Below are 60,948 nucleotides of genomic sequence, written 5' to 3' on the forward strand. Positions count from 1 at the left end.
TACACCTGTTTTGACACTATGTGGATCATAAGGAGAAAATGTTTTCTGTTTTTCCCTCTGAGTTTCGGGTCTAGGACAGGTGTGTGTGTGTGTGTGTGTGTGTTAGTTATTGACCGAACTTCGGGAATAAATGACTGCAAGACAGACGCCAACTGACATCTCTTTTAATCATTCCCCCCACTAAATTATATTCAAAGGTGTCCTACCCAAATTCATAATCATGATGTATATATTACTTCAAGTGTTGCCCCATTTGTAACGATGATTCACTGGAATCTTATGCAACCGTCTTCTTACGAGCCAGATCATGTCATTTTTTGAGGGGATTTTAAAATGCTGCCATAATATGAATTTAAAAAACAAAAGTCAGGGATGATTCACATCTGCATCATATTAATTGGTCACCTGATTCCACTTACTGTCTTGTTTTGGGGGAACAAACAGTGCACTGTCCTCAAACAAGTCAAACAATGGTCCTTGTTTTATTTTAGAGATCAGACATACAGAAATGACTTGGACAGCAGATATAGGCAGGCTGTCTTAATCACGCCTCCGGCTACAACACAAGGGTGTTAGGCGGGTTTAGCATAATGGCCGCATGGGGTATTGCAACTTCCTTTAGCATCAATGGACGCAAAAATTTCCAAATCATTGGTGCTGGAAATCCCTTGTAGTGACCTGTTCAGTCCAGGAAGATTTAGAAAGTCTAGAAGAGCTGTATAATTGAATTATTCTATCAAATCTATGTGCGTGGAAGCAGAATTTTACCATGAGTCATGTGAATTTAACTGCTACACTGTTTATTCCTAATGTACTCTGTGGATGTCAGCTGTAGGCTAGAAAAAGACACACTGACCATGCCTGTAGGAGCGTTTGTGTTCAGTTCAGCCTCCCCAAGAACTTCAGTTCTGTCTCCAGTCTCTTTCCTCTTTTACTCTCATCTCTGTACAAGCTTTAGGATAGATGCAAATTTCTATCAAGTTGAAACATGTGTCTTTGAATCATTTGAGTGTTTTTTCCAAAATACTTTTCAAACTTTTTTTATGCTGTTTCTGTGTCTGACTTCCCTCTAGCTCGATCAGAATCACATACTCTCTGCAGAAAGCCACTTCTGGGATGCTTCATTGTGTAATGCAGATGTGTCAAACTCGAATTAGCATAGTATGCTCATCATAGTATGGACACATTAACTCCACAAACAAGGCACACAGGTCAGTAGCCTCCGGGCTGCTTTGAAAGTCCCTGTTCTCAAAGTCAACTTTTCATTTGGTCATTTTCTGGGGGGCTTTAATGTCGCGGTTCATGTGCTGATTAGTGTGTCAATAATGAACCAGCAGTGTGCACAGGTCTTGACCAATGACAGTATCTTGACTTGTGTGGTGGCTGTTGCAGTGCATTGTGGGATTTGTTAACTTAAAATGTATCTTTGGAAAAGAATGATGATAACTTCTATTAATTTTTATTGATTTAATTGATTTAATTGGAATACACTGTCTTAATTCTTTGTTACTTCAAACCCCTAAAACTAGAGGCTCACTCAACAACCTCAGCTCCATAAACGTTTCAATTGCCTTCCCAATTCCCTTCCCTTTTCATTGAAGAGAAGCCTTTATTTATTCCAGGAGGACCACTTATTCTAGTGTTACCTGTTACCTTCCTACTCCCATATGGGAACTGCAGACTTATCGGACTGGGCAATCTAACCCGACAACTCTCTTGTGCTCTTGTACACTCTCTTACACACACACACACACACACACACACACACACACACACACACACACATGCATAAAAACCCCTCTCTCTCTTTCCCTTTCCCTCTCTCCTATCTGGCAGAGTGATCTAATGCAGCAGCTCTCCTGCCGTCTGGCTGCCACGACAGGTAAACTATACCTGCGGCCTTGAATTACCCTCCTCTTTCCCTTCTCCTGTCTTCTCCTTCCTTTCCCTCCTTTTCTCCCATCCTCACCCCCTTCCCTCCCTTGCCCCTCTGTCCTCTCCCGTTTCTGTGTTCTTGCTACATGGTCTCACGCTTTAGGTTAGCGATGCGTGGTATTGCCCTTACAACAGATGGCCTGTGTGTGTGTGTGTGTTAGTGTGTGTGTGTGTGTGAATGTGTGTGTGTGTGTGTGTGTGAATGTCTATGCAAATGAGCGCGAGAGAGAGAAAGTAGGAGGGAGAAAAAGACAAAACACATCCTCATTGTTCTTAAGATGAAACACTCGACCCTTCTCTAAAGGTCTGCTGTTAGCCCCACCCTCCTGTAGTTTGCCTCCTGCAGCTGTCACTCATTTACATGAGCTGTCATTTGAACTGAGCCCTGACTAAACATCTGCAACGTCTCCAAATCAATATCTTTATTTAAAAGATTTTGGACATGAAAGCATTCTCATTGTTGCTGGGTCATGGCAAACAATGATATTTGTCCTCAGAGGAGCTTTTGGTCAGTCATCCTGTACTCCAGCTGCCAACTTTTAATAAAAGAATCACTCAGGTGCAATCAATTAAAGGATTTTAAACACACGACAGAATTAAATACTGTATGTTTGTAATTTGCAGGAATTCTTTTAGAAATAAAAAACTGTAGTGTTAGCACTCTTACCTCACAGAACCTTGGCTGGGGTCTTTCTGTCTCTCCGGGTACTCCTGCTTCCTCCTACTGTCCAACTGCACTTAACAGGTTAATTGGTGACTCTAAATTGCCTGATGTGTGAATGTGAGTGTGAATGCCTGTCTGCCTCTATGTGAAACCTGAATTTAAATCAATGCAATGTTCTATTTGTAGATAGAAAACCACTGTTTTTCTGTTATTAGTTGTCACCAATCTACGAGTGCATTCAAGCATCAAATCTGTGTTTGTGGATGGCTTTGCATTTTTCTTCAAATCGTTTTCACACCGTTTTACCACGTAGAGTGTGATGACGATGCATAAATGTATTGGGGGTATTGCTATTGCTATACGCCTCTTCAATAAGCCTTCCAAAACATGTGCTTCATCTACCTTAGATCTGGTATGGATGTAAGTGGCTTTCCTATTTACATTTTTTTTCCAATTGCTTAAACACAATTTTGCAAACTAGGCTGGTTTTATCAAAATACTAACACAATTCACCAAACCACACACCCAAACTGCAAAACACCTCATATATCACACAAAATGAAGCACTGCAACCAAAATCAAACTTTTGCACCAGATGGCACACACTTCATTCGTACTCGTAGATTTTTGTCTAACCAACTACACACTGTTGCATAATGAAAAGCACTGTCATCTTTAGTATGCTTTGCCATCATACTAACATAGTTCAAACTGTAGAGAATTCTTCAGATTGTTCACATGCACAGAAATATTTGCAGATACACACACGTGCTATTGAAATATTTATTTATTTATTTTTTACCAAACAAGTCAGTGCAACATATGCACAGCAGATATATTTACATTGGAGTGAACTAAAATATGCTCACAAAACAGTAAGCTGAAAAATAAAATTGCAGAAAAAATGTTAAAATTAAAAAATAAAGAGGAAAGCAAAATAATTTGACAACACTGCTCTCATTCAAACCCTCCCTCTTCCTCTTCCTCTCTCAGCAATGTCTTCCAAAGATGCTCACCTATGCTCTTTTATTGCTTACTTCCTGATTGAAGTGTTAACAATTACATAACACCATGTTTGGCCAGGTGGCACATGTAGTGGCCAATGAGCTCATGTAGTGTCATTTTAAATGGCGTGTTTTGAAATTGCAAACATGTGAATTTATGTCAGATTGTTGTGTCTTATGCAGAGAACCGCGTTCAAAAAGACATTTCCAATTGCAAAATGTGTGTAAAGCAGAACATGTGTTTAAAGTTTTGGTGATTTGAGATGAGGTTTTGCTCCCTGTGTGTCAGTTTAAATATTTGTGCTATCCATGTCATTTCAGTTTGTTAGCAACTGGAAAAAAATGTCATCTTTAGAATTTGCACTGATCAACACTCTTCTGCTTACCCTGGTAATGTTATCTTACTAGTCCATCCAACTTTTCGTGTATTCATGCCATCGAATCCTGAGATGCCATGAACATAAACAGAACATTGGATTCAAACATGGTACAATCAGGGGGAATACTTGGAGAGAGAAGAGACACTGTGCAGGAACATGCAGACCTGGAGGCAGAAAACCCCTGCAGGGGTGGAAGATCCCTCTGATCATATGAGTGGGTGGGTGTATTTTTATGTGTGGTTTTCTCCAAAGGCCATAAACGTAATTTATGTATATGGACGTCAGTGTGTGTCGCAACGCGGCGTTTTTGTTTTTGAGAATCTCCATGTGTTTTACATTGAGCAACAGGAGATTCTCAGCCTTTGATGAGACGTGGTGTGTAAGCAAGAGTGTGCTTTTCCTCGCAAATTAAATGTTGCTCGTGTGAGCGGGGGCATGTGTGTGTAAGCAAAAGATAGAGAGATAAAGACGGTGTGTGCGTGTGAGAGAGTGTGAGAGTGTGTGTGTTGGAAGAGTGTAAATATGAGACTGAGGCAACAACTGAGCCGTGGAACTGAGAGGCCCAGAGGGAAGAGTCACAAACTCTTCATTGGGAAAACTTAAACTGGAAAGCCCTGTGATCATATTATTTTATGTCATCTTTTTTAAGATTAGGATTGTTTTCACATTTTTTCCATTAAGAACATTTAAAAAAATATTCATAAACCTTTGCTTTAGAAATTCTTTTTTTCGTCATCTTGTTTTCTCTGCTAATTTGTGTTCTTCACTTAAATGAATCACCACAGTTTCCACTGAACAGTGTATGCTTCTTATATATGTATGCGTGTGAAAGTGGGGTAAAAAGCAAATCAAACTGGGTAGATATCTGATCCATGCAGGAGTAATAGCAGTTCTCCGTCTTCTTCTCTCCCCCCTCTCTCTGTCCTTGTCTCACCTGTTTTCCCTGTTTCCCTTCTTTTACCCCGTGCTACATCGTTTCTTTTTCCACCTTCATCCTGGTCCCCCCCCCCCCATCTTCTTCTCCTGTGCTCTTACTGTCTTATTCAGCTCCAGGCTACAGATCACTGTCACACACACCCACCCACACACATAGACAAGAATGCAGTAAGGGGAGAAGAGGGTTGGGGGTAAGTAACTTGTAAAAGAAGAAAAAAGAAAAAAAGAAATAGAGATGTTAAGTTGCCTGAGTTGTGTCAAGTCGTGTGGAGGAATGATGGCCATGTGGCTTGCTTTTATGTCCATCTTTTTGTGAAGACACATCACACAGAATATTTACTCCGTGGCAGTCTGTGATAATAAAAAATATATAATAAAATAAAAAGATCACCAGCTGCATGCTGGTTGGGGTTAGGTTGGGAGCAAGGTGCTGCCACAAGCGAAATGAATGCAGGTGATGGAAAAACAGAGCGCAAGATGGAGCAGCAGATTGGTGCAGCATCAGCAGCCTTGCAGACATTGTACTGGACCATTGTGGGAAAGAGGGAGCAGAGCCAGAAGCGTCCAAAATGAGTTTCCTTCAGCAGGTGTCTGGCTTCAGCCTTAGACATAGGGTAAGGAGCTCAGGCATCCGGAGGGAGGTTGGAGTAGAGTCTGATTAGGATGCTTCCTGGGCGCCTTCCTTTGGAAGTGTCCTGGAGATCCTGGGGCAAACCCAGAACTCGCTGGAGGGACTATGTAGCCCATCTAATCTGGGAACACTGGGAGGAACTGGAATGCATTGCTTGGGAGACGGATGCCTGGAACCCCCTGAGGAACCCCTTACCACCGCAGCACTCTTCCCCCTGGTTAAAATTTGAATTTTTGACTGGAATGCAGCAAAGGATGTTAAAGTCTGTTCCAACATAGTGATAAAGTTACACAATTGGTCGGTTCCTTCAAGGACCTAGTTGCATGACGCTCGCCTGTCTTGACACACATTTAGTCTGTCTGTTGACTGTATACCAGCATGTAAAAGGCCCCAAAATACAAAATCTTTTTCCTGTAGTTCTACTCTGCCAACCGCACTCAAATTCCACACCACTCCTACAGATGGATATCCGTTTGCAATTGTTTTCCTTTAATCGGCTGCAGATGCTGAATGACACGGAACATCTACCATATCTCGGTAAGAGCAAGACATTTTCCAAAACACCTACACAAAAATACTAAAATCAGGCTGGGCAGAGCACAAAACCCTGTTTATAACAAACATTCACTAAAACCTAACTCGATCCATCGAAGCCAAACATCCAGGCCATTAACAAAATCAAAAGCAATGTTTTGACAAGAGTTAATCTGGATGAGATTTCCAGCCACTTCATTACAAACTTATCTGCGTTTATTATTTTGTCATTGACTCTCACACTATCTTTGTTATTTCAGCTCTTGCTGAGTATTTATTGCAAAAATAAAGTTTCTTGGATGAGTTAACGTTCATGCAAGACCTCAAAAGACACCAAGGGCTGTGAGAAAGGGTTAGGATCTGGCTATACAGATAATGGCTGTCAAGTAATCTGGTGGGTCAGAATACTGCCAAAGAACACGTCAACATTAATAAAAAAAAAAGTTCTTGAACCTACTGTCCAGTGTGCAAGCGAGCTAACAGGACAGTGTATTATGAGGTCTCTGTAATATCAACGCCTCTATTTTGTCAACAGATTTATGTTTCCCCTGAAGAATATGAGGAATTAGTGGGTCAAGCTGTTGCGGTCACTTTCGACCTCCAAGTCACACCAACTTGAATCATGGCCTCATTAATTCCCTCATTGAAGTGTCCTGATCCCTGAGCCATAACGGATCTGTTACATGTGGATTTAAATCCTCTCAGACAGGTGATTCACAGAGTAAACACTTGCTTATTATACAAGAGACCTTGATTCAAATCCCTATGTTGTATGTTTGTTCATGCAATTAAGTAACCGGGTTATTGTTGGCTTTATGCAAAAACTTGGTGTTTTCAATGTCACGTAAATGAGAAACCTGGTTTCTGTAAGTGGGGTAAGGGATTTTTGTCAGGGGTCAGGTTTCTGCTGGGGAAACCTGATTTCTTGGCAATATGCACACCTAGCCAGATTTAGTACTTCAGTCGAGTGTCCTTGCTAAAATAATAAGGTACAAAGTCCCAATAAAACACAAGAACAGAAACATGCAAAATCACTCTGACTACTGTTTTTTTGTCTTTTACATATGATAGTGTTTCTAATCTACATTTTAGAGTTTATGATATGACTCACCATTCCAAGAGAATGAAAGCTCTTGTTTGTTAAAAATATAGGTGTTACCCAAGGTGCTACTCAAGTGAACTGATGTCAGTCCAAAAGCTGTGGTTTTGTGACAGTTGTCTCAGTTGCGCTTCTTTTTTTACCATTCTTCTCATTGACTGGTCTGATGAGCGGCAGGGAGGACACAAGTATCGACATGCAAACGGCTCAGACACCCTCCTTGATCATTACAACGATGGATTGATCATGGATAACAAACAAATTCTGTGTGCTATTCAGTCTGCAAGTCAACATTTGAGAGCGCACATGGTGTTAACAGGACACAACCACGTCTGGATGTCAGGGTTTCTTTCAAAGTCAAAGTCAAAGTCAGCTTTTGAAGATATTACCCCACTGTGTATCATTCAACCTGTGATTGTGTATGCATCTGACCTGTAGTCTGGTGATCCAAGTGATCAACCTTACCATCATCTACTTTATTCATACAAGTCAGATTTGCATCACACTTATTCTGAACAACATGCTGTCAATCTGAATGTGTGCAATGATTGACACTGCTTTAGAGACTGCTCCTTGTTGTGATTGGTTGTTGATGCTGTTTGGAGCACATAGATGAGCCAGAGGAACCTGGTTTCTTCATGGATTATGTGTCTCCTGCAATCAAGGATATACTGACAGTATCTGCAAATAAGCCATAAAGTTATTATTTATCATAAAGAAGCGGCAGCATTAATAGATTTTATTTCTGACGTTAGCAGAGGTGCTCCGCTCTGCAGAGGTGGACATAGTGGACATTGTATTCTATTGCCTTCCCACCAAACATAACTGCTGTTTTGCAAAACAGAGCTACTATTATTTCACTCTGCTGTTCTGCTGTGGGTGTTGACACGCTGGAAACACATAGCAATGCATGCACATGAATGCAAACACTAACGTACATACCTCCTGCTCACACACATTAATTTGTATGTCAACAGATTCCACCACAGCACAAAGCAAACGGGAGTCCCGTCTACTCTCTAAAGAAAGTTTTTTTTCTCCTCAGGCAGCTGCTTGTTGTCTTAATCTGACGTGTCCGACTCGACAAATAGAGAGGTGGAGCAGGAGGAAAAGTATTTTTCACCCTCTGTGGCATGCAGAGCTACAGATGTTGTAATAAATGAGCCATGACGCTGTTTATTTGTTTTCCGTGTGCTTCATTCAAACCAACGTAAGAAGCCAAGAAAATAAATGACAGCTCTGCTGGACCATAGTGACATTATATTTACATTTTTTTTTGCATGTGTAATCCTTTTTACAGCCTTTTGAGAATTGGAAAAAAAAGTTGTCCATCTGGCTTCCTTGAAAAAAATACTGAGAGTTCAGTGGTTCTGACCTTTGTCCTTGTTTGTACTGGTTTGTTGCTATGATGACATACTGCAGAGGTTTATCACATTCTCAAGAACTTTTTAAAAACTTTTAAGGTTTTGTTAGTTGGAAAAGGCATGTGCAAAGTTTGGTTTTAGAGGTGAGAAATGTATATTTTTAATTTAAGAATTCCTGATCAAGATCCTGATGATGAACTCCAGGTATAATTCTGGGTATGAATAATAATGAGATGTACGATATGGATGAATATATATGTGTATTCGAATAAAAAAAAAAGAAGAAAAAGAAAATTAAAGTATTATATCTGTTGGCACTGTTTTACCATCCCAACACTGCGGACCTTAGCTGACTTATTGTCCTAAATACAAACTCAGTTTAAATAAATGATATTTAAATTTTTCATTTATCCAGGTCCTGTATTCCTGTTACAGCCTCTCCCAGTATGATCTGGGTGAAAGTCAGGGAAACACCTTCGGCAGTACACAATATAAGTGTAGGTTTTTTGGTGTTTGACAGGAGCAGGCCTCGGTTCTGCTTGAAGATTAGAGCTTTGTTGTGGACAGTGGGACCGTTTGCAGGGTTAAGTATATCCGTAAAAACATATAGATTAAAATGGACTCAATCTATTTCCATTTGTTTTCTTTAGAACCTACTAAACATGTCCCGATCATTGGGCCAATATCCTGATCTGAGTATAAGATGAGATCTACCATTCAATCAGGACATCGGTGTACTCTGCAATGTATATTTTAATATCATTCATTGGGACAAACACATGGTACATGCGTGCATATGCACGCAGGTGTAAATATTGGCCTTCATAGTGGTTTTCTGTGAGCACAGTGGCATCATCTATTTACAAGCAACATCTTTCATTTGGTCATGTTGTCCCTCTTTGTGTGTGTGTTTGCATATCTACAATCAATAAATTGACCTTTATTTACTCAGGGAAGGTTTGCTTAGCACCAATGCTCCTTTATCCACGCCTTGTTCCACACTCGTGCAGGTCGCAGCCCAGTATGCCCACACTGAACTGGAGCTGCTGCTTTGCTGCTGAGTTGTAGTGCCTTACTTATGGGAATCCCAACCCTGCCAACATATTGAGGGAGAGGTGATTATAAGTCATTCCCACTTGTTTTGACATGTCCTATTGTTCATTCTCTCCTGTGCAGTGAGATAATGTAATGATAACTTCTCCTCACAAGAGAATTCTCAGAGAATTTCTGATGTCTAAAGGCCTTGTCATAGCAGAAGGTGACACAGTGAAGTTTGTCCACGAATCTTTGCCAAATATTCGGTTTTTAGATACAGTATTCACAGGGATAGTTGTTGAACTGGTAACAGGTTAACTGCTAACCACAAGGTAAGCCGCATTTAGCTCATTTAGGCTTATTAAATAAAAGTGTGTGGTGAAGCCTGGCTACAGCAACACCACTCAGCCTTACTTTCAATTTTAAGCCGTTTCCAGTATTGGCCATGAAGCATTTTTTCCCATAGAACACAACTGAGATGTCTATAAAACGTCATGGTCAAATATGTTTTTTTCTATTATGAATTTTTGATCCATTAGAGTTAGAAAACTTTCCTTGAGGAGAGAAAACTTTGTGGCGTCACCACAATGTAAGGTCTATGGCTCAAGCAGGAAATTGGCATATCTGCCACATGAGCAAGTCTCATTGGACTGAATAGGTGCAATATTGGGTCCTGTATCCAGTTCAAATAATACATGGATGGATGAATTACAGCTAATAAGCAATAGCTTCCTCAGTCAGGATGGCCTGCTATTGGACTAGTCAAGAAAAGTCCATTGTATTTATATAACCTTTTTACACTCACCAGTTGCCAGTTTCCACTGCCAGTTTATTAGGTACAGTGAGCTAATAATACAAAAGTTCTGCAATGAATCCTAATTAACTGCATTATTTTAAATTTAAACTTTTCAATTACATTATTCTGTAGATTTGTAGACTGAAAGCAAATGGAAAATATCTTCTAGGAACTTTTATGTGCTGCCAAAACAAGCGTGATCTGAGCCACACAGCTTCGTGAATGCAGTTTAGTGAAGCCACATTCACTGGCAGACTAAATAATGCTTGTGGGAAATCTCATGAGAAAATGGACTGCTCGACTCAGCAGCTCATTCATCCAAAAAAAGGTTAAGGGAATGGTTTCCAATGGATTGAAGACTCTTGAAAAATTCAAAAGACTTTATTAACCTTGGCTTATTCATAATGCACCACTGCATTTTTGCACACATGCTGAGTTGAGCATTTACTTGGAGTTTAGCCTGTAAGCTTACCCACCATGACTTAAAACATGAAAAAGTGTGTTTTTAGGCCTGTGAATGCATGGCTTTAAATTTTGTTTAAATCCTGAATGGAACACAACTTGGAAATCATCATCATTGCATCAGGTTTCACCTACGAGAACTCGATGTACTGTTAAACATCAGCACTGTCCAACCGTTACTCATGTCTCCTCTAGTCACTGTACATTCCTTCTCTGTGACGTTTTCTCCCTTTCTTATTACAGTCATCAAAGTTTGACGACAGCTTTAAGTGACTCACGCAGAACAAACAGGCCAACCTTTTATGCAAATGTTCTGAAGCGGCTGCAGATCCAATGTGCTCATTTGAGTGATTTCACAATATCCTGTGATTTAAAAGATGTTACCAGCTGAAGCCTAGAATGCAGGTAGGTTTTTTTGTTTTCTGACAGGAGCAGGCCAGAGGATTAGCTTTGTTATGGACGGTGACAGTGTCTGCAGGGTTAGGAAGATCCCTAAAATCCTTTACTTACATTTACCTAAAAGTAGATTCAATACATATGTGACACACTGATAATAACTGATAATAAATATATAGTTAGTTTAATATATAATTAGGAAGGTTTGTGTGAAAAGTTTGTTTGGATATAAAATTTCAACATTTCCTTTCTTGTTTCTGTCACTTTTGAGTTGCCCAAGGTTGAGATTGGATTTTTTTTGTTTTTGTTTGTGTGTCATCCTATTTTTTAGCATCCTGATCAGATAATTAACTATATATTAACTGTCTCTGCCTCTGGATACTAGAATATGTTCACATATGTACAAATCCTATGTAGCAGAACTCGATGATACTTTAGGTAAACTTTATTTAAATAGTTTTTAAGAAATAGTTTAAAATTGGAAATGAAAATTTAAGCCAGTTAAAGTGCAACTCTGGAAATTGTTAGATTACAGTTATTGATTATTTTAATAATACTACATACTATTACTGCATGAACCTGCATTTCCTTATTTACTGGGAGTCACAATGAAATCAATCATTCGTGCATTCGTGCTAAGTTTTTGCAAGTAAAAAAAAAAGTAAGTATCTCCAGGATGCCTAAAAAAGCCAATTTTCTACAGTGGTCTAAAACAATGAGGGAATGTACAAAATAAACAGAAACTTCAATCATGCCTGAACCGTGCTAAAATGACTTCAATCAATCGTTACTCTACTTTTCCCTTCATCACTTCAGCACATTCCTGCACCAACTTGTACGGTAAAGTACAGTCTTTCCAAACATTTCAAAAGAACCTCTGTGATCTTTGATGATCTGGCTAACTTGCTAGATAACTGGCACTAATTTAAACGGTATTTTCCACTAGAAGAAAGGTCAGAATGTGGCCACGTTTTTACAGCCTGTCTGCTGTAGCGCAGTCCAATGTTTGTAAGGTTAGAAATGTAGGTGATATAATTAGGACGGTTGTTGCCTGTAGTCACCTGTTAATCATAAATTTCAAGTTTGAAATATAAGAGGTTAGCAGATTCAAAAAAAGTCATATCAGCATTTAAAACTGGGAATATTGGTGGTTATCAAATCAATTAATTGCATTCATAAAGTTTATTTGCAAAACTTGCCGTTCAACTTTAATGGGCATAAATTTGCACCAGTGACCCACAACAAATATTCTCGACAGTGATGACCTTTGAAAGAATGGAGGACACAGCTGTAGATTATGAGCTGTGTTGCACCATTAACTTTTATGTAACCCTCCTGTCATGGTAGAAACTCCTTATGAAAGAGGAATGGTTTGCAGACATTTATGCAAAAGCCGTCACAAGTATATGTCCTTCCACTAAACTGTGTGAATTTTGTGCCCCATTGGTGATAGCTAGAGCTAGACTAATGAACTAACAAGCTTTACACTCTCTTTACACTCACATTTAAATATAATTTAACAATCTTAGATAGAAAAGAGAGACAACCATCATTCAACTTGAATGAATGATGCCTGTTCACTGTTAGAACTCACTTCACCTCAGCCCTTTGTGTTTCTGCCCACTGACACAAAAATGAACAGGACTGATGAGAAGTTTCAGGTGTGCTACGTGCAAACAATGCAGGCACTTTCATCATAAACCTTACAAGATGACCATTTCATATTCAGCTGCTTTAACCTGTGTGGTCTCTTAGTGTGAACGTCTTTCAGCATATATCACACCTTCTTTCATTTAATCTTCCTTCATACATTTGTCATTAAACGTTCATCTTTGGCTCACCCCCAGATTGCAACCATGACTGACAATAACAAAGATAAATTGCGATCAATGTCTGTTGCTAGCAAATGTAATGTAAAACTTAACCTATTAATGGCATAGTGTCTCGTTGTCTAATACTAAGTAAATCAAAGAAATACTCACTTTTGGATGCTTTATAGCAGACTACTGTGCATGACAGCATCTACATGCAAATTTACAGTAATTAAAGATGGAGCTTCGGCAATTAAAACTACTTGATTAAGACCGCAGTAATACTGTGGTTAAAAGAAACCAGCACTGACTGCTGGTGAGAGGTTTCTTGTTTCTTTGAATGAATGCAGCATTTTCTCCCTCTATCTTTGCCTCCTCTCCATCCTCATTTACATCCTCAACTTTGGTTTGTCCTTCCTCGTCTGTCCTCTAGTACCCTTCTTTCCTCCTGTCACACTTCTACTCTTTCCACTTGTCCACTTCCTCCTCCTCATCCCTCTTCCTTTTTCCTCTCCATGCTTTTTGCTCATTTCTCCTTTCCTCTCTCACGTAATTTTTTTTCTTTACCTTCTTTCACTCCATCACTCCTCCTGTTCCTGTCTCTCCCCCTAGAGAGCAGGATGAATAATGCAATGTTCTGCTCTGATTATCACCATCATCATTGGTCTTTCCTCTGATTTCTCTTTTTTCTGTCTCTTAGTCAGTAAGACATCTTTCTTTTTCTTTCTTTCTCTCTCTTTGTCCCTTCTTGTCATTCTGATAAGCACCATTGTGCTAAAGTCAAAGCAACAATAAAGCACTGTAATAAATATGTTTGCTTATGGAGTCTTTTTCCTGTTTCAATTGAAGGTCAAAGAGGGTGTCGTATGTTTTACAGATTGTGAAGCTCTTGGAGAAATTTTTGACTACATAAATAAATGTGAAACTATTTCAGGGGTGAGGCTAAAGTTGGAAAAGAAGAGAGATTGTTGCAGTTGTTCCTGAGTTTGGATTTTTCATTCTCAGTTCACATTCTTTGAATTTAGAAATTTGTGTTTTATGTACAGGTGTCTGGTCAGAATTAGGCTGTTACATCTTTCTGCTGTGAGCAACACAAACTAAATTACAGCCCTAAGGAAGACTCCAGTGAGCTGCAGTGGGAGGAAAACCAGAGGAGGGAGGTCAGTGTGGCCTGGCTGAGTGCCTGTTCTCAGCTGTCCTCCAGCGTCCACCCCATCCCTGGATGCAGGGATGCTGGAAGCTACAGCTGGGGCGTGTGCCTGGATGCATGACCCACACTGACATGTTGGAAGTAGAGCTGCTGGACAATCACAGTAGGGAGTGTGGACTGGTAGCTGGAGGGGTGCCTGTTCACCTCCTGGGGACTACAGAGGTGCCCTTGAACAAGGCACTGAACCCCTAACTGCACCAACTATTTAGCTCCTTCACTCTAAAATCTCTGCAACTGATGCATGTCTGCAGGTCCTGTGTGTGTGTAATGAATGATAATAATAATAAGAAAAATGAAGTAATTTCCCTAATGCAGATTAATAAAGTACTTCTCGTTGTATATAACAAAAAATATTGACAAATCATGAAAAGAAGTGATCTGTATTTCTCATTCTTGACTGATTCAGTTCTTTATTGGTGTTAAAGGTACAGTGTGTAAAATTTACTGGCATCTAGTGGTGGGATTGTAGACCCCCCCACCCACTTAATCTATGGTGGCCTTCATGTGCCAAAATAGGTCACTGTTACAACCGTTAAAATATTCTGTAAAACTACAGGTTGTACCAAATGTCATTCTTACCTGTTCTGCAATGTGTTGGTGTATTTGTTGACTTTAGCTAGCTGTTCTGCATGCTAATCAAAGCTATGATCAAAGACATCAAGGTAAGAAGCTAATCTATTGATTCTTCGTCTTTTCACTCCTTTATTGCAAAGATCGCTGAAGTCTAGCACTTTTCTTGTGCTAAATAATATGTACGATCCTCCATTTGTCTAGATTTAACTTCGCAAACTTCAAACAAAACAGTTAGCCGTTAGCAACTACCAAACACTTCTTTTTCTGCTGCGTGCTCTGTAGAGCCGTTTGACCATTCTGGGCTACTGTAACAAAGATGGCGGTGCAAGATGGTGGACTCTATGTAAGAGGACCCACTCCATATGTAGTTATGAAAGGCTCATTGTAATAAAAAAATAACGATTTTACATACAATTTTAAGGTGTTTATACAGTTTATTACTGAAAACATGTTATATTCCATTTCTGCTCATAGATCGTCCTAAAAATTACACTAACTAAATACACAATGTTTTGTTTTACTTTTACAATTTTACAGTACTTGTATTTTACAGGAGTTTTTCTAGTTGATGCTACTTTATACTTCTCCTCCTACTACACTCTGGAGGCTTGTTACAATAAGTAATAAGTACATTTTAATAAAAAGAAACATATATTCACACCAAACTTGTGAGCATTTATGTTAGAGAAACACATTACATTGCATTTAGCAGACGCTTTTATCCAAAGCGACTTACAGAGGAGGACATAAGCTGAGAAAGGTGTAAAGGAGCACAGAATAGTTGTTAGTTTTGTTAGTTTTGTTTGGTAGGGAAGCATTCCCGAAACAGAAAGGTTTTTAGAAGTTTTTTAAAGGTCGAAAGGGATGTTGCTGTTCTAGTAGCCGTTGGTAGGTCATTCCACCATTTGGGGACGACCACAGAGAAGAGTCTGCTAAATGCAATGTAATGTAATGTTGGAGAAACACACATATATAAAAGATGTCAACAGTAACAAATATTAGACATATAAATACAATATATCGTTTACATATCAGAGTTTTTTTTAAAGAAGAACATTTTACACACTGCACAAACACGCACACTTCCATCTACACATTCATCAGTTCAAATACAATACAGAGACTTGTTTTAATTCCTCAAACAGCTCAATCCTCAACACACACACACTGACAAAACATACCCACATCTGCACACTCCTCACCTCACACACATTAAACACACACTCCCTCCACACCAGTTCCTTAAAATCAGTAGTGTATAATCAGCACCAACTTGGTGCCTGTTTCAACACAAACACACTCTCTCCCTGTGAGGTCTGTGTGTTCTGAGATGTTCGACAGCATGCAGGGAGGCTTCCACTGTCAGAGCCACGGGAGGTTTCATGATTGTTAACACACACACACACACACACACACACACACACACACACACTCAAAAGTCCTGTGTGTGTAACCCATAACCATCACTCTCTTCTTTGTCTGTTTATTTGTCTAAACGTCTGGGAGGCAGCAGAGCACAGCGTCAAAGCCCTCTTCACCTCCTCCCCCCTTTTCTCCCTCTCTCCCTTCTCCTCTCAGGTCTACTATTTCCTCCACGTTTTCCATCTTCCCTCCTTTATATCCCGTTTTATTATGTTTGTGTTTGACTTCCTATTGAGGTTTAAAGAGTCATGCATGCTCTGCGTTTAACAGGTGTGTGTCCATCAATACGTCTGTTTCATTTTCCACGGAACACAAAGCTGCACGTTCCGCAGAATGTCGTGACAGAAAACATTGTCCCATCAATTATTCCATGTTGATATTTTCAACAGGAACGGTGTTTGCTGTTGGTGGTTGGGATTGTTCTCTGATACCTATCGCAGTGCAAACAAAGAAAGAATCGCGCTGTGAACTTTTGAACAGGCTTGTTTGGATCTCAGCATAAATCACATGGAATTTACTGTGAAAACAAATCTAATCCATTCGTGTAATTTAGGAAGTTGCTTGAGATCTCCACAGGATTTAGTCTGTCAGAAAAGACAAAGTCTCCTTGTTTAAGGTTGTCCGGGGTATCCTGACATGCCATCAGCTTTCAAGCTCCATGGACCAACATTTGAAATCAGAAATTGGGTCAGGTTATTACAAGTCATATTTATTTATGAGGAGGTCTAAACAAACAGGAGGATAGACAAATACAAAAACAAAAGGACGCAGGGCCAAACAGAAGCAGGAGGAGCAGAGCAGGTGTGTAATTCTCACAGGAATATAATTTGTCACCGTCAGTTATGTCTCTGAAATGGGTGTGTGCATCTCTGCTTTGTGCTCTAATGTTCTTCCTTTTTTCTTTTAAAATTTAACACATGCTCAAACCTCGACACTTGATCGCTCGCATAGTCTACGCTCGCTTCGACCAGGCTCGCTTAGACTTCTGGGATGGGGATTCACCTCAGGTCTGACTGGAGGGGGGCGCTTTTCAAGCATTGCATCCGGTGATGGCCGCGCACAGATCCGGCTCTTACAGGTGAGTCTTGTCATTTTTTTTGCCTCGAAATGCACAATTAACATTTCACGAGGAAGACTGCATATGTGTTTATGTAAATATACAGCAGATAGCTTGAGAGCTACAGCTTTTCATATTGCTCAGGACCAAAAACATGTTACCCTTAAAGATACAGCTATATAAGGTCCAGTTAAGAAGTGTCACTGTAAAGTTGATCAGCTGAGAAGCTCTCTCGTTGGAACAGGTAAATGTTATGTGAGTCAAGAGGAACTGGTGCTGTACATGTCTCGTGTTTGGCCATGTTGCCAAACAAGAAGTTCTTTTGGAGCCAGACGTGAACATGAAATTTGGATAGAGCGTGGAGATGATGGGGGCTGTTTGGGTTTAATACAGAAAGAAACATATTCCTATTACACCTAAACACTAAATATGTTTCAGAAAACATTTGAGGAACAGAATCTAATGTGATCCGATTTCATATTTGCTCAGCTCATCTGACAGTTTGATCTGAGTTTCGTAAGCCTGGATGAATGATCAGTCACAAGGTAGCCACGGGCTAAAGCACACCCTGCTTCGTCATGAACATCATGCTGTACGGAAGAAGAATTGAAAGTAGAGATTGAGACCAGAGACTTGTAAGGAAACTGTTTGCTGAGGTCATAAATCAAGTGAGAGTTTACATAAAATCTGACATTTTCACTGTAGCCGATGCCGTTGCCCCCTGCTGACAATGAAAAAGAATGCAGGTTCAACACACTTCCGCAACAGCTTCACTCTCATTTTCTCTTCATCTCATCCATCAATATTCTAATCAGCCATCACCATCCCCACCGACAAACATTAGCTAACAGTAGCTGCAGTTTTTAAGTGTTTATCACATTTACATTACTACATCACTCTTGATTATTTGCCTAAAATATGACAAGGTCTTATTAATGTCACTTTAGAGTGGAACCTGGAAAAAGCTAAAAAAAGAAATCAGTCAATCAATGGGACCACTATCTGTGCATTGGGGCATAAGAGACACTATTGATGTAATGTATACTATTCAATATCCGTGTCCATTCCTAATTTTCACAAGATAAATGAACAGATTAATATGTGGAAACCATAAGCACCCTGCTAGTTACATAAAGCCACAAAATTATATTATTCACAGCTAAATTATTATACATTTTTATTAATTGTAAACCTCAACATTATTTGGAAATGTAAGCCTCTGATGTGTGACACTGGCACAGGCAGAACAAACAAACTGTGAACGCAGCACTGACCTATCATCACCTTATAAAATTGATACAGTGAATGTGTGAGCAAACAGAGAGAACACAGCATTCATTTGAAGTCATCACCTGGCGGATGAGCGTCCAATATTTCCCCTCTACGTTCGCCAGCAGGTCTCTGTGTCAGCCTGCTGTTGGTCAGGAAGCGTACAGAGGATTTCAGAAGGACATTTCTAAAGTTATCCGAAGTTTCCTTTTCACTCTGTTCCACTTTAATCTGTCTCCTCTCTTTTCACATATTCTGTCTCTTCTCTCAGCCTCCTCTCCATCTTCCCCAGCCTCTCCTTTTCCTCCTCACCCTCTCTCCTTTTACTCTCTCTCAGCTAACTCCTTTTCTTTTCTTGTCCTCTGCCTCCCCCTTTCTCCTCTAAAACTTCCCCCCTCTCCCTCGCTCCTTTCATATTTGATGATTTCACTGCGGTCCAGGGGTAATAATTACACAGTTGTCATGTCACATGGGGAGCCCGAGGGACCTGCTGGAGATGTGCATTGCCATTGTGCTCGTTAAAAATTTAATACATCCTTTATGGTGATGATGCTGAACGAAAAGCTGGTATTAAGGGACCTCTTACGATGTATGACTAATGCTTAGTCATTGAGGTTAGAAAAAGAAAATGCACTGTGTCCCTCACTTTCCCTCACTTTCCTCACAACACATGCAGTGCAGATGTGACAATATACAAGATTGGAGGAAATATCTTGCAGGTAGCAGTTTTATTTTTGCATAATAAAGTCAGTTACTCTATTCAAGTCCACATGTTGTGATCATGGTGGATTAGTTAAGAAAATGATGAATGAAGTCTAGTGTTAAAAATATGTTGGTGCCATTGCGACAGGCTTGGTGCCGGGCAGATTACACGCATGAAATGAAACCATTTAACTATTCAAGTGAGGAGCCATCTCAAACTACAGTTGTTCTACTGTAGATGTCTTTTGTTTCAATTATATGAGCTGTGCCAGTGACGGTCTGTTGGTGCCAAACTGCCTTGAAGCAATACTCTGAACATGGTTTAATCTTGGAAGTATCAACAAAGGACCCGTGGCTGTGTCTCTGTTTTCCTTCATTTTATTTGAACTAAACATGCAAACAACAAAACTTTAATGCGAAAAGTGCTACCAGACAGTGCCTGAACATTATTCGTTCTCACACACATACACAATCCCTTTTCCGTGATGCAACACAGTTGTCCCATGCAAGACGACCTGGGACCACTCTGTTCGAGACGATGCTCTTGCTCAACATAATCCCTCTGGAGTGAAGTGGTGCCTGTAGGTGCTTCCTTTTAAGACCTTAAAACTCAGCCCTTTGTCTTATCGCCTGAACCCAGATACGATTGTCTTTGAGTGGAACATGAGAACTTCTGTAAGCATGGTACAAAAGGGGGAAGAAGTTCCCACGCGCAAACAGTGAGGGTCACTGATTGGTCATCAGTGCATTCAGTGCTTATTCATGCTTCTGTCTTGCTAATGATTGGTCAGATGATTGAACACAGTCGGTTCAGAGAGCAGCAGCAACATGAGGGAAGAGTTTAAGCATGCACAGAAGGTGTTAGATTTCTTGCTAGGTGCTTCTTTTGGCAATAGTCACTAAATGAGTCTTAAAAGTCACCAAGTCTAGGATGAAAGTTGCAAAGTTGGCACCGCTGAGCACCGTCTTTACAACCACTTTACTGAGACTTCAAATGTAAATGAGTCCAGCTGCAAAGGTTTCTGCTGCTGATTTTGGAATACGTTTGGAACAACAAGCATGCATTCATCAAGGATACTAAATAACCAGGAGGCAGAAAGGTAAAGCTGTCGTCCTCTCCCACATTTTTCTCCTTTGAACCTAAAATAAATTCTGCATGATTGCAAACATGCAATTTTCAGTGGCAACACTTTTCTTCCAATTCAAAGGTGCGAAACCACCGAGTGAGCCTTTAGTAAATAGGCTTGGATGCAATGTGACCGTTTGGCAGGGTCAAACCCCATAATGGCACTGAACGTTCCATAAACATAGTCTAAACCCCCCCACAACTATTTGATTGGCAGCCCATCCACACAGCCTGACATGAGGCTGTGCCTGCCAGTCACTTAACCTTCCACTATAGTTTCATAAACACCCACCTGTCCAATTATTAGTCAGGTCAGGTCTTGCCTGTGTGTACTGGCCGATGAGAAAGCATTTATAGATTTAACAGATGTGCTGTTGAGACATGTTGACATGAGATGGAGGACAAAGACCAGATGTGCAGCTAACAGAGTGATGCTGCGTCTGTTCGGATGTGGTAGGAATCAGCTCACTATCAGACACAAAAGGATACATAAACTAAGAATGCGCAACCTTTAGATGATGGGAGACAAGTAGAGCTACTTGGTTAAGGTGAAAGAAAGTCCATGGTTAAATAAACCAGCGTTGTTTGTCGGTGTAAGACAGGATCAAAGTGTGACACTTTGCAGACTTTGCAAGATTAGTCAAAAACATTAGAGATTTGTTTGTTCATAAAGCCTCCGGTAAGAGCTCAGGAAGCTGATATGGGTGCCAGAGGATGTGTTACATTCCCTGAAAGTCCCCAAGACATGAACAAGTGTGAGCAGGAACAGAAACAAAACAAAGCCAGCTGATGGATAAGGCTTACCTCATTCAAAAAATGTAAATGTACAATCACAACTGCACAATCACAACTTTAAGACAACTCATGACACTTTCCATACAGAGCAGGTCTAGACTGAGAGAGCCAACAAGTCCCACCATGAGTAAGCACTTGGTGACGGTGGTGAGGAAAAACGTACTAATGAATATCAACGCATTGAATTTAATTACAAAACAGTGAGTAGAAAAATAGCATTTAATTGATTTATTTTTTATGCATTTACAGCCAAATGTGTTACACGGTTAAGTCTTCAAAAAAGAAGATTAATTCAGTGATTTATCACCACACTCTGTGTGCGTGACCGTGGTTTCAGCTTCAGAATTTGTCCTGTTAAATACACTAAAAAAAAATGTTTTTATGCCAAAATGCAGGACTTATGTATTTTTAACTGCACAGAAAATTCCCATCCATTGGAATTACATAGTTTTAATATAAATATAAATGAACTACTAAACGTATTACTTGCCTCACATCAAGTGGCCTAAATATTTTTTGGAGTGTCATTTGCATAAAGTGTCTCCAATGAAAATGAAGATGCTCTGACATGTGTGATTTTTAGTTGCAAATTATAAATTGGCTGGTAAATCTTTGCTTTGTCTACGACTTCTGTAACATTAAATGGATGAATCTTTTTTTTTTTGCATAGGTTACTTTTTAAGATTCTATCTAATAAAACATAATATTATTAATATAGAAGGATTTCAGTGCACATGTATCTGTGTCAAACAGTAGTGGCGTAAACTAATTTATGTCCATTAGAACAAACTATTTATGTTTCATTTTGTTTTATGGTTACCATTTGTCTTTAACGGTTTATTCTTTGGGAACCTGTCAAATGTCAATCAGCACTACATAGAGACCTAAAGGTTGCATTAGTCAAGCACACACATGCGCGTTCTCTCTCTCTCTCTCTCTCTCTCTCTCTCTCTCTCTCTCTCTCACGCACGGTCCTAATTCGGTGTCCTAATTCATGTCAGCAGCCTTGCTCCGCTGACAGACAGTGGCAGCATGCATGCAGGTCTTTGCAGCAACATGCGCCAAGAGCCATCTGTCCTGTAACAGAAAGAGCGGCGTAGATTATGTTGTCGAGAGAGAGAGAGAGAGAGAGAGAGAGAGAGAGAGAGAGAGAGCGCATTACGCACGCCCTGATCCTCTCCACGCAGAACCAGTGTGGCGCACAGACCGGCGGCAGCCCTCAGAAAGTGGGAAGTTTTCGCCAAAGGATTCTATCTAAAAATTAATCACCTTCATGTCGACTCTGTTGGATACTAACCTGCCGATGCTATGGTTACCTTTATTACGGTAGGAACTGCTTTATTACGTTTGATTTGGTGCTTCTATCTCGCTGAAAGAACTCTTTGGTTCTTGCGGGAATAACATTAAACAAGTGACCCAAAGTGTTCAATATCTTCAACAGTTCAGTCAAAACGTGCCAAAGAATCACGAAGTTGTACTTTGAGTGCATCAAAACGTGTGATGAACAGCTCTGCAGCTGCTTGAAAGCGTTGGAAACTTTTGGAAACTGAATTTGGCTGCACATATGCGTCTAAATTGCTTTTGAGTGCTCCAGATTAAATATTTACTTTTTATGGAGAACAGGAGTTCCATGATATGTTCAGGGGCTTGTTTCCTCCCTTCAGTTTGAGCTCTGACAGGTAAAACAAAGTAGACACATCGCGCCGTGCGCTGCCTGATGGGAACCCAGTGCTCAAACTCACTTCTTGATCCCGTCTCTCTCTCTCTCTCTTTCTCTCTTTCTCTGTCGGTGTGTGCACAGGTACACAAAAGGGTTGGGTCTCTCCAAAGCTCACTTAACGCACACAAACATTAGAGGCTCCTGCTGTTTTCATTCGGGAGCTTTACTCTGTACAAAGGCGTGTTGGAAGGAGCGGAACTGACTGAGGGCGCACGGGGACGGTTCAGATGCGGTTCTTCTTGTATCTTTGGATTACCAACGCGTTAATTGTGCCTCTGCTCGGTGTTAGTGCGAGTGAAAGCTGATATGTCACAGTTGACTCCAGGCACAAAGGCGGACTATGCGTTGAATCCCTTCTTTTCCCCTCCCTGCGCGTCCGTTTGTATGCGTGCATATTTGTTTGTGTGTGCAGATAAACCATAGCCTGTGTGCGCATGTGGTGGAGAGTGAGCGGCCTCTGTGCGCGCAGAGGCCTCTCCAACCTCTGCACTTTAACATATTTGCCTTTTTGGATGAATGCAACAAAAAATAAATAAAAATGGAACAAATGCTGCGTGCCAGTAACATCCAAATTCCAGATTTCTCCACTTGTTTGAGGAAGAAATCACTTAAAGTCTGATTGGGCCAAATAAGATGGAGCAGAAGTTTTCTGTGCAGAGTTGTTGTCCATGTGTGTTTTGCATTAATGTGTGCATGTGTGGATACATTGTGTACTTCCTTATTTTCCAACTGTGATGGGTCATTTTCCTCCTCAAAAACTAGATTTGAATGTGTGCTGTTGATGGGACTGGAGCCATGTAGCCTAGTAACCCAAAAATACTCATGCACAATGCCTTGTGTATGTGTGTGTCCAGTCTGATAACATAACATAACAACATAACACAACATGGAGGCAATTCTGCGTAATGGCCTTCTAAGTGGTGGTACAGTTGTCTATGTCTGATATGACATGTGGTCTGGGGCAGCTTTGTGTAATGGGGTGGGCGTCTTGAGCCTTTGGTGGCTGCTTTCCTGCTGCTGTGGGAGCACACTCATGTGTGTGAATGTGCACGCATGCAGAGGCCACTGGAGCAGCTGTTGCAGCAGCGGCGGATTTGACACAGAGCCGCTCCTGACGTGTAGGCATGAGGAAATTAGGACGCAACTGAGAGAGAGAGGGGCCGGTTCCATTCTGCAACTCCCTTTATGTGCACTTGTGTAAAAAAAAAAAAAAAAAAAGGCCTCCCAGGCACTTTCTACTACAGCTGTGGGTTGTTGCGTGCATGTTGCTCTGGGTGCTGTGCAGCTGCACCACCTCTGTTTTAACTACGTTCATTTTGTGTTTTACTGCAAGAGAAAGGAGGAATATTAGGAGTGAGGGGTGTGAACAGATTAGGGGCTGGGCTCAAAGGGAGAACATAAAGTAGATAAGGGTCAAAAGGGGCCAAAATGTCTCCCAGGCGGCTGATAATGTTACTATGGAGAGTTCCTGTTGTACCTTTGGGCTCTGCATTCCAACCTTTTTGTGCTTTTGTGTATCCAACTCCCCTCTTCTATCTGCTTTACTCTTCCCTTCCTGTAAGTTTCATTTGTTGCCCCAATTTTCTTTATTTATGTTGCAGCACTCGTCTGGCAACATCACATATAAACAGAACAGTAATACACAACATCAAACTTAGCCTCCAGGTGCACACCACAGTTTTAATTTGGGTGTTGCTGGTTTAAATTCCAGACAGATGTATCTGCGTGAAAAGACGATCATGACTGAAATGTGGATTTAATGATTCACACTGTGCCTGGGAGGACATTTTCACTTTATCTTGTAGTTAACCACCACAGTGTTGAAGCCTGGTGCTGAAATGTCTGTGGTTAGAAAGTTGCAGTTGTGAAATGTGTACTTGTCAAGTGGGGATTAACTTTTCTGTTAATTACAGGTTTAAATAAACGATCAGATGGAATGATAACTTCCCTTTGTACCAATTAACTTGTGTTGGTCAGTGATGACTTTTCCCTGGTTTAGTGCGCCAGACAGTCAAAGAGGAAAAGGCAGCCTGTGTGGATTGTTGGTGTCATCCCATCACAGATGTTTCATTCATTTGGGTTCATGACACCTCCAGAGGGACTGACTAGAAGCTCTGGTGTCCTTGGAACTCCCTGTTCTGGAAGTCTGTTCACTCAACATGTGATGTTTCTGTGTTTCTTCACCTCTCCTCATGCTGTATCATTATGTGTAATTCAGTCTGTACTTACACTTGCAGAAACAAACAGCAAATTCAGTTTGATTATATCACTGAACACAAGACAACATGGCAGTTCAGTGAGAAAGACCACTCTGATGCCGGAGAATCAACCTAAATATGTTGGAAGATTTTACCTCAATAAAACAAAGAACATGGAGACATCACAGAAACAATCAAGTCTGTAAGATTTCTTCCAACGTTGAAAGGTTAGTCAGTGGACTTCAAAGTATTTTTCCAAAAACAGCTGTTTGAAGGAGATATTTTCTGCTCACATGGTGCACATGGTTTAAGAGCCCCCTCATGGGTTAATCTGGCCCTGCCAGTACATGATTGACCCCGTCAAGATAGTTATCTCTAAAAGGTTCATGCGTTCACATGTTTCGTGAACATGAAGAGATAAAATCTACAATCCTTCTTCAGGGCAAAAATATGATCCAGTTTATTTGAACTTTATATGAGACTTCAGCAATCGGATCAAGTGGATATCTTCCAGAGTCTTTTTACTACAAAATAATTTTTCTTTTTCCCTGGACAGTGTTTATGTGCAAAGAAGGATTTTTATACTCAAATGACTTGGAAGATAATAATAACTTCAGACACTTTAGAGTGTGTTGAACAAAAACCTTGCCCCGCATCCCTTACACTAGAAGTACATTAGGACGAAATATCTTAAAGGTGGGGTCATCCTCCAGAAAGATAGCTGATTATTGAATACGAAATACTGACCCACCAGTCTGGGAGCACAAATGTCACCTGATGAGCGGCTCCTCTGAAACACTACGTTTGTTTCCCCATTTACCATAACCCAAAGTGTCGACATTTGATGACCTGGGAATGAGATTCAGCAATCAACTATGTTTCTCAAGAATGACTGACCGCACTTTAATGGCCACTATGAAGAAGAGGGATGATGACAGCGAGAGCATAAAGCCTGTTTCAGTGTATTTATGGGCAGCTGACTGTTGTTTTAAGACTGACTTGAAAGAATGTGAACCTATCCACTAAAGCCAGACTGCCCTTTGTGCAAAGATCATCTAATTTTAGTACAGATCCAGATCAAAATTTATATCTGGTACTTTTATTTTCTAGCCACGTAACAGTTACGCTCCAGCCTTACACATCCAGCTTTGCATTAAATGCTGTTTTCAATGCAATTCAAAGCATTTCCAATGGAGAAAGTTGGTGGGTGAGAGTGAATCAGATCTTTCAAATCTTATCTAAGCACCAACAGTAACCTTTGCCACCCCTGAGGTTCACCCATCACTCACTGCGACCCTAAAAGCACACACCAGATGTTTCTTACAGGTTGTTTTTGCGTTTCAAGATTTTGAAGGGTTTTGTAATTAAAGCCAAGTGGAGCTCAAGTACTTTTTAACAGATTTGTGACAAATGTGGCAGTTTCAAGATCACTGGGGTCAAGCACCTAAAGAGTTTGTTGGGGCTTTTTTTTTTCTAGCAGATTAGTCAACCTACTGAAGTTCTTTAAAATCTGCATGGAGACACTTTAACCTTAATACTAAGAGATGTGAGTAAACTGCAAATCTGTGATGCTTCATTCCAAATCCATGAGGCAAATGAAGTTGGTGAGTTCAGCTTGTGTTTAGGACAATAGATATTTTCCATACATACCTCTGCCCTTGTGTGTGGATCAAGCTGTTCTACTTATTCTATATGGTTGCAGTTTCACGGCCCTGTCTTCTCCAAGATGGTTTACACATTTAACAGAGTGTTTATACTCTGCACATTCTTATGGCTAGTTAGAGAAAAACATACTGTGAGGATTTGGATCCGACAGCTTTCTCTGCTCTGTGGAACAGAAACACACATATACATGTCAGGACATTCATTTAGGGGGATCCATTCATTTAACCTGTAACCTAAACTGCCTCCCTTGATGTAAACAATCCTAAATCTTAGCTGAAATTGTAGCGCAGCTCTAACGAAAGAAAAGTTTCACCCTCTTTCCCGCAATTCCCCGAGACGGAAAAGATAGAGATCATGGGGTGAGATTCAAGGTGAGGCTCGGCCTTCCCAGCACTTCAGTCATGTGACAGCGCAGCCCTCCTCTTTCTGTCCGTTTTGACCCGGTAATCTGCCTCTCTGTCTCAACGATTTTCTTTATCTCCCTCACATTCACTGTCTGGATCTGCATGTCCCCTCATTTGTTCCTCTCTCTCTCTCTCTCTTTGTGTCCCCCTCTCCATCTCGGACCCTCCCTCCCTCCCAGCCTGTTTTTCTTTCCACTCTCTCCGTTTCCACATTAAAAGGCACACTCAGTGACCTCCTGATAGCGTCCTGATCCTGATACAGTTGATCACTGATAGTGTTGACTGGGATGAATTCCCGTACAGGCCTATCTTTCATTTACTTATGTGCCTCTGTGGATCTGGTTTTTACACCCACACGAACCTACATCTCAAGCCTTGTTTGTGTGGAGATCTTATGTAGCAGAAGAGTATTTAAATGCAAGTAAAACAAGGCTTCTATATGTATATGTATACTGATAGTACTCATCCCCCGAGCTTCCTCTTTTTCCACCAAATATGCTAACAATTCATTTCTGGGAAGCGGGTCACTAATTAAATAGACTGCTTCCTGATTAATTTGTGTTTTCCTGTTTTGACTCACACAAATATTTTTTGTTTGTCATTTCTCTTCATGCAGATGTCATAAATGAAGTAGACAGACAATGCGGTTAGTTTTGTAGTTAATAAAATCAATTTGTTCAAATGTGTCTCATGAGAAGAAGTGGTTTGCTTCTTCAAGCATTGTAGGTTTTTTATGTATCTAATTAAAATCCAGTTACTCAGACACATTCATAGAAGCTGGACAGCTGTTTACATGTTTACTGTATTAATACCAGATGCAGTATTCACAAGTAAAACCACACTGCAAGTAAATATCCTGCATTCAAAATCCTACTTTGTGAAAGTATTATCAGAAAAAAGTACTGTAACAGATTGTACTGATATATGAGGATATAAGTAACATGTACAGTAGTTGGTCCAGGTGGAGCAAGTTTAACAACTCTATTCACAGTAAGGTATTTTATTTCAGTGACGTCACTCATGAGTTAGAAAAGCAGAAAAAACAAAAGTTCTGCCAAGGAAATTTGGAATAACTGTTTTGACTTTTCCCTAATCTTTGTTTTTTGTTGTGGAATTTGACCTTTTATGACCTAAACATTTACTTAAATTCAACAGAAAAGTCAAAAATAAAATGTCTCCGTGAACAACTCACAGATCTGAAACAAGATCAGACAGAAGGCCACAAGTCAGAAATATTGTTTAATATTCCTCTGTGCATTATATTGTATAAGCTGACAACATGATTGTTTTTTCATGTAAATTCTTAAAAGCGACTAAAAGTTGCTACAGTTGTGAGATATGTGCAATACAATAAAAAGTCAGGAATAAAAGTAGCACGTAACATAAGATGGAAACACACAGAAAAGAATAAGTAACAAAATGACATTTAAGTACAATAATAGAGTAAATGTGGTTTCCATTGTTGAACAATGCAGAAGAGAATTCAGCTACTGAACTATTACAGCTACCAAAAAAGTTCCACATTTGCTCCTGTTAATGAGATCAGCACATATTTTCACTAAATTTGGTCGACAAGTCAGCCTTATCCAATATCCTGGATTATATTTAGGCAATTATATCAAATTAAGAGCTGGGGCCTTTTGCCTTTATGATGATTATAACTATGAAAGTACAACCAGTCAAGTCAAATTTACTTACAAACATGTCAGTTTCAGCAGACATAGAAACCATCTGAGTGGCTTCGTGTTAAGATGCAAAATAAGCTGTAAATTAATGAAACATGGCACAGAGATTTAGTTTTTCACTCCGCCATTAAGAAGCTGCTTTTTGTTAAGGAACCCATCCGTTTCCTGCTCGTTTTAGAGACTGTATCTATTGTACGTCACAGCTCCAGTGTGTCTCAAATAGTTTGGCTGCTCAGCTCAAATGCTCTGGAACGACCATCTTCATTTTCCTCTTATGGAATGAGATGCCTATAGGTGACATCTGTGTGGACCGATATGTCAGGTTTGGGTCCACCTTTGATATTTGAGCTGACAGATGTTCAGAAGGCCTTGGGGTGAAACCTGCTGCTTGGAGTCTAAACCACACACACACACACACACACACACACACACACACACACACACACACACACACACACATACACACACACACACACACACAAATCCAATACCTACTTGTCCCTTCAATTGGTTAAACTCTAACCCTAACATGAGACTAATCCTAAACTTTAATCTTTATCCTAAAGACAAAATACTAACCCTGGAGTTGGCCCTTGAGGAAGTCTTCAGGGGTCTCAAATGACATGTCGTGACTTTGCTATGAAAAACATGTATCTCCATCTTTTCAGGAGAGAAAAAAAACAAGTCTGTTTTCAACTTTTTGTCAACACATTTTTCTGTAGACAATCTGCTTGGTGCAATGGTTTGTTTTTCTCATGTACAAGAATTTTCTCAAACCTCAATTTATCTAAAAACCTGTGTTATGTTTGCACTGCGAGACGTTTCCTTGAGATAGGCAATCAGATTCAAATGGATTTATTGTCTTGACCATAATCAGACTGCAGCACTTTAAAAATGCTGATATTATTAATGTGTAATCTGTCACAGATAATGCACTTCAAAGCCTGGATTGATTTTAAAAGTGTGCTGGTGTGGTGCGTTCATGTGCCAGTTAGAGGCTCTGACATCTGGGAGTTCAGAGTTTTGTGTGATGGTCTGTGGATGTTGGATGGGTGGCAGATGTATTTACCCTGAAATACAAAAGAGCAAATCTTTCTGTGTCTTGTTGTTAGGGTAACACGGGATATGTGTTTTCCAAAGAATTGATTTCATAATCCTTGTTCCTCTTTAGTGCTGTGCCTGGTTTTGCAGCCCAGAGGTTTCCATGTACTGTACAAGAGGTTGTCTCTCTGCAATCGTGCTTTATTGTAGAAAATGAGAATTGTCTAAATGATATAATAAACAGAACTTTAAAAAGTTGTCATTGCAGTATCTGTGTTCTTGCAATGGGAATCCGGATCGCCTGCTTAGAACGGATGGATGACTGGATGCTCCGGAGGCTTATCTTCTTTACAAAGCATAAGCCAAATTAATTATGAAACAACCCAAAACACTCAACTCGAGAACTGTTTTTAGACATTTTTATGACTTCCACGGTGTTTGACATCTCCATTGCACCTACAGGATTTTAGTCTTGCATGTCTCTATTAATCTTAATATGGCTCTTTGGTGGTTTGATAAGCTTCTCTATTAAAGGAAGAACTGTTTTGATCTAAAGCACAATATAAACCAAACCGATCATTTCATTTTGTTCCAATTGTTTAGCATTAGAGCATGGTGAAAGGCACACATTTTAGTTTTAGAACTAACTGGGTCTCCTTGTCACATCTCTGAGCTCTGCACTGAGCTGATAGCAGTCTCGTGGTTGATTAAAAAATTAGTAGAGACAGAGGGGAAAAACCCTAACTGCATAATATTGTTTTAATACTGAAGAGCACGACTTCTTGCCACAGTGTGCCTGAAAGGACATTAGTGGTTGTTTTATTTTTATCTATTTATTTACATGTAATAAGCATTGCAAAACACTCTTTTGTACTAGAAGGACATTGCATGAGTTGCAGAAAACTGGAACAGTCAACAGAGCTGTCACCATCGCAGTTCTAGATAGAGTGTACAATGCGGCAGGATTTTTTATGTCAGTGCTTCCAGTTCATCCCCGATCATAGACAGTTACAGCATTAGGGGTTAGGGGTTAGGGTTGTACAAGTGTTTACATGCCAAGGCAACTTCTCAGCAGGAAAATAATTGAGGTAAATTAGTGCCACTTTACATGACACACTGTTGATGATATTCAAAGCACTACACTAGTTGGCAGCTGCTATTTCACTTTCACATTACCGATGTATTGATGCTGTCAAGGATCACAGTTTACATGCCTTTGGCCCACATGGACACGTCTGTAGATTACAAGGGATCAAACTTGTTAGCATGCAAAATGTACATGAAATGATGAGAGTGGAGAGGGTAACTGATATTTTAACATTGTTTGTGTGTGAATGCAAATAATACACTAAATGATATTATTTTATTGTGCGTGTACATTCCTAAACATGGCTGTTACAGGTTTTCTCTTGTCTGCATTTGTGTTTCCCACTCCAAGTTTAACTTCCTGACCCGTGTTCAGGCTGCCCAGAACTGCAGAATTAAACAAGACCAAGAGTCCACAGCCAAGCCAGCAGCTCTGTGAGGCTTTACAAGCACTGTGTTGTTTTGAGCTAAATGCTAACATGTTCAGAATGCTAATACTAGCATGTTGATGTGTTCTTCACACAAGCACTCAGGCATCACCATCAAAGTTTCGCATGTCAGCATGGTAACATTTGCTGATTAGCACAAGGTGATGCTGATGGGAATGTCATCAGCTTTTCCAGTATTGTACAAATTGAAAATTTGACCTGATGATGGTGATAAACAAAAGGTCAGGGGAGAGAGGTTTTTACAATGAATCCTCTGGGGAGCATGAATGAAAGCTAAAACTGTAACTGTCATGGGGACGCTAAAAGAAGAGGCACTTTGGTAGCCAAAGTAGGATTATTCTAAGGAGTGCATGAATGTCTGTATCAGATTTCGTAGCAATCTAATCCTATAGTTGTCCAGAGTTTTCAATCTAAACCAAAAATTAAACCTGATGGTCCTGCTGGGAGGAAAAGGATCACAAAAGACATTAGGACACACATCTGAGAAACATGAAACATCTCTGTTCAAAGTTTGGTGAGATATTTCGCCATATAAAAATTTAAAAGGGTATCACCAAAAAACGCCTGTCTCAAATTTCTCTGCAGTCCATTGTCATAATTCACCACAAATAAGATCATGGTGCCGCTACATAAAAACACCAGAGGATCACCAAAATAGGATTCATCCATGAATATTAAGTTTCATGGTAATCCATCCAATAATTGTCAAGATATATCAGTCTGGGCCAAAGTGGTGGACTGAATTTATGCACTCAGAACAATAATAAAACTGCTCTGAAACGTAATTTTCTATTCCAGTTAGGACTTCATGGTTATATGTAGCCATGTGATACAGACAGTCAGCTAGTTAAATCTTAATCGGTAAATAAATTCTTAATCGGTGAATAAATTCAACTAAGCAGATTTATCATAGTTTTGGCAGCTTGGATAACCAATGTTGGCACATAGGAGTACAGAGTAATAAAAAAAGATATGTAGCAACTTGAATGTTTTTTGGACAGACTCACTTTAGTCTGATCGCAGGTGTTGTGAGCAAAATGTCAAAAATTTATGTGGCCTCTTTTGTTACAATTACTCTATTTTCTTTCTACTTAAGACTGCAATTATTCATCCTGGTTTGACTGGAGGCATGTGTCCTGGCATGACCAGATGATAAAAGTCTGTCTATGTGTTTGTTACATTGTGAACATTGTGCTTAAGAGCCGGTTTGGATGGATGCCGCTGCAGTGAGTGACGTGAGGAAAGAAACATTCCAACAAGAGTTAACTTTTATAATGTGATCGCCGACTGAACCATAACAAAACCATAGAGCTGAACAAATTTGTTATTGTGACTTTGAATAGTGCTTTTACTGCAATGCCATCATTTATACTACACTTAGAACACCTGTCTTGATATATTATACATGCATTATGTTAATTATATATACATACATATATTATATATACTTCTCACCAGATCTAGAAGTTGCCAAATCTAAACCAAGATCACATCTCCCTCCAAACAGTTGACAGTTGTTCATGTTATTCATGCTCTCTCTACCGCTAAAAAGCTACCTGAAGACTTTTATTCATAAATCAATAAACTACTGTTGTTTGGCAAAAGCAATGACAATACTGGAGAGCACATAGCCGAACTATATTGTCAGTATTTTAATGTATATTCTCAGATATCATCGGATCGTATGAAAAAAAAAATAAAACAATCGGATGAGGATTGCTCTCCTATTTACAGACTGATGAGGTTTGCCGGGTTTCTGATGACAGTCCTCACTTGCTGCTGTTTGAACACTTCCTCACACTTGAGCTGAAGTAGATCTTTTAGACTGGAGCCTAAGACAACACCAAAGTCTAATATGGGCAAACAAGACTGAATCTAACGTGTCTGACAGAGGAAAAAAAAAGGTGAACACATCCTGTGTATCGTTCAAGAACATGAAGCAATGTAGGTTCCACCATTAAAGTGATGACTCATCATAAGACCTTTGCCATGAAATAGTTGTTTGTGGAGTCTGAACATCTTACAATATTGATGGTTTTCAGGCAGTAAATGTTTTACAGTGTAAACACATACAGAACATGCGCACAGACATGTAACGTATAAACTGTTTCAGGGATGCTTTTATCCAAAGTGCCCGACAGCGTGATGACCTACAATAACACCATTCATCCTCAAACATTTACAATCAGCTAAATGTAACTCTATGACCTTAAAATGAAAGCCCAGTGAAAGGTTCTCACTTTGCTGTGATGTCCTCACAAGTCACTATGGGAACAAATCATGCCTTTGTCACTACACGGAAGACATGTGACCACGAGGATAATGAAAAGACTACAGAAGAAGATATACTTTATTAATCCCTCGGTGGGGAAATTCTTTTTTTTTCACTCTATTTTTTATTTTTTACATGCATTTTAACCCGGACACACACACACACATGCAGTACAAGGGAGAGATGGTGGAGTGATGGGCAGCCCCCCTGAGAAGCGCCCAGCGAGCAGTTTAAGTGGGGTTGGTGCCTTGCTCAAGGGCACCTCGGCAGTGCCCAGGAGGTGAGCTGGCACCTCTCCAGCTACCAGTCCACCTTCCATATTTTTGGTCCATGGTGTCCTGAGTCTGGGCAATGAGGAGGACAAGTCTTTCATAGTTCATTCATGTTCATAGTTGAAATATCTCCTAGTTGAGGTGCTGAACTGTTCTCTGCAACATGCTGCAAATATAATACAAAAAAAAAAACACAGCCAGTCTGCAGCATTTTTGGCCCTCTGACTTCTAAGGCTCTGGGGGCAGTTGCCTACTTTGTAATCCAGCCCTGGCCCCTGGACCATTAATTGAGGAAATACTAACCATCATGCACACACACTATTACACACACACCGAAGCAAGGTCAAAGCCACTGTTGAGCTCCACAGTCTATTCCTGTGTCTGTGATTCTATTAGACTTGACACCGGATTAGCTTCCCTGATCTCTGTGGCTGATTTGGGTTGGTTATTATAACCTATTACTTCTCCGTCTCTCTCACTCTCACACACAGCCAGCGCCGACACTCCATCTACCACATCTCTTACAGAGAGTTCAGATCACACAGTTCTCATTTGTCGACACTGTGTTTCGGCCTTTGTTTGCTGTCCTCCTGAGGCTCCATGTCGAGCCTGCGGAGAAGCTGTGGATCTAAGTGTCGCTGTGATATGAAGTGAACTTAAATGTAACTCTAGAGTGCTTTCAACAAACAAATGTGTCACGGCGCGCTCGAGAGGAAACAAATGATGCGGAAAATTGATAAAAAACGAGGGCAACTGGTAGAAAGAGCACAAGCCTCCGCTCAGTGTTTATAATCCCAGTCAGTGGACCTTGTCAAATGTAGACCATAATGAAAAACCACATCAAAGTAATAACACATTCTTTCCTTCACCCTTTGAGAAAACCACAGAAATCTAACACTGCGGCCAGTCCTGTTGTGTCTGTCTGGCCTGTTGTGTAAGAATAAGATGGATAGAGGCTTTCTTCTTCTTTTCCTTCCTCTTGTCAACACTGCTGCGCTCGTTTATCCGTTAGACCCGGTGGGGACAAACATTGTACCGCCGAGGGTCAGGAGTCTGCAAGTTCGCTTTGCCACCCCAAACACTTCAGCAGCTGGTTCCACTCAGTCGATCATCTTCTCTGTGTTTGAAGTGTGAAGCCTCAGATCAACAGTGTCACACTGCTCAGTCAGATGTTACCTGCATACTGTGGCCTCTCAGCAGTACACGGTGACCTACTCCTGCATCAGCACTGTGTTTTTTTTTAAAGACGTTTATCTGATTTAGAGGTGGTGCACAGGAAGACACTAATGGTAACAGTTTTACTGAATGAATGTTATTTTTATTAGGCTATATATGTGTCAGTAGACACACTTATTCACTGAGGAGTGATGGTAAAAATCTGTAATTTCAGAATGCAGTCCTGATTTCTATGAAATATGAATCTACTTATCTACTTTAATGTGAAGCTGCAGCACTAGTAAATGTTCAATTTGCATGAGCAGTGGCTTAATACATCATTATTTGCCACAGTTCATAATACTGTTAATATATAAATATTGTAATTCTTTCATCAGTGGCCTTTCTGTGGGCTGAATGAAGCTTTGGTGAGCCGGATGCTGGAGCTCCCTGCCTTAAAGCCATACTTAGACTGATTACAGGTCAGGATATCTCTGCTACTGCCTCTGCTTCGTCTTAGACAGTTATTTTGAAACATTTGTCTCTCATAAGTCTCCCAACATTAAGAAAAATGCAATGTTATTCTTGTATGTACATGGTGAACCTAAAACACACGTTAAGTAGATCACTACAAGTCGTACTAATTTCTTGGGTGTGTAGTCTCTACTTTTCTTTCCATCAGACAAGCCAAATGGTTTCATCAGAGCAAATTCCAACGTCTTCTAAACAACCTTAAAGGTGCCCTGTGGAGTTTTCTGATTACATTCGGCGTAACTCACCAAAACACATTGTGTGTGTCCTTGAGGCTCTGCAAATGTGTTGCATCCATTACCGTCCTCATAAAACATTTGCAAAGCCAATTTTCTTTTAGATAAATATAACGCATGGCAGTTTTTGGCTTACAGAGGAAGACTGGACATTCCTCAGAGCAGACTGAACTGTGCCTATGTCTATTAATGTCTATTAGGATTCTCAACACAAACAGGTAGAGCGTACGCATTGCCACATTTCTTGGCACGTTGTAGATCAGGTGAATAGTGTGAGAACATCAGTAGGAATGTGTTCTGCTTTGCACATGTTCTTCCAAAGAACAACAAAGCAAACTAGATGGAGACCTGCTGGTAAAAGCATCGCAAAAACTCTGCAGGGCACCTTTAAGTTACCTCTGTGGTTGACTTTAGATCTTTTCCTTCCTTCACTGACCAGCAAGGTTCATGTTCCGATGTTAAAGTTCAAAAATCACTCGCTGCTTTGATTTGTTTTGTTGGACTTATTCTAAAATGTTAGTTCTATGGTCTGCTCCTGTTTAACCAGGGTAACTTTGAGACCTGCAGAAGCAGAGTAAGGATTTCTGACATATGTTGTTATACTAACTTCCAAGGTGCACTGGAAAAGGAAAAAAGTCTGTTCAGGTCAAAACTGCAGCAATACTTGTGGTATATAGAACAACAGTTATTGTTAGACCATCGTGTTCATCAGGCTGACATATTAATTAAACCTGTCACAAGTGAAAACATTTTCTTTGCAGAAAGAATTAACCTGTGTTCTTGTCTGGAGTGCTTACAGGAACAATATGTGCTTGACTGTCATGTTTCGGTGTTGGTTTTAGCTGATGGATAGATATGCTGACAGTAACCATCTATAAAGTTCACTGCCCAGCCTCTGTTTGGCCCACCAGGACAAGCAGGCACTATAATTTTACTATTGCTCCATTTAAAGTTTGGAAATAACAGAAAGTCATACCAAGTTTCCCTTGCACCACTCCATATCATGACCCATGCCTGTACGGGGTCCACTTTTGAGTCAACTTTTCAACATTAGTTGCAGTCACAAAACCGATCTGTTTGGTTCTGACTGCTTGTCTTTAGAGTATAAATAATTTACAGAGTAATTAGATATGGGCACTTGAAATAGTCTGTATTTAGATAGCTAACAGGACTATTTAATCTTCTTTCTCTCAATGGTTTATGTAGTCAGACTCACTGTAAGGTGTGTGTTCTTGTTTGTTTTTCTCTGTCAGGTGAAGGTATGTGTACATCTAAGTGTGTACATGTTAGAACTGTGCCCTAAAAAAAAAAAAAAAACTCAACACGCTTACTAACCTTCACACCTCTCCACACCATCTTTTATCACACACCTCATACACTCTAACATCACTTTCACTTTGCACATGCCAACAAACACCACACCAAAGAGGCTTGCTTTTGCAACCACACTCAGGCACAAATTAGTTTTTTTTAAAGGGATAATTGCAGTTGACTCACCTGACAGCAAAACATTCAGGGGATAATTTACTGTTATGATTGGAATTCTGCCCTTCCCTTCACTTACCTTAACACCCCGGAGGTGAAAAGAGAGCAAGGTGGGAGGCGGAGGAGGACAAGGAGGATAAGCCGCCCCGTCTTAACAGCCTTCAAATGTACTCTATGAGCTCAATAAAATGTGGTTACTTTACTGCCCACAGGAAGATAAGTGAAATAAAAACTGTAGAATTAATAGTTTGATATTTTGGTAAATACACATTTTGTTTTTTTGCCTAGAGCCAGATGAGAAAATTAGTACCATTCCCTTGCCTGTACACTAAATATAAAGCATGAAGCATACAGTTAGCAGCTTAGCACAAGTACTGTAAGCAGAGGGAAACATGGAATCAATCTCCTAATCCAACTTTCTGAAAGACCCAAGCAAAACAAGGTAAAACAAGCAAAGGAGAACCTTGATATTTGAGTGACACTGATGAAAGCAGTTGTGTATTTTAAAAGTTATTATGTTGAAAGAATTCCTCAGCAGAGTTTCCACTGTAACCTTGCCACACCTTGCTTTTATCTATACCGAACACTTCTATGCATTCAAATTTGGACCTGCTTTCTGAATATTGTTTTACATTCAGGTTTCTAATGTGACAAACGTGAGAACTGTGTGGTTAGCGTGTTGTCATTTTTAAAATGTTTGGTAATCATTTAATTCATTGATGTGTAAATGTCCCTTGTGTGGGATCCAGCACTTGGTAATTCCAGGATAATTAATAAGAAATTCCTTGATCAGTGGAGAACCTCTCTGGATTTTCCTGATTTTTCTGACTCCCCCCCCAGAAATAGGCCTGATGGTAAAGAGTTGGACAGTTTCCTATCCCTGTCCGTCTTCTACACCTGTACATATACTGAACATTGGCAACAAATTAATTGTCGAGGGCTAAGCCTCAGCCTACCCCAAAGGGTTTTACATAAAAATCAGTTACTTTCTTTCAATCAGTTTTTCTTCCTGCGCTGCATACAAACACTTTGGCCTTCCTCCATTTTGAAGTTCAGCACCACAGAAGCCACTTGTAAATAGTTTTGTGACTAAATGCAGCCATTCATCATACCATTGATTCTAAGCATATCCATACGTCTAAAACATGTGACTTCCGTCCTAACTACATTATTTCTGTTTATGTTGACACCTCCAGCAGCTCAAGTCCAGTTTTAATATTTCAGTTCAGTTTTTCTGTGTTGATGAATTGTTATTTACAGAACAAATACTTGGCCGGGAACTGAGCTGCAGACTGGATCTCTCATTTTCCCCCTTTCTCTCTCGTAACATCTGGAGTCAATTGGACAGTATTAAAGCTCAGACATTGCTGGGTGAAAATCCCTCTGGAGGATTTGGCACACTGCTCTCTAAGCCCCATCACTAAGCACCCTGACTGCATCATCACTGGGGTCTCCACAGTAACTACGCACACCATCCATCACCACAGTCTCAAACTAGTACATGGTTAATACAGGTTCATGTTCAGAAAAAAGAGTTCTGACAGGATTATTTTTAGCATAAAATTGATGTTTCCTGACATTGATTACGAATGCAGCCTGTAGATTATATACTTATATTACTTGACGCAGTACTAGTGTGAAAGACTAATACTTTTTATACCGTCGGTTTATCCTTATTGCCAAGTTAAATTTCTGCACCAATCTAACCCTGCACGACACTGTTGGTGGTTCTGGACTGGAAAACAGTTGTGTGTTTCAGCCCAGTGTGTGTTCAGGGAACCTTGGGCACTGACGGGTGTCAGAGGGGCCAGAATCTAGATTTAGGGAGGTGACGTGTGGCGTTTTTAAAATTGTCTTTATTCTGTGACCTATCCTCAAACTTACAATTAAAACACGATGCCTGGTTTGTTGCCTAAATTCTTTTTTAATTTAAGCTGATCATTTATATTGTTTGTGAGGAGGCAGATTTGTGCAGGAAAAAAAAAGTGAGGCAGACAGGACTGAGTGTGAAGCCATCAATCACACTGCTGTTGGATTTTTTTGTGCAGGCTTTCTTCTTGCTATGCTAATCGTAGCCGGGCACTGACACTTATATTGACTTTTGATTTCATCAGCATGCAACACACCAGCTTGTGTAACTGTTAAGTACGTTTGTATGTATGTATGTTTTTAGCATCCATTACTTATTTCTCACAGACCTGAACAGTGAATGTTAAAACCTTTTAGTCTTGTTCAATGTTCCGCTCGTAATGTATGCTCAGTACTTAAGTTCTTGACATATTTTATGCTCACACAGTTAAGTGTCGTGTTGTTGTTGTTATCCCAATTACGTTCCTATGTTTGTTGCAAGCAACTTTTATAATGAGCAACAGATGTAAGGTGTAATATATGATACAAAAACAGATGTAGGGTTGTGTATGGTCTGTCCCAGAACAGCATGCATGAGAATGAAACACCCACAGGACTTGAAAGTTTGCTAATGGTTACCACAGGAGTTGGCAGAGCTACCATGAAACGCATATAGCCGTGCTTCAATTAGAGCACAGTGGGAACCTGTTTGACTAATCAGATTGCTTTGCTGAAAGCGTCTGTTGTGTAACTGAGTCAGTGGAACAGCTGAAGACTTACAGGAGACAGCGTCCACCTAAAAACATTCAGTAAAAAAAAAACAAGCCGGTAAGGTCTGCTGTGTTAAAGTGTGACGAGCGAGCAGAGTTGTGTAAATGCTGACTTTAAATAGCATCCATTGTTTGTTTTCACTGCTGGGATTTGGGAGATCTCGGCGTGGTTAGCTGCAGCAGTCCACTGGTCCGCTCTTGTGTACTGTGAGTTTACGATGACTCAACTAAAAGATGTTCGGACGCCGGTGGTTGGGCACGCCTGCACTGCTCTCCTCCTGTGCCACATGCAACGGTGAATCTCTAATGAGTTAAGAGCAGGTGTCCTGACATTTTTAGCCTGGTAGCCAAAACAGAAGTGTAATCACTTTCTGACCCAGGGTCAGTACAACAGAGACCTTATGTGTTCTTTTTCAAGTGAGGAACCATTTGTTAAAGGTAAAGTGCAGTATACAATCACATTACTACTCTTCTTTTACATTCACAAGGTGCAGCTGTTGATGAAGAAATGTGCAACGTTCCTTTCCTTTCCTTTCCTTTATTTTCCTTTCCTTTCCTTTCCTTTATTTTCCTTTCCTTTCTTTTTCTTTCCTTTCCTTTTCTTTCCTTTCCTTTCTTTTTCTTTTCTTTTCTTTCCTTTCCTTTCCTTTCCTTTCTTTTCCTTTCCTTTCCTTTCTTTTCCTTTCCTTTCCTTTCCTTTCCTTTAATAGCGATTGAGCAGCCTTATTAATTGTTGCCAGTAGATTACTAGGCTGGCACCCCAGTTACAATCAGTTCAGGGTTTAGACAGTGATTTGCTGGTCACTGTTTTCATCCTAAATTCTTAGAATAACTTAATCTTCTCCCACATTTATTTTGCCCTTAGCCCTATTTTTGCCTCCTTGTCATTTACAATTTTTAATTTCTCCCCTTCTTACTACCTAATATCAGTAGTTTGGTGCATCTTGAGGTGCTTGCCACTTTTTCTTCCTCCTATATTGCAGTAACTAACTGACAGTATACAACAAGTCAAATGCATAGACAATCAGTAGTCTTCAGCAGCACACACAGACCTTCATGTGGAGCTCACAGAGAACTGGATAAAGTCGTGATACTAAATGTGCACTTTGCCTTCTTTCTTGGAGGGTACTGTCAACAAAAATGTTTCAAAGACTGAAAGTTTTTAAGAGTTTCAGTGGAATGTCTGACATGACTGTGTGGAGATGGCTCTCTGGTTCTGTCTGCCAGCGAGGTAATAAATATCACTGCTGGAGAATTTATGATATGAGATAAAGAGTGTTGAGCATCTTTTCAATGTTGTGGCTGAAGTTTTTGTTAACCTTCACGTGTCGCTACATTTGAACAGCATTGCTCTAGACCTCTGACCTCATGTTAAATTCATATATGAATCTTTAGAAAACAAAAAAAAGTTTGTGTACTCCTGAGCTAAATGTTCCTCTTATAGTCTGTCTTATAGTCTCTAGTTGTGTGAGTGCTGCTTGGTGTTGAGCAGTTAGTGTACAGTGAGATTTCAGATCTTTTATACTGTAAAGCTCAAATGAGATTGATGATAGTGGAGTTTGTATGCTGTTATATAAAAACAACAAAAACTACAAAGCAAGGTTAAATGCAGCTGGAATATTTCCTTCTTTCCTTTCCTCTTCTTTCCTCCTTCTTTTCATCCCATTCACCGTCTTGGCATATTTAAACTCCCTGCCAGACGTCAGCCAGACCGGTTGTATCATTACCTCATGCTAATCAGACAGATGGGCTGCTGATGCTGATTTTCCTCTTCATGCCCTTTACAATCCAGAGTTCACCAAGGTGGAGCAGAGGGACATGTGTTCAATGATCTGAACCAGTTGGTGTAATGTTATCACCACCATGCCCTTATGAAGTTATATTTCATCTGCACATCAGATATCACTAACTATCTTCCATCCTGTAAATGGTTCATTGAGAAAATGATGTTTTCATAACTAAAACTAGCTGTCATTCATGTATATGTAGAAGAGATGAGGTGGATTCATCACTACACTTTACTAGAGTAGACGTTGGAGCCCTCGAGTGGGCCATGTTGTTCTTGGCATTAACATGTAAAACTCTAATTACATGGAAGGCAGATGTCTCTTTTATCTTGAAGTGATGAGGTGGCTGCTGTTGGGTCATGTTTGTTTGAATTGGCCTTCTCTTCTGTTCTATCTGTTTCCGTAATGATCCGCCACACATGCATAAACAACCACAGACGTGCACATACAGGCAGGAGGGTTGTTTTAGAGGTGTACACGCTGACTTCAGTTTAGAGATGAGGTGCACCTGCTCATAAAAACACAAAAGTCAAACACATTGTTTTCCTCTGCTACAAAAAGCAGCGTGTCTGACGTCGCTCCACATCACTCAAAAGTTCCGATGCACACAAAAACAGAACAAACCCCGACATGATCCACAGTCGACATGATTGCCACAGGCTCCACCTCCAAAATAATGTGCACCCTTGCTCATATCTCATAATTTTGCATGCATATCATCCGTGTGCATGGCCTCATATTTATGAGACAGCCTATCAGTCATCTGTCACGTCACCGCCGAGGAAACCCGTCTGTGCTCCTGCTAAGACGCCTCCGCACTGAGGCTGATTATCTGCATCAATCCCTCAGGAGTTAACAGCTCAAGGGGGCATGAGCCTGCAGCTTCTACCTGCAGGCTCCTACAGACTGCATGCAAGAGACACATTTGTGTTTGAAATGTCACCGCAGGGCACCTCTTCCATCTTACAGATCTGCTCTTTCACATGTATGCCTACCTGCTGTGAATTTATGTGCGTCTCTTTGCACGACAGCACTCGACTTCAAGCGTGTTCCAGATTAACACCTCCAGTGAGCGTGAAGAGCAGGTGAGACGAGGATCCTGGTGATTTGCACCGGCTCTATTTTCTAGGAAATGATTAGTGCGGGTATTTTGGAAATGGCGAGAGAAACGGGCAAAAAGACGGGCAGAGGAAGGGGCTTAGAAAGTTAAAAAAAAAAAATGCACACACGTACCTCTGTATGCTCAGTTTACACTAGACTGTGGATATTTGATTTGTACTAAAAGTGGAGATTGTGCTTTTTTTTTAAAATGCTAGACCATCTTTAGTTAGAAAAGTGAAAAATTGCTTCAATAGTTTGAAAAAGACAAAAAAAATTGATTCTAAGAATTTTGAGAGTTTTGAACGAGTTACAAAATACTTCTTCCTGTGTGTGAGAAGGGCTTTAGAGAAGCGGATAGAGAAAGGAGAGGAGTGAGGATGAATATGAGCAGATCAGAGTGTGAGATGATGAGAGGATGAGAAAGGGATAATGTCAGATGGAGGCGGGAGGCGGGCTGGACACTGACCTAATGGGTCCTGAGCCTCCTAATCTGAAGATATGAAGAGAGCAAAGAGAGGGAGAGAAACACCGCAAACTCATCTCTTAAAATAAAACTTTATCACGAGGCCTTGTTTTCATTGTGCCACCTGTAATCATTTTAATTTGTCCTGACAAGTTTCTGACGTATCTGTAAATTATAACAAGGTCTTGTGATGGTGGGTCAGGTGGTGGCGCAAATTTATTTTTCTTTGCATGTGTAGCAGGTCATTGCATTCTTCCCTCGCTGGATAAAAGTTGAAGGCGAAAAATGGGACGTAAAGAACTGACTTGTATTCTTTTTATTGTTATTTTATTGTACAAGTTTCAGTTTGTAAAGGCAAAAAAATGTCCGGCTCGCTCCATGTGTGTACACTGACAAGAAGTGTTCCACACGTGGAAAAAGTGCCAAAATGTCACTGTTTATTCATCACAGCTACAGTCCAGCACTCACACTAGTTTAAAATGTGCATCTTTGGATGTTGCAGGATCAGAAATGTGCAGTGTTACACGGGACTCACACCGAACGTGGAACGGAAGCGTAACGGAAGCGGAACGGTACTTTGCCCGGCGTCAACTCACACCGGACGCGGATCAGCCGCGGAACGGCAGCGGAGCGAGCCGGCCGTATTCGCGCGAGATCACGAGATCACGCGAGAATCCTGGACATACCCGAGACCCCGCGATAAACCGTGTATAAAGAAAACAACAACAACAAACAGCTGACTTTGCTTCTCCGACGTGGAGGAGATTATAAAAAGCATCTGTTGTGTCATAAATGATTGTGTGTTGTTCCACTTCAACAATTAGTCTCTCGTTGAGACCCTTTGATCGATCTTTGATCACCTGGTGCCACCGGTCATGACGTAACGTTGATGTGAAGTTGTAAAAAGCTACATGAACTGAGTATTGTGTTTTATTTTGAAAGGGGGCGGAAGTTTATTACGTTGATTCAAGGCCCGGTTTCCTGTCTGGTGCGCAGTGCTCTGTTGAAATTTACGAGGTTCAGCCGCGGCTCGCGGAAGAAATAGAAATCCTGCGGAAAGCTCGCGCCGTGGCGCGGAGAGCCGCTTCTGGGACGCTTCTGATCCGCGTCTGATCCGCGCCCGGTGTGAGTGCTCTCATTGACTAGACTGGATTCTATTTGCTACGGTGACCGCGGCGGTACCGTTCCGCTTCCGTTCCGCGTCCGGTGTGAGTTGGCCTTTAGAAGTTGCTGTCATGCGTGGTCTGATTACAGGTGAATCAAAACGTGACGCAGGGAACAAAAACACCTGTGTTAATCCGCTAATGATCAAACACATCATTACGTTTTGCTCTCCTCCTTTCATCCTTTCCTTCAAGACTTCCCTCCTTTTTGTCCCGGCGACCGACAACTTTTCTTCTCTCTCCCTCGTCACCGCCTGAGGGGAAAGATTATCCAAATCATTCTGACATTTCAGTAAAAGGAAACTGGTTCTTTTTTTGTATAATCTTAAGATGTTGGCACAGACTTTAATACCTGCCCCTACCTGTCCTCAGCTGTCTGATTTGTGTGTCTGTGACATTCAATCAAGGTGGATAAAAAACGTCATCCTTAGTCATGTGGTGGCTAATGTGCTGTCATAGCATGAGTGAAAACAAAAAAATGCTTTCTGTTGATGATGTAGTTCTGAAGATGAAGGTCAGCGGCTCCCACTGTGAGGGCAAGTTCACTCCTCAACTGAAGGTGTGTGAGTTAGTGTACGGTGGATTGCTGCAGTGACCACAGTGATATGCTGTGTATGCTGAAGATTAAGACTAATCTTAGAATTTACCAGTTAATTTACGTTCAAACACCCATCTATGGACGTGAACTCTGGATAGTGACTCAGAGGATGAGATGGCAGAGTGTCACGCACAGTGTTTACAATACGTTTCTATGGTAGGGCTGTGAGCAGGAACTGTTTTGAAACCATCCCTGTTTAAGGAAGCTGAGACATTTGAGATGCGGCTGCCAGAGAGAAACCTTGTGGGCATCACCAAAGTCAGTATGCATCATTGCCTGAGCACCAAAGGGTATGTGTACCAATGTCCATGGCAACACATCTGGTGGTTTTTGAGATATTTCAGTGTGGACCATAGTGGTGGACTGACCGCCTGACATTGCCACACTGCTAGGTGTGCTCTGTTAGGTGCAGTATATAAGCTTTGATACAGACAGACATTTTTTGTCTTCATGTTTTAAGACTGTACCAGGATGATTTAAATAGAATTAGTCCAGCTGTGACTGTGGTGTAGTCTGCCTGTCATCATTATGTATTAAGTTCAGAAACAGTGGGCCTCTAATCCAAAAGCTCAAGATCCTGTGTGTTATTGTGTTAGTGTCTGAAGCAGACTTTGTGATTTAATAGAAAGATTTATCTTGATTTATAGCTGCATTTATCATTTAGACAGATTTCATGGCTGAAAAACTGGCAACAGATAATGCCAATACTCAAACTCTAAATTAAATTTTAGGAGTCACATGGGGCAATGTGGTGGTGTGGGAAGACTGCCTTCCTGTTTTACCCAGTTCTGTGCCTATTTTCAGGCCACAGTACCATCTGAATGTCACATGAAAAATATATTTTCCTTGGGCAATTATCCATTTAAGTGTGAAGCACATCTCTCAATTCAAGGAAAATTGTCCGCTTACGAAATGGATGCTGATAGTAACCTCACCGTAAAAATAACAGGCTGATAATGAGCACCAGTTATGAATATCATCCCCTGAACACAACTTCACAGGCTCTCTGATGGCCTATAGATGAATGTCAGGAATCCTCTGACAGTTCCCTGAGGCATTAGATGTTTCTTCTTGCCCAAACCTGTTCCTTGAGTATTACAGTATGCACAGTGCATTTACTTCTCAAGAAAACCAAGACACTCACAACAACACACTTTTTTGAGATTGCTGCAGCAACACTTTGAATCCACCAGAAATTCAGGAACTCAAGCTATGCAATGTTGTTTTTAGCACTTCCAGAAAATTTGCTATTTTTGATAAACAAAGTTGTCAGCTAAGTTGTAACTTCATCTGATAACAGTTTTAGCTCACATCTGGGTCAACAATTGCACAGAAAATGAAAGTTGGAATATGCTTGAAAAGAAGTGGTTTATACAAAGATCTGTTTAAACACGTCTAAAGACAAAAGTGTTTGTATCTCTTCCAAAAGATCAAATTCGAAGCTGTGAGGAAAATATCAGCCCTTTTACGTTTGTTTCATTGGTCTGGTTCTGTATTTTTCAATGGGTTGAGTGTTGTTTGAACAAGTAAACCTTCGACTGAAGTCTCTCTTGTGGCACCAGCACATGCACCATACAGAAGCAGGATCTTGGACTTTATTCCACTCGCAAATCAAGTTTGAGTCGTTTCGAAAGAAAACCACTTCATTTGTAAATCTAATATTGCTAATTCAAAGGCAAAGCAAAAAGCCATTGCAGGCAGGTTGGAGATGTGTTGAATTATACAAATGGGAATAACTTCCATCATTCATGGCGTTGCACGTGGTTATACACATGAAATTTGATGGATGACGGTACAATTTCTGCGTCTTTTATCCAGATGAAATCCAGATGGGATTTGATACACTTTCATTCACATTCAGACACACACCATACAGTATATTCACCACTGGTAGACAGATCACACATATGATTGCTTTTCCAGGACTACTTGAGAATCACTTTCGATACTACGCCTGTCTAGAAAGTGGATGTGGATGAGTTACATTATTTTTCCTGTGAGAACTCATAAAGAACAAAACACTACAGTAGTGCAGTACACCTTAAGCATTAATTGTATGTACTTCAATTGCTGGTACCGCCTTTCTTCCTGTCTCAAGATGGATAGTATGTCAGTGTATTTTCAGGGTAACTTTAGTTGCTGTTATCAGAGGCTATTTCCAGTAAGTGACTAGAATGAATCTTTTTTCCATTGAATGCTTCCCAGATTCTTCAGAATTACGCTTTTCTTTTAACATTGAATAGCATGCCCAATACACATGAAGTGTAAGTGGGTTCAAAGAGAACTTGAGAAAGTTCAAATCCCGCATCCTCTCTCACCCACTCACACCTGTCCAAGCACTGCAGAAAGTGGTAAATGGATGATTTTAGAAAGTTCTAGAAATTGTTGGAGGCAGAGGGGCGAGGAGGTTTCAGACACCGCTTCTTTTCAAGCATGCAGACTCAACAAATTCCTCCCAGATACCTGTTTGTCTTTCTTTCCAACAATGTGTCTCACTGTCGTCCATTAAATGCTGCCCAGCCTCCACGTCTGAGTCTACTGTCAAGGAAGGAAAAAGAAATTGGGACATTTTCAGATGCTGGTGAAGCGAGTCAACCTCTGCCAGAAAGACAGAAGAACGAGCAAACAGATGGAGTTTGTTTTTCATTATTAGCTCTGTGGTCACACATTCAAACAGGATATAACACGGAGTAAACAGATTCACCTGGATGCCTTTGAAACAGGTGGACTCATAACATCCTGTGGCTGCACACCAATGTATTTTATTACGTTTTATCTCTCAGCATTAACATCTGTCAGCCTTGTTCTTTTTTTTTCTTACACTTTGACTTTCACTGACTACGTAACCAACACCTAATTATAAGCCCAACCCTAAATTCAAGTCCTTGTCCTAAAATAACTTCTTGTGGAGGTGAGAACGGGCAAAGTGTCCTCAGCGGGGAGGTGTTTCCTCATTCTCCTGTCCTTGTGCAGACGTTTGCTCCTACTATGAGTATAGAAACACAGGACAGCATATAGTGCACACACACACAGTCTCATTATTACCCTGCCCACTGAGAAAGTTATTGCTCACCCACTGTGCTTCGTTAGCCTCCATGATCCAGGATGTCAACATCATAAACTACAGAGGGCTTTTATGGCTGCCATTATGGCAGCAGGAGGGAAAATGAATTTGTCTGACTAGATGCAGTTTTCACGGACCAGGCGCCGATTTACAAAGACATCCTTATTTCTACATTTGGGTTTAGCGGAGGCAGAGAAGTTGAATGAAAACTCAAAGGTTGTGTCAGTGTCACCATCAAAGTGTCACGACTTTTTTTTATACGCAGTCCTGCCACATTGGTGACTTACCTCAGGTGGAACCCAGGGATCCCGTTGAAAAGAGGCCGGAGCAGAATGTATATAAATATGCAGTTTGAGTTGGGGGTGGGCTTCAATAGGGTCTAATCACATCTGCTTCTGTTAGGGTTATTTCAGACTGAGGGGCAGAGTCACAAGGTACGACTGTAAAGCAGCCCAAATATGAATAAAGTTTATAGCTTCCAGATGTGCCTTTAAAAGCAGATGGTGTTCACTTTGTATCTCATAGAATATTAGAATTCCTGTCCATTCACCACGCTGTAGTGCTAATACTTTTTGCCACCATCATTGCCAATGAATGAACTAAAATAACGCATTTTTAAAGTTTGAAACTCTTAACATTAAAGCCCTACGATGTGATATGTGAAAGGAGGTCTACAGTATATAACTCTAAAACTTTTTGTGGCTCCAGAGGGAACTGTCATAAATCAAGTGATGTCTCCTGAGTCAGTCAGCTGGGGCTGAAGACTTTGAAGTTTGAAAAGGTGAACCATTGTGGGTGTAGAGTTAGAAAGATGTGAGCTTATCAAACCTCTGTCATCTCTGCTTGAGACTTGTGGCTCCAGGCTACATTCCCCGCTATTAGGAAAGCACACCCAAATCTCTAAGCAAACTATATATGACAAAACAAGAAAAAAAATTCTTTTGGTTTAGAATGCATGATGGCTGTTGAGCTGTTAACATTGTGTTATTGCTGTGTGTAATGGTATGAAGTCATTACAATATTACAGATCGGAATATATCAATTATCAATTAATTACCTGTATTATCAGGATGGATATTATATGGCACATCTCTGGGAGGAGATGTTAATATGGTTAGAATAATTTCTCTGGTATAACTTTGAGCAAAGTTTCTAATATTTCATTGATATTTCAGACAGAAAATGATCTGCTGTGACTTTTGGCAAAACAAAGCCTGGTGTGTGTGTGTGTGTGTGTGTGTGTGTGTGTGTGTGTTTTCTGAGCCATTGATTGTAAGGTGACATTGGTGCTGAACAGATGCCCTTCTCTCTCCCTCCATCCAGCTGTAACATCGCTTATGGGAACAAGTCACCTCTTTCTGTTCGCAGCTGTCTGCTTGTCCATTGTCCCTCGGCTTGTTTTCTCCTCTCCTTTGAAAGGCATTCATCTGTCACAGGAACATGTAAAAACATACGTGTGTACATTGGATTGCAACATAAATAACAACTTCCCTTAAACATCACCAGCTGCATCTGTGGGAAGACTATAATTAAACTGCGTGGCACAGACGAAAAGTATGCTCATAGCTAATTTTGTTTGTCATACTTTTTAAAAAGACAGAACGGTGGTGTTAGGCAGCTACAACATCAGGTAACATCATGCAACGATTGGCAGCTGTTTTGAGCTCTACTCGCTCGGCATCAAACAGCATACAGGCTGGTAACGTAGCTGTCAGCTGGTGAACATAGTGGAGCATTTAGCAGCTGAACAGCAAGACATTTCCTTCAGGAGGTGGTGGAAACCAGCAACAGAGCTGACCAGACCAGAAACACAACTCTCAATTAATGTTAAAGTCGCTGTGTCTGCTGGATGTCTAAATAGGTTGCTAACTAGTTAGCCATATCATTTAAAGGTGATTATCAGTGACTGCCCCCAAGTATCAGTCATTACAGATACTCAACATACTGTTGTAAGATGAGTGGATGATTTAGGTAGAGGCTGGTTTGGTAATAATTTGGACTTCAGTTGGAAGCAGTAAGATGGTATGGTGAGAAAGAACCATAACACACCTGTGGCGCGATGATGCAATCTTTGCCTATCACTTCCACTTTGAACATATATTTGGGAAGTACCCAGCAAGGAATTGTAAAGATAGCAAGATATGTAAGTAATGTGCAAGTGCCAAAAACTGCAGTTCCATGAATGTCCACTTGAGGCTGGCTACAGATAAAAAATGGCTAACTTCACAGCAGAAACATTCTGGTACAAAAAACAGTTTGGGTCGGTGTTACATGTAGCTCTACAGGTCTTTGCGTCTGTGTTTTTTACAGGCCATGGTTACGCAGGGCGTAAGCTCTGCCTCTCCATCAATAAACTACATTTTACTATGCAAAGTTTTACACAGGGTCGTGTTTTCTCTTCCATAGCTGAGGTACTATGGTATAGTGTGTGTTTATTTTGTGTGCGAGACAGGTTTTTATTCAGCACATTTCAAATGCTTCTACAAAGTGTTATCATGTATTACTCAGATTCATGGGAGTTATAGGGCCACACGGTATGTTATACAAGCAGCACTCCCATCCCACACACACACACACACACACACACACAGAATGTACCTACCCTCAGGCAGGTTCACATGGAGTTTCTTTTAAATATGATTTCTAAGTGTATTTATGGACGTTTGTTTGTGAGGGACATAATGATGACGAAATAACGATATCTTTGAAAAGTCTTAATCTAGAAACTCGGTTCAATGCCATTCAAGACAATTGTGTGCCAAGTACCGTAATGTCCTCTGGGATACCCTAGGGGAGAAGCCGGGACATTGGGCTTAGGGACACACTATGCCCTCTCCTAAGTGAGCTATATGTCGCAGACAGTGCTGTAGCTCCAAATGTTGGCGATGTTGATAAGTAGCCAAATTGCAGTAATTAACTTCTCATTGTTTTTTAGAACACTGGCATGCACCTGCCCCTTTCACCTCACACAGTATCTTTTCCTCATCTCTCACTTTTGCCCCTTCAGCTCTCTCGCGTCCCTCTGGGGAGGTACACCTCAGTTTGAAAACCTCTGGTACACAGAGACTAATGTTTGTGCTCATTGTTAATTAAGTTCTAACTTTGGAAGCTAAAAGATCAGAAGTAGTGCATATCTCTTAAAAGTTACTCTTTCTGTCTTTGCAGATCTTGCAGGTGAATCTAGTGATGTCCATCCTGCTGTATGTGATGGTCCTTGTGTACCTCTATGGTATCCAGGCAACCAACATGGACAGCAGTCACCAGGGGCAACAGCAGCAGCAGCAGCCAAGTCCCGACCCCTTAAATTCCCTTATCATCGAGCTGCTTCAGGCTGACCTGACAAGGGGGAAGACCAGAGTGAACCAGAGCCAACAGGGGAAAAGCCGGGACACTGAGCCCAGGGACACGCTGCCTCCTCTCCTCAGTGCAAACCTTCCTTTAGAAGAGCAGGGCGATGCGGAGCAGTGGGGGATGGGAGGCCGCAGCGGTGGGAGCAGTGACAGCGGGGTCGACCAACAGGTGATGCTGTTGAACACGGACCTTCTCAGGCAGCACAAGCGGTACAACTCACCTCGGGTGCTGCTGAGCGACCGGCTACCGCTACAGCCGCCGCCGCTTTACCTCGCTGACGACTTTGTGAGCGGTGGATTGGACGGCGGGGCAGCGGGAAACAAGACACGAAAGAAGCGTTACGCTGAGCACAAGAGCTATCGTGGGGAATACTCTGTGTGCGACAGCGAGAGCCAGTGGGTGACGGATAAAACCCAAGCAGTGGACACCAGGGGGGACCCTGTTGTTGTTCTGGCCAAAATTAAAACTAGTGCCACGCAGGACATCAAACAGTACTTTTATGAGACGCGCTGTCGGACCCCCAGGCCGTTTAAAAGTGGCTGCAGGGGCATTGACGACAAGAACTGGAACTCGCAGTGCAAGACGACGCAGACGTACGTTCGAGCGCTGACGCAGGTTCGCAATACAGTGGGCTGGAGGTGGATACGCATAGACACCTCCTGCGTCTGCGCACTGTCGAGGAAACGTCACAGGACGTAAAGAAAACAATACAAGCCCTGCTGGGGACTACCTGTTTGGAATTCTACTTCATGTATAGGATTTTATTTCCTGTTCAAAGTGCTCCCTGCCACAGGATTATGTGTCATGTTGGTGAACAGCAACATTCTGCTATAAAGTGATACTTCTACAGAAGAAATCTTGGGTCCATTTAAATGATATTTCACATTAATGTGCTGCTGGTCCACAAGCCGGTGCAGTGCCGCTGTTATGGAAGAACTCATTTTAGAGGGGTCGGGGAGGGAGGGAGCGAGTGTGTGAGAGGGAACTGTATATATAAATTATTTAAATTATATGAAATGCATGTAGTTTATACATGTTTATCTATCTATATATGACGTATAAATATATTTGTGTTATTTATTGAAAGAAGTCTTCTTCAAAAGGAAAAAACATGTCTACAAAAAAGGAATGAAACAAGCTATGAACTCATTTTGAGACAATAATACAGAGCTGGGCTGCAAAGGTGCTTCACAGTAAGATTTTACATGTGCCTTGACCAGTGTGGCTGCAGAGCAGAGACGTAGGACATACAGTGACAGACAGCAGTTGCCGCAAATGTTTTGAGGAAACAGTTACAGGGACCTGTCCTGTCCGGTGCAGCAATATGGGGCCCTAATTCTTAGCATTACTCCCTAATGAGACAAATAAAACAGTATATCAGAGAGTTAAATGACCAAAACAAATTTCAGATTTGTGACCAAACATATAGTACTATATTTACACATTCACAATTCACTGTACTGTTATGTTGTACTACTCAGACAAAATAAAAATTCCTCTTTTGGAATCTGCTGGCAGTGACTGACAGAGATTTAAGACCAACGGTTTGGTTTTCCTCTGACCATTTTCACTCTGTTCAACACATTTTACTCTCAACTGTTATCATGAGCTGTTTTTTGTTTCTTCCAATTAATAAAGCTATATTTCTTAAATCTGGAAACATTTAATTAACGAACACCCATTTCAAATAGAAAAAAAAGACTTTACATTGGTAATAGCATATTATATTGCTTTAAGAAATAATACTATTCTCCAAAATATAATTTTAACATTTCTAGCATGCACTGTTGGCAAAGATGGACTACATGGAGTAAAAGCTGATTTTTTCAAGGCTATTAGCTAAACATGAGTTGTTGTACACCAGCAGCCATTGCAAGTCCCTCACTCTGCTGTTGTGTGTGAAACTTCAATCTCTCACATATGACTTTGAGAAAAGGCTTTGTTACTGGCTTTATGAGAATGGAATTTTATTTTAGTGAAGTGAGTCTAAAAAAATAGACCCTGAGAAATGCAACGATAACAACTGTTTGGGTCTTGAAAACTAGAGTGACCGGCTGTTTCAGGATCACATTTTTTAAGAACTTCAATGTGAACAAAGGGTCTTGGGGCTAAGTGATATATTTATGGTATTTATAAATCATCACAAGCTTCGTCCTTTAAATGCTTTAAATGTCTTGTGTTCAGGGAGTCCACAGTTCAGCCAGTGAGAGGAACAGTGATAGTCGATGAGAGGCCTGGTCAATAGTCATTTATTCTGCTATCTGATCAGATGTTTTACACTTCAGTTATCTCGCCAGTTACAGCACAGAGCGAGAACAAAGATATCAGATGGAGCTAAATCTTTATCAAATGGGGTCAGCAGTCAAAGGACACGGAGTTGATAATGTAAAAGAATATTAATTATCTGCAGAACTAATGCAGAACGGATGCAGGAAACATCTAGAGGGACTTTTACAATGGCTTCCTCTGTGTGCAGCACTAATGCAGGATAAATGCAGGATGAACTGAAAGTTCAGTGATGGTTATCGCCATGGCACTCTAATTATCTGATATTAGCTGCAGTATTTAGAGTTTGGAAAATTCAAAAGGCTGAACCGAGGTCAAATTCAAGAGCAAACTAGTCATAAAGTCCTTAATCTGTGAATTTATAGAAATGGGTCCCAATCAAGCCTGAAACATGGAAAAAAGAAGATATCCCGTATCAAAAAAGGAGGTTTCAGAAACACCATAAGCGAAGAAAAATAAACTGTAAAAGGACAATTAATATGACATTTTGCAAAGCTGAGAAACAAATCTAATTTCATGATTTCTAACCTGTAGCCTCCATAAAAAGTCATCATATCCGTAACAAAATGGTACAACCATCTGAGAGCATAGCAGAGAAAAAAAAGGAAAGAAAGTAAAAGATCAAAAAGAGCAAATCCCCAAATGTGCAGTGAGACAGAAAGAGACCAGAGGCAAAGAGATATGAGAGATATGAATCACTCATTATCAAATGCCTTTAAAGGTCACTGCAGGGCACTGTGTGTGTTAAGAGTAAAGCTGTGTTGTGTATTATGGTATGTGATGAGACAAGAAGACTTAGCCAATCAGAAGATACGTGATAAATAAGAGATGACTGTTAGCATGACAGCAATGCACGCCCCAGGTTACTAAGAGGTATGAGACATCAAAGTCAAAGCAATAAGTAAGAGTTTTAATGGCAGATTCCACTGTGTTGATTGGAAATGGACTAATTTTCAGGAATAAAGTTTTTTTTTTTTTTAATGAATGTACAGTGTTTGTGGAATAACACCCTCAAAGGATCAGGGGACTGCCACTGGATCAAGGAGAGCATACTGCACACATGTCTTTTGTCAAACTACTGTTATGTGAGGATTGGCTTGGCATGCATCTGATTTTTGTCAACAAATCTTGGGGTTTTAAAGGAAAAATCCACCTTTAAACATATTGAAACTTTGTTAGAGAGAAAAGAGAGTGATGTGGTGATTAGTAATGAACCATTTGTGCACTTCAGAGTCTCTTGTGTCTCTTGTTTTTTTTTTTTTTTTGTTCTTTTTTTTTTTTGCAGTGTTCTTCTACTCATGGACCATTGGCCAAATATGTGATGTCATGTCCAGATGGTTTTCAGAGTTGTCCAGACAAATCTGGTAGCAGAACATATTTTAGTCAACTAAAAGGTTGATGTCAGAGTTTGGTGTCAAACAAACAGATTCAAATGGAAAAGGCTTCTTGATAAAGCTGCTAAAGTTATATGTGACTCCTCACAATAAAATCTAGGTTCAGGTTCAGATATGTTCTCTTGGGGCACTCTGGGAAATGTATTATGCCAATAACTGAAGCAGAAGTAGTCGAAGCAGACACATACATTTTACATACTGATAAATGTTTGCTGGCAGGAACAATTGAGCTAGCATTGCTGCTAACCATACTGCTGATCCACCAAAGCTTTATTCACTGACAGGCTACTCCACATACTTTAATTTAGGGGTAATGCTAATGGAAAATAAATCAATAACAGAGCAGATAACATTAAATAATTCAGAAAATGTATTGATGGATTTTGAAAGTAATAGAGGAAGTGACAAAGAACCCCTAATGTTGAGTGAGTTAATAACACACTGTTCATCTGAAGGTGGATTTTCCCTTTAAGTGCCTTACTGCAGGGCACATACTGTAGATGGTAGTTACTTTACCTTCCTGGGCCAGATTTTTCCCACATGGAAACAGGATTTGGTCACAAACCTTATAATACCTAGCCACCCACAACAGCATCTGTAATTTGCAGGAGAGTTGCATCTCTCAGCTGGGCTGTAAATGGCTGTGCCATAACATACAGCTACTGCACAGTCTATATACAGCTCTTATGAAACTTTTATTGAGTTCTAAGTGTCTGGTCCGCGCCTTTGGTTAGTATGACACTGAACTTTGTAAACTCAAAGCAGACAAACATATTTTCAGCAACCGCATGTGAACCAAATTCAAGCTCAAGATGGTTTCAGTCATTCTGAAGCACTGGTTTTCAGTGCTGGTTTTTAAGTTACTGATTAAAATATGCTGGGAGCACTGAATGGGAGTGTGATGGTCTTCTTTTGGTCGTTGTGTTGAACATCTTGCTACACATAAGCATGTATGTTTTCATCATACAGTACTATGATATATATTTCTATGATGCAGTGAAACAGCTACAGTAGTTAATCTGTACTGCATAGTGTAGTAATTCCTAGGAAACATATTCATTCATATTGGATGATTTACATGCAATGCCAATGTTCACTGCCAACGCAAAAAGTAGTGTGTTGTATACATAGTGAGGTGGAAAGCAAAGATATTGAGATTGGAGTGGATAAGTGTGACGCACAATACGTCACATCTAATAACCGTGAAGTAAGCATGGAGGTTGGATCATTGATTTCAGATAAATTGTAGAAATGGTCAGACATTCCCACCCCCCACTCCACCTGATTCTGAATATTGGAAAGGTATGGGGTGAGGGGGTTACTGAAGCTATTTGATCATGCAGCAAGCAATTCTGATTAAGGGTACTAGCACCATAAACATAGATTATTTGCCATAACCACAATCTTTCATGAAACGTTCAATACTTGATATTATAGAAACAGAGAATTTTTAAAACATTGGCACTGGATATAAAAAGATGTCATTGAATGTAATGCAGAATCACCAATATGGACACTCTTCTGATAGGAAGTACCTATCTCATAAAATGCTAGGACTATCCTGTCTCTAAGCATGTATGCTGAACTTGAGCAGATGTATACCTTTGTATACCTTTATGTACCTATCTGTATGTGTCTAGGGAGTGAGAAGGCCCTATCCTCTGACCTCAGTTACCATAGTATTGTGTCTGGTGTTCCCAAAACAATCAAAAATGTAACACTCTCCCTACAGTGACCTCAGGACATGTGCTTGACCCTGCGAAAACCCCATATGTGGTATGCTAGAGTAGAAAATTCCTTCACAGCCTTTTGAAGCTTTTCTTAAGCACATTTTGTTGCCAAAAGAGTTCAAAGGAAGTAATAGGCACAAAGCTTGGCAGTGATGTTAGCCAAGTTGTGACACCCTGCCAGTCATGAGGTCATCCAATGCTAATTCTCTCTTACTAAAGCTTGTCCACAATGTGACAACATTAACTAGACAACCTATGATGATCCATCACCCATCCCTGCGCCCCCATGATCAGACATGCACCCTTTTTGAAGCCTGTTAGTGTAGTCCCTAAAGGTTTTTTTTATTTGTTATAAATTTGAGGCAGGTGAGAGGAAGTGATAGGAGTGAGCAGCACATTGTGGCGTCTCTAATGACACAGGGGTTTTACAGAGGGGTAAAGCTGACTTAAGGAGCTGTGCATACATGCAGAGCTGGGATTTGAAGAAGTAATCTCCTATTCTAAGACGAGCTTACCACTTGGCAGATCAGCAGCGCCTTCAATGTGCTGACTGAATAAGTGCTTACATTTAAAGTGCTTCAGGTGCTTGATTGTAAAGGGCAAATTTCAGTGAATGAAAGGAACCTAACCCTCTGACAGACTGGCGTTCTCTAAGTAGGACTATGAAACAGTAACACGCTCTGTGATTGCTGAAAGACAACACTCAGATAGTTTAGATGGAATTATTCATTTTGCCTTGTTCATGAATTCAAATAATCCATATGGCTCAGTGTTTTCTGAGGGTGTAGTAGCTGCTTAGAGTTCAGTTTGCCAGATTTTAGTGTTTATGCGTGCTAAATTAACATTGGGCCAGAGCAAAAGTGCAGACATGACTAACTCGTCTAATCTGTGATGTCCCGACAAACGTACAGGTCCAGACAGAATTAGTAGGGGAACATGGCAAAGGTGATTGTAAGAACAGCCAGGATGATTACGTATAGTATTACAAATGACATAGGGATTATTTAAGGGCTAAATCTAAAATACAAGGCCTGGCCTTGCTTCCTTAATGGTTCTTTCAGCATTGAACACTGACTTGACAGACATAGGCCATTCTGGGTTCAGGAGGCAGACACGGTCAACACCTTTAGGAGTAGACTTAAGACTTTCCTTTTTGATAGAGCTTATAGTTAGTTAGATCTGTGTGTGTGTGTGTGTGTGTGTGTGTGTGTGTGTGTGTGTGTGTGTCTGTCTGTCTGTCTGGATTTGTTCTGTACACGTGACTATCTATCCATTGCACGTCTGTCCGTCCTGGGAGAGGGATCCCTCCTCTGTGGCTCTTCCTGAGGTTTCTTCCACCTTTTTTCCTTGGTAAAGGTTTTTTGTGGGCAGGTTTTTCCCCACTCGAACCGAGGGTCTAAGGACAGAGGGTGTCACTCCCTGTACAGATTGTAAAGCCCTCCGAGGCAAATGTACTTTGTGACTTTGGGCTATACAAATAAAATCTGATTTGATTTGATCTGATAGGCGTAAAGAGGACTGGCTGAACTTGTTTTCACCTATACATCAGTTTGTTCTCAAGATATCTCAAATATTTCTGAAGCAATTTACTTGGAATTTGGCATACCTGAGGGCTGGAGATTGAGGCGATACGATGTTACTTCTTGGTTTAAGTATGAGTCTGTCTGTTAATGACTACCACACTACACAGCTATAAGCATTAAACATTTCTTTTTTTTGTTGTTATCAGCCCCCATTTTGAACTTTAACTTTAAGTCCTACAAATGTAACAAAATGCAGAATTAATACAAAACTCTGACATGTACAGTACATAGACGTATCTTTTCTGATATGTCACCTTTTAGAAAATTACATCACTTTTTAGTGTTGTCCAAAACACAAACCAACTTAGTTATGGTTAAGGAACAACAACACAAGAATTATAATACTTTAGATACTTTGGGTCTCTTTGCTAAAATGTTTGACACCATGGTTTTTATCCATTTTAGGAAAATCAATCAATCAATCAATCAATTTTATTTGTATAGCCCAAAGTCACAAAGTACATTTGCCTCAGAGGGCTTTACAATCTGTACAGGGAGTGATACCCTCTGTCCTTAGACCCTCGGTTCGAGTGAGGAAAAACTTGCCCACAAAAAACCTTTAACAGGGAAAAAAGGTGGAAGAAACCTCAGGAAGAGCCACAGAGGAGGGATCCCTCTCCCAGGACGGACAGACGTGCAATGGATGTCACGTGTACAGGACAAATCAACATCAACATATTGTACAATTACAATGACTGATAAAATGACAATGAATTACAATGAATGATAAAATGACCACAGTAGCAGATATGGTAGTAATAATGACAGTAATAATATGCGTAGTGGACGTCGTGCAGGATCACAGCAGCAGCCACGATCCACGAGAACCTGCTGGACGACAGAGCACAGAAACTCCGGGGAAGTTTGGGGGGGGGTCTAATCCTATGGCAGCATAACTAAGGGATGACCTGAGCCAGCCCTAACTATAGGCTTTATCAAAAAGGAAAGTCTTACGTCTACTCTTAAAAGTGTTGACCGTGTCTGCCTCCCGAACCCAGAATGGTAGTTGGTTCCACAGAACAGGAGCCTGATAGCTGAAAGCTCTGGCTCCCAATCTACTTTTGGAGACTATAGGAACCCACAAGGAACCCAGCGTCCTGAGAGCGCAGTGTTCTAGAGGGGTAGTAAGGTATTATGAGCTCTTTTAGATATGATGGTGCCTGACCATGAAGAGATTTGTAAGTAAGGAGAAGAATTTTAAATTCTATTCTAGATTTAATAGGTAGCCAATGCAAGGAAGCCAAAATGGGAGAGATATGATCTCTGATTCTTGGTTCCTTCCTGTCAGAGTACACGTTGCGACATTCGGAATATAACTGCAAAGTCCTAAGAGAACCTTGTAAGCAGCCTGATAACAAAGAGTTACAATAGTCCCAGCCTGAAGTAACAAATGCGTGGACTAGTATTTCTTCTGCATCCGCCCTTGAGAACAATGCGTTGTGATTTTAGAGCATGTTCGTATGGAAGAATGCAGTACCTCGAATCCTTGTTTTATGGGACATACAGGACACTCCTGATCACAACCAACCAAGAGTCTTTCCAGTGGAGGCTGGAGGCCAGGGTGGTCCCATGCTAAAGTAACTAAGTCTCTGAAGTAGAAAGAGAGTTTCTGAGGTGTGTTGGGTCCAATTACAAGAACTTCAGATTTTGTCTGAAATTGAACCATCAAAAATTGAGGGTCATCACTTTTTATATCCTAAGGCATGCCTTGAAGTTTAGTTAACGATTGGTTGAATCAGGCTTGATCGATAAATAATTGGGTGTCGCAGCATAACAATGAAAATTGATAGGTGATTCCAATAATGTTCCCAAAGGAAGCATATATAAACTAAATAGAAGTGGTCCGAGTACAGAACGTGTGGGCTCCATGACAAACGGGTGGATTATGGAGATCATCATTGACGTGAACAAACTGAAGAAAAAATACTGAATCCTTAAACAGCGTAGGGCGGTTCCTTTAATGCCAATTTGATGTTCCGCCAGTCTTGTAAAAATTTGAAATGTCAATGGTGTTCAATGCAGCACTAAGATCTAACAGGACAAGTACAGAGATGATCCGTTGTCTGATGCATTAGAGGGTCATTTGTAAACTTTGACTAATGGGTCTCTGTGCTATGGATGCACTCTAAATCCTGACGAAAATCCTCAAATAGACTATTGTTATGGAGAAAGTCACACAGCTGATTAGCTACAGCTTTCTCAAGTATCTGAGACAGAAAGGGAAGGTTTGATACGTTCTGTAGTTGGCTAAGACCTCTGGGTCTAGTGGGCTTTTTAAGAAGAGGTTTAATTAATTACAGCTACCTTAAAGGACTGTGGGTACATCCTGATAATAAAGACAGATTAATCATATCCAATAACTAGCTACATTACTAGCTACAGGTAAAAACCTTGAGCAGCCTGGTTGGGA

General features: G+C 40.6%; 1 protein-coding gene across 2 annotated transcripts; it reads left to right on the forward strand.

Moving 5' to 3' along the window:
• The first annotated feature begins 22,196 nt into the window (after positions 1 to 22,196).
• On the forward strand, positions 22,197 to 55,063 carry ntf3 (neurotrophin 3). Of its 2 annotated transcripts, none has more exons than XM_019265583.2 (2): positions 22,197 to 22,527; positions 51,360 to 55,063. In XM_019265583.2, exons 1-2 carry the CDS (start codon positions 22,510 to 22,512, stop codon positions 52,242 to 52,244), a joined length of 903 nt encoding a protein of 300 aa, XP_019121128.1. In that variant the 5' UTR covers positions 22,197 to 22,509; the 3' UTR covers positions 52,245 to 55,063. The 2 variants fall into 2 exon arrangements, with proteins under 2 accessions (XP_019121128.1, XP_027134216.1); XM_027278415.1 differs by lacking the exon at positions 22,197 to 22,527 and adding an exon at positions 42,669 to 42,890.
• Positions 55,064 to 60,948: the final 5,885 nt, after the last annotated feature.

The sequence above is a fragment of the Larimichthys crocea genome, chromosome III (assembly GCF_000972845.2).
Source record: "Larimichthys crocea isolate SSNF chromosome III, L_crocea_2.0, whole genome shotgun sequence".
Lineage (NCBI taxonomy): Eukaryota > Metazoa > Chordata > Actinopteri > Sciaenidae > Larimichthys > Larimichthys crocea.